The sequence below is a fragment of the Oryctolagus cuniculus genome, chromosome 18 (genome assembly GCF_051225735.1).
Source record: "Oryctolagus cuniculus isolate XC-2025 breed Fujian yellow rabbit chromosome 18, ASM5122573v1, whole genome shotgun sequence".
In the NCBI taxonomy this organism is placed as follows: domain Eukaryota; kingdom Metazoa; phylum Chordata; class Mammalia; order Lagomorpha; family Leporidae; genus Oryctolagus; species Oryctolagus cuniculus.
In genome coordinates this window covers 25,230,438-25,298,729 of record NC_142884.1, presented here as the reverse complement: position 1 = coordinate 25,298,729, position 68,292 = coordinate 25,230,438, and the positions used below count along the sequence as shown (strand labels likewise).

Sequence of the window (68,292 nt, the reverse complement as noted above, 5' to 3'; positions counted from 1 at the left end):
GTAAGACACACATGCACATGGGAGCCAGCATTGCGGAGCCCACAGGAATGCTGCCCTGAAAGCTGTCCCCCTGGTCAGAGCAGGGACAGCCACACAGCCAGGCAGGCAGGCACCTGGTGGCCGGGTCCCTGGAGGATAACTTGTGCAGAGCTCAGGGACTAGGGATGGTTGGGGAAGGACAGCCCCACCTTGCCTCCCCTGCCCTCGGAAAGGACGCTCCTCCCCCAGCCTGGCATCCATGTGTCCTCCAGGGAGCCCAAGTCCCAAGTCTACGGGGCTCCCTGGCCTGCTCCCATCTCCCGCATCTCTGGGGCTCTCAGAGCCGGCCTCCCTGCCCCACCTGATACCAGCTGACCCAACACCTAGTCTTGAACCTGTGTCCAGACTGAGACTCACACCCAGCCCATTCGACACTGGTGACCAGCAGAGCGGGAGGAATGAGATGACTGTGTACACACTCTGCACACAGGGGCAGCACTCAGAGCTCCACCACATCACTCATGGAACCCAGTGTGGGAGACCATGGAAACCCACCTGGGCACTGGGAGGGACCTTCCCCATGCCACAGCTCATGCAGAGAGCAAGTCCCACTCACCTCCGTTGAGTATCCATGTGATTCTCTGAAATGCGCCTGCTGCCTACACTACCAACTGGTCAGTTGGGCAGTAGACGCACTACTGGCCTCTGGTCGCCTCCCAGCCCAGAGTGCGCATCTCAGTGACTGTGACATCACAGAAGCCTGCCAGCCAATCCCTAGTGGCTCTGCTGTGGCAGGGCTCAGGGTCCTCAGGCCTGGCTTCATTAAAGGTCACCAGAAGTGGGGCCTGTGTTCTCCCCAGGGCCCAGGTGAAGAGGGCAGGGCTCTGGCAGAACTGCCCCGGAACCAGGGGTGCCAGGGCCCTCTGCCACCTGCCGTCACGGTCCCAAGTCTCAGGCAACCAGCACCTCCCGCCCCTCCTTTCTGCCTCTGCAATTGTATTACAGCCCAACTGTGAAGGCCTCTTTCTTTGAACACAAGGTCGCATACGGAGCCCCACATAGACCTGTCCCCACACTCCGGGGCTGCCCCTGCCATGACCTGAACTGAGACTCCTGGGGGAGCAGCCTCCTGTCCTACCACAGGCCCCACCCCAGCACTGCCACCCTCTGCTGCCCCTCCTGCTCTGTTCCAGCCCTTCTTCTCTGGACTTGTAGGAGGTGGACACAGGGGTCCTCTGGGATGGAGGGCAGGGGAGCCTCCCGCTGAGCACCACCTGCACAGGACCTCAAGCCAGCGTGGCCCAGCCTGTCCAGAGCGGGAACCAGGGCCCTGTCCTGGACACGGGCCAGGGCTTCAGGCACAGAGCACTGAGAACTCCTGGGCACCAGCACCTGAGCCGCATGCTGGTAACACCGGGCTGCTGCTGACCATAAGGACAGGGACAGCACGCGTCAGGCCGCAGGCAGGAGTAGCCACAGGCCCGCAGCTCCCCGGGGTGCTGATCGCAAGGTTGCTCCCCCTGGGAAAGTGGCTCAACCCTCCCCCAGCACCTCCTTGGTCCTGGGCCCCACACTGCCCCTAGGCTGCCACCTGGGGGCCACAGTTGTTTTTTTCTCCTCAAGGGCCCACTGCTCTGCCTCCCTGCCCACTTCCCCTGCCCTGGCATGGAGACCACAGGGTGCAGGGCCCTGGTCACCCACACACCTGCTGGCCTCCTCTGTGGAGTGTGAATGAGTGCACAGCTGCCCCCCCCCAACTCAGCTTCTCCGCTTTAAATTGCATTGTAAACTCTTTTGGAGATTCACAAAGTGCTGTAAAATAACACAGCGAGTGCTGAATGGGGACCACTCAGCTTCAGCAGTCTAATGTTCCTAATTGGGTGGAAGACACCCATGCGTTTTCCTTTCTCTGCCTGAGTTCAAACTCCAGATGCCTAGGCTTGGTGTTCTCCACATTGCACTTTCCTTCACTGGGGGGGAGGTTTGTTCCCCAGAGTCCGTGTGCAGGGAGCATGGGTGCATGGGCCCCAACCCAGCTCCTGCATGGACTGACGCTGGCCTCCTGGGGTGACTTAGGGTGCACAGGGGTGAGTTCCCATTGTTGTTGCTACAAATGTTTCCTTACTATCAAGGTGTTGTTACAAATGTTTGATTCGTGAATCTGGGTGGGGGGTTGCTTCCATCCACTGTTCCCCTCACCAGAGGCCTATAGTGGCCAGTGGCTGAGGCCTTAAAATAAATAAATCTTTAAACAATAAAAATTAAACTTCAAGATAAAAGCAAGTTCCTCTGCTTCTCTCCCTCTTTCTCTCTACATCTTTGACTCTACCCGCCTCTCCCTGCACCCCCATGGGATGTTGGCCACTATGTTGCATGCAAGACGAAGGCCGTCCAGAGCCGTGAACCAATCAGCTCGTGTGGCTTGGACATTGCCCCAGTCTGTGGGATTCTGTCACAGTAGCAGAGAGCTGACCGAGACACCTGGTGTCGCCTGTGTTCTCACTGAGCATAGATTTGCATCTGTCGGACGGGGTGTGGTGGGACACAGCCCCAGGGTCCCACAGGGGGGGTAACGAGGGGGTCTCTGCTCCCCAAGCCCTCCCGTCCCCTGGGCTCCCTTTCACTCCTGCAGAGGCAGGGGTCCCCCATTGCTCCTCTGTGGAGAGAGCTCAGTGAGCACAAAGAGCAGGTCTCCCCTGGGGTAAGTGCTTTAGACAGAGTTTGTGGCACCAAGAGGGGTGTGGGACCTTTAAGAGGTGGGCAGAGTAGGAGGTTGCTAGGTGAGATGGGGTGGGGCCCTGGGAAGGGGTGAGTGCTGGGCTCCCAGAATCAGGGCTGGGCCAGGCCAAAGGCAGGAAATGCATCTGGGTCTCCCTCCCTTGTGGGTGATGGAACCCCAGTGCTTGGACCACCACCTGCAGGTGCCACCTGAACCCCCGAGTGTGCATTAGCGGGGATCTGGAATGGCAGCCAAGGAGCTGGGAGTAGAACCAGGCCCTCTGACTGGGGATGTGGGTGCCCCAATCCGAGATTTCACCGCTGCCTGGAGCGCCCACCCTGACCCATTCTCTCTGTGAAGGCAGCCCAGGTACAAGTGTGGGAGAAACAGGAAAAGGATCAGCCCACCCTGCCCCCACCCCAGCAAGCCCCCAGGGACAGGAGCAGCCACTCCACCCTGTCTGGGCCTCCCAGCAGCTCCTTGGTCACCAGGATGTCACAGATGCTCCTCCCCAGACAGCCCTGTGCGAGTGCCCTCAGTGAGTTGTGACAGAGCAGGGGGCAGGTGGCAGATCCAGGCCCAGAGGGCACAGACAGGCATGCAGGGGGCCTGAGTCAGGCGGCAGCATCATGACCACAGGGCTGAGCCACCACAGACACCCAGACCCTGGGCCCACTGTGCGGGAGACCCCACACGGGGTGTGTTTGCGGGGTCACAGCTGCGTCCACAGTTGGGGGTTGGCACTGGGACCAGCTGAGGGAGGAGAGAGGATTGCTGGATCATGGCCAGGGACGTTCATGCCCCCTGGCCTTTAGGTCTTCCTGTCCGGTCAGGGACCCGTTCCCACCCCATATGTCCCTTGGGCCTGGAGGTGGGAGGTCTCATATCCATCTACAGGTGGGCGCCACTGCCACCGTGCATGGCCACACACTGAGCAGCCAAGCAGGTCTCCCTGCAGAGGGCGGGGCAGCAGAGTGGCAGCTGCTGTGCAGTGTTGGGCACGCGCCCCGGCTCTGAGCCGCAGTGTGCTCACGGTGACGCTGGGACTCTCCCTGCCGCTCTGAAGCTTGCTGGCCGGCTATGCCTGGTCGGTGACGCATGTGCCTGGTGGATCACAGCCACGGCGATGTTGATTGCACCCTCACCCACCCGCCCCACACTGCACCCCTGCAGGAACAACACGGACAGCCCTGGATCCAGCCACCACTGGCAGTCACGGCAGCCGGCCCCACTGCACCACCCGCCTCCCACACCCACGCCCGGTGTCCGGTCCAGCACTGAGCAGACTCTGTGCAATGCGAGCTTTTATTGTTGCCTCCTCCAATGACAGGCCGGCAGGCAGCAGGTGGGCTGTACCTGGTGACCACGTAGGCGCGGGGTGGCCCTGGGTTTTCTGGCCAGGAGGGCTCCCTTAACAAAGAGGATCTGAGAAGATTTTATTCTGCAAAGAGAAGTCGGGACACCTGGTGAGGCCGGGGCTAAGAGACACCTGCAGGGCGCAGGCACAGGGCACTTCCTGGGGAGGAGCTGTAGCCTGGCACTGGATCTGGGCAGCTAAAGGCAGATCCTCTCCTGCACCCCGGGTGCCTGAGAATCTCTCGTAAAAATCCCTCCTTTGATCAGGAATGAGGAGGAGGTTCTCTGTGGGGGGTGCAGGTGAGGCTGGGACAGGCAGGGGCTACACGGAAGGCCTGGCAAGGTGACAGGGGCACCGGAGGCCTACAGGAATGCACAGACCCCAGTCTGCTGGCCCCTTCTGTCTCTGGCACTCTTGCAGCCTAGCAGGGCCCGTCCCCGCCCACGCTCCACCTGCAGTCAGGGTTCCCGGCTGGACTCACCACGGCACTGATTGCGTGCCCCTTATCCTCCGCTGTCAGTTTCCCATCAACGCACTGCTTCAGCGCCAGGGCGTTTTGCAGCACTAGCGGGTCACTTTGGTAATTTTGCACATAGGAAACATACTCTTCAGGGGATCCGTTCAGGAACACGTAAACATCTTCCTGCACAGCCGGGCAGATGTCACAATCTGGAGAGAAACGGAAGGCATGGGTCACGGCAGGTGCGTCCCTTCACCCGCCCTGGGAGCCAGCACTGTCCTGGAAAGCTGGCCCCTGCCCCCAGAGCACCCCCAGCCCAGGCGCCCGTGGCTGGCACCCACTGGCAACAGAGATCAGGAGCCAGGCAGAGCCAAGCAGCGCCAGGCAAGCAGCAGGCTTCATGGTGCAGGGACAGCCGCTCCCACCGCGGGGCCCTTTATACCTGCTCCGTGCCCCCAGTGGGGCAGGAGGGGCCTGTCTTCCCGGGGGGGGGGTTCCCTCCATGCCCTCCCAGGCCACAGCTTGCATGACCTGCAGTTGCAGAGGGCGCACGTGTGTGTATTGATATTGGCCAAGTCCAGCCCTGGATTAACACAGGGCTTGGCTCCTTCTCCCTCTCTCTTTCCGGGGATCTGACCATGGGCCCATGCCTGGGTGCAGGGAAGGTGCAGAACCAGTGGAAACCCTGGCTAGGCAAGGGGAGAAAGTGCCACACAGGGCCTCTGGAGCCCTGGGCCAGCTCAGCCTCTCGCACCTTAGCTGGGACCCTGACTACCAGCTGCTGTGACTATGGGAACTGCAGGAGACCCAGTGCCAGTGTGGCGGGCAGGCCGGAGTGCAGGTCCTCTGCTTCTCTCTTGCACTCACACCCTGAAGGCTAGGGGACACGGGGTAGACCAGTTGTCTCTAAACACCTACTTGGCATTTGACCACATTCTGCTCTTTGGGGTTCGAGGGCCTTGGCTGGGCTGGGAGAGACGCCCAGGTCCTTGTCTTCCCGTGGGGAGAACAGAACCGGGACACAGAGAGAAGTGCAGCATTGTGGAAAGGCATCGGTGGTGCACAGTGGGAGACGTGAGTGGAACGCCCTCAGGAGACAGCTGCCCTTGCCCAGGCTGGGATCACCCTCATCTTAGGGAAGATGGGAAGGAGCAGGGGCTGGGGGTGGGGCTGCAGGGGGCCTGGTGGTCTCCAGGAAGGTGTCCTGGCTTCTGGACCAGGATGGAAAGTGAGGCTCAGCTGTGGGGTGAGCAGTGTGGGTGCCGAGAGTCCTGTTGTGTTGCATTGGCGTGGAAGGTGCTGGGATTGGGCGGGGCCGTGGGCATCCTGCCTCCCCATCCCTTCCTCACTCCTGGCTCGCCATACCCAGGCCAGATTTACAGAGAGGTAGTGGCAGAGTGAGAGAGAGAGAGCAAGAGAGGTCTTCCATTGCCGGTGCACTTCCCAAATTGCTGCAACGGCCAGAGCTGTGCTGATCTAAAGCCAGGAGCTAGGAGCTTCTTCCAGGTCTCCACACAGGTGCAGGGGCCCATGGCCATTGGCCATCTTCCACTGCTTTCCCAGGCTACAGCAGAGAGCTGGATCAGAAGTGGAGCAGTTGGGACTAGAACCAGCGTCCATATGGGATGCCGGCACTGCAGATGGCGGCTTTACCTGCTATGCCACAGTGCCGGCCCCTCCTTCCGCTTCTAGAGCCTAGCTGCCTGCAGTCTCAGACTTTCTGCAGGAGCTACAGGAAGGCTAAGGCCCCGCCCACACTCCTGCCCCCTTACCTAGGGTTGGCTCCTCACCGCCCCTTATGTACTGCGCTCCCCGCCCCACCCCACCCCCCGCCGCCATCTGCCATTCTCTGTGGTTTTTCTTCCCTCCTGGAGGGGTGGGAGGGGTCAGGGGCCCTGGGAGGTTTGTCAGAGGAGCTGAGGGTGTGGCCCATTTCACATTTGGAGGAGAGGACTGCAAAAAGTTCATGGAAACTGGAATTTAAAGAGATTTGAGGGGCGGGCATTGTGGTACAGCAGGTTACGCTGCCATTTGACTTGCTGGCATCCCATATGGGAGCTCCAGTTCACATCCCGGCTGCTTCTGCTAATGCATCTGGGAGAGCAGCAGGACATGGCCCAAGCGCTTGGACCCTTGCTCTCAAAGGGAGACCTGGATCGAGTTCCAGGCTCCTGGCTGCAGCCTGGCAGAGCCCTAGCTCTTGTGGCCTTTGAGGAATCATCTCTCTCTGGGTCTCTCCTTCTTTCTCTATCATTTTGTCTTCTAAAAGAATACATAAATAATTTTTTTTTAAAAAGGATAAGTTTATTTTAGTGCAAAAGTTTTGAAAATCACATATCAGTTTTGATAATAGCATCTCCCGGGAACCTTTTGAAGGCCCCTTGTGTATAAGGATAATTTAAAAAGTGAATATTTTAGATGTTTTCATGTCAGAATGAAGCATTGTTATTTTAATGAAGTATATCTGAACATCTATGTAATTTAACTTTATTTTTTTTTAAGATTTTATTTAGGCCAGCGCTGCGGCTCAATAGGCTAATCCTCTGCCTGCGGCGCCAGCACCCCAGGTTCTAGTTCTGGTCGGAATGCCAGATTTTATCCCGGTTGCCCCTCTTCCGGGCCAGCCCTCTGCTGTGGCCCGGGAGTGCAGTGGAAGATGGCCCAAGTGCTTGGGCCCTGCACCCCATGGGAGACCAGGAGAAGCACCTGGCTCCTGCCTTCAGATCAGCGCGGTGCGCTGGCCGCGGCAGCCATTGGAGGGTGAACCAACGGCAAAGGAAGACCTTTCTCTCTGTCTCTCTCTCTCACTGTCCACTCTGCCTGTAAAAAAAAAAAAAAAAAAAAAAAAAAAAACAAGATTTTATTTATTTATTTGAGAGACACATGCAGAGAGAGGGAGAGACAGAGAGAAAGTCTATTGGCTCACTCCCCAAATGGCTGCAACACTGGAGCTGTGCCGAACCGAAGCCAGGAGCCATGTGCTTCCCCCTGGTCTCCCATGTGGGCACAGGGACCCAAGGACCTGGGCCATCTTCTACTGCTTTCCCAGGGAGAACCCTGTGCCAAACAGGATTCACATCCGGCAACTGCTTTTGGCAAAGAAGCACCCAGAGCTGAGCGCCAGCTGCCCTTTGTCCACCTGTCTTCGGGGCTGGGAGCTTTCTCAGCCTGTCCTGGGTTTTCTGACCTTGCCACTCTAGGGGAGGCCTGGCCAGGGATGACCCAATGTCCCCTACACAGAGCTTGTCAGGGGACTTCTTGTAGCTTGGACTGGGGTTGGAGAGTTTGGGAAGAAAACCAAAGAAATCAGGTCGCTTCTTGTCACCAGGCATCCAGGTGTGCATGACAGCTGTGGCTGACCACGGGTTATCACCAGAGCACTGTTCACGTCTGCCAGGGAGGGGCAGTAGCTCCCCCTGCTGGAGGGGAGTCAGCCATTGACTACTTGGGGTCTCTCAGGAGTATTTGTCTCTTCTCCATCCGTCTGCTTATGCAGTCATCTGTTTATATCAGGATGCACTCACATGTGGGGTTTTATTCATGGCTATAACCCGATATTGTTACTCGTCTTGCTGCTCACCGGGTTCCAGATAAGAGCACAGGCAGCTGTCTCAGGCTCGCTTCTGCTTGCGTTTCCATGGACACCCTCGTCTTGTTGGTGCCAACACACTGTGCTCCTACATCGGAGGCTGGGGGAGCTCTCTGGAGGGTCTAGGCAGAGCAGCACTGCCCCTGGCTGACCGGGCGCGTGGGCCTGTAGAGTTGCAGCTCTCAGGGGCCGGACAACTCAGTCTGGGGAGATGCCTCTCTCCCGCCACTGCCTGTGGGTGCTGATGGAGGCACGGGGCACTTCAAACCGCCCAGGGGGCCCTGTTCACTGAGGAAGAAGAGGGAGCCAGGAGAAGGGGCCAGGCTGGAGTAATGGGAAGCAAGAAAGGCCCAGGACGTCATGAGCTCCCACAGGGTGAGAAGGAGGCTGGAGGAAGGATCCAGCTAGTGAGAGCAAAGGGGTACCGCCAGACCTAGGAAGCCGCCCGGCCACCAGTCCTGGGCCCCCATGCCTGACCCAGCTACGATGCTCCCACCCTCAGCCCCGGGCTGAAACGCAGGCACGCGTCAGTGTTCTGGACAGCGTGTTCGCTCCCTTTGGCAGTGTAGACATGACCTTGATGCTTCCTGTGATTTTTCTCTTTGCATTTAAGGGGATTAGTGCATTGGGAGGCAGAAGAGGCGGGAGGAGGATGTGGAAAGCTGAGGTGACCCTGGGGCTGGGACAACAGAGCACTTGGCTCAGGATGGAGCCACTCAGAAAGGTCACTTCTCCTCCAAAGCCAACAGCGTCAGGCAAACATCCCCACTAGCTCGCTCCTCGCAGTGGGAAAGGCTTCCCATACTTTTCACCCCGGACCTGGGAAACCACAGGGCTGGGTCCTTGCCCACAGGTGGGTGGGGAGCCAGAAGTTTATAAAGCAGTGGCAAGCTGGCCACAAGCGGAGCATGCAGCAGCCTGCACCATGAAGGGGACTCTGCTTGTGCTGGCCTTGCTGGTGAGCGGAGAGCTGGGCTTGCAGCTGGGAGAGAGTGGTAAGGAGGGAATTGGTGGGCTTACTGGGCTGTCACTCACCAGTCATTCCACCTTGATGTGCTGAGCTCTGGGCAGCCTCTGGGAGAGACAGGGGCAGCTGGGAGGTCACTACCCAGGAACGCCACGGAAAACACCAGGGGCAGTGGGTCTTCAGATGGAGGGAGAGGCTTGGGCATGGAGGGGTCATTAGTTGTACACATAGGGGACATGGGGCTTCCTTTACAAAACTCGAGAGAGAAAGAGAGAGTGTGTTCCCATCTACTGGTTCACTCCCCTAGTGCCTGGGATGCCCAGGGGCCAAGCCAGAGTCTAACCTGGAGTTGGAACTCAATGCAGGTCTCCAGGAGCCCAGCTATTGGAGCCAAAACTGTGGTCCCCCAGCGTCTGTGTCAGGCCTGCGCCCGGGCACTGCCCTGTGGGGCCTGGGGGTTTCTGTTGGCGTCTTGGCTGCTGGGCCTAAGGCTCGCCTGGATGGTGCTTCATCAAGGGCACAGGTGTGCAGGCTCTTCTGCTTGGGCAGTGGTCAGGGCCGGGGGTCTTGTTTGTGGCTCCACCTGCTGCTCACTTCTTCCCATAGGGCTTGTGCTCTCTGTCTGCAGTAGCTGCAGTCCTGGGAGTGTGGGGAGCAATCCGGACTAGACTAAGTTACTCGAATTAAGACTTATTCTATGCATCTGCTCTCCCACAATATGGCGCTGGGAGAGAAGTAAACAGCTTCCGCACAGCTGCCTCCAGTTCAACCAATTAACTGTAGGACTTGCTCCTGATTGGAGAGCAGCGTGCTCGGCGTGTGGGCAGCCGAGTTGGGATTGGCGGAGGAGGACTATAAAGGAGGAGAGAGACGGCATGCACCGGGGAACATCTATGGGGAACATCTAGCTGAAGGAACACCTGTGCAGCCCCCGAGAAGAGCCGGCCGGCGGTGTGCCGCTCCCCTGCGGAAGTGGGGAATGTGGCCAGGGGGAACTGCCCTTCCACGGAGGTGGAAGGGATAGTAGCCAACCCGGGAAGAACCAGCAGCAAACCCGGGGAGGGCCGAGCAGACGAAAGAACAGCGCAGGGTCCTGTGTTGCTCCTCCACGAAGAGGGGGAGCGACATAATGGTGCCGTGACTCGGATATGAAGCCTAGGCAGGGTCCTGTGTCGTTCCTCCACGAAGAGGGGGAGCGACAGGGAGGTGCAGGGGTGGCGAGCGGGTCTCTGTGGAAGGTCAGGCAAGAGATGCCAGACACAGGAGCTACCTTCAAGAGGTGGGAAATGTGACCTCCAGGGCTCCTAGCCTGGTAGCTCCTCTAATGAGGTGTTTTCTGGTTGTGTTTTCAGCTGTAGGTTGCCCAATATTTTATAAGATCTTTGGGACGCTGCCCATTGGAGACAGGAACCTGTTGAACGCAGCTTTGGATTTGGTCCATGCTAATGAATCGGAAAAAGAAGCCCTTGGAAAAGTCCAGGACTGCTACAATGAGGGAGGGCTTGCAGCCAAGGCCTTGGATCTGAGGGTCATGGTAATTTCTTCTCCACGTCCCCCTGCCCCCACAGCAGCACACTTAAACCACCATGCACCAACAGACCAGGCAATCGGGGCTACATGACAGATGTGATACACAAACATGCAGGTCTTATTCCCTCTTTCAGCACATACAACCTTCAGCCACTTGCCATGTGTGTCACAGGCTGTGCAGCCCATTCTTTTGCTACATATGTTTCTAAAACACTAAACCACTCACATGCAATTGGTCATTGAAGAATAATACCAGTGCCACACAGAAAGCGTGAGGAATTCCACTGCAGGAGATTTTTAACCTTTGTCTTTGGGCATCTGATTCTTCAAAAGTAAGGTTGATCCAAATGCAGAATTCACTATTATGTGCATTAGAGAGGACCCAGGGGGACTGTTTACAACACATGATGCACTCCCATGCAGCCAACATGGCTGGCAGATGGGTCTCAGGGCTGAGAGATTTCACACCACCCCAGACTCAGCCACCTTGCCCCTCCCCAAGCCCAGGCCACGCAATGCCCTGCAGAACCTTCTCAGCTCCTTCCCTCTCTGGCTGGGGAGAATGCTCAGACCGGGTCCTAACACGGGATGTGGGAGCCATCCTCTTCTTGGCCCTAACCAATGCAGCCCCATCTCCAGGAGTGGACATGTGGGTTGGAGCCAGGGTGACCCAGGGGTCCTGGGTAGCCCTGCCCGGGTCCAGGACCTGCCTCTAGCCACCTCTGTTCCCACTCTCTGACTCTTCCAGTCATCCATCACTGGCAGCAAAGAATGCAAACTCCACTTACTGCAGACAGCCAAGGAGGAAGTTATAAAGGCCCTTCCCATTCCCGTAGCACCTGCCAATGCTCTGGGAAGGTGAATATTGCCACTGACGCCTGATCTGAGTGCCATCGTCCTGCCCTCTTCTCACCTGAAGCTGGAACCCAGCACCTGCCCCACCTGCTTTAGTCTTCATTCAGCTGATTCTAATAAAACATGTGTAGCTCAGTTCCGGGTGCCTGGGTCTGTGTGCTGTGTGGGGAGCCTGTGGGGACTGGTGGGAAAGCTTGAGACAAGGCACTGGGGGAGGGAGCAGAGACCCAATTGGCTATTCAGACTCTGGGGTCTGCACTCAGACAAGACAGAGGGAGATCCAGGGAGAGAGATCCAGACCCTGCCACAGACCGGCTGTTTTCTCCTGACCAGGTGCCCTGTCTCCCCGAGGCTGTTTCCTCACTTGTAAATAAGGTTGGGTGAGGGTGAAAGGTACCTGGAGCACAGGCTGCACCCACATGGATGGAGAACAATGGTGTCGGCACCACGGACAGCAGTCTGGGCACTGCCTTTGTCACAGTTACTGAGCCTCTAGCCCATTAGGCATCACCCCAGGAGTTGACCAGGCCTGGCTCATCACCAATCCTCTTGTCTCCGGTGGTATTCACATCTTCTGTCTCTGGATTTTTTTTTTAAGGATTTACTTATTCACTTGAAAGACAGAGTTACAGAGAGAGGTAAAGACAGAGAGAGAGGTCTTCCATCCACTGGTTCACTCCCAGAGGCTGCAATGGCCGGAGCTGTGCCGATCCGAAGCCAGGAGCCAGGAGCATTTTCCGGGTCTCCAACATGGGTGCAGGGGCCCAAGGACTTGGCCCGTCCTCTAGCCATAGCAGAGAGCTGGATTGGAAGAGGAGCAGCCAGGACTAGAATCGGCGCCCATAGGGGATGCTGGCGCTTCAGGCCAGGGCTTTAACCTGCTGCACCACAGCACTGACCCCTCTGGATTTTTTTAAAAAGATTTATTTATGAAAGAGTTATAGAAAGAATGGGAGAGACCAAGTTAGGTCTTCTGTCCACTAGTTACTCTCCAGATGGCCACTATGGCATGGGCAGGGTCAAGCTAAATCCAGGAGCCAGGAGCCTCCTCTGGGTCTCCCACATGGGTGTCAGGGGCCTCAGCACTTGGGCTGTATTCTACTGCTTTTCTCAGGCCATTAGCAGGGACCTTAATCAAAAGTGCAACTGCTGGGACATGTACCAGCACCCATATTGGAATCTGGTGCTGCAAGTGGCAGCTTTTCCTGCTACACCACAACACTGACCCCTGACCCTTGAATTTGCCAGTAGAGACCAAGACCCCACACAGCCATGGCCTGGGAGGACAGAGGAGGGGATGGATGGCAGCATTCCCGGAGGAAATTGCCCTGTCGTGGAAAGGGCTCAGGCTCTCAAGTCTTACCTGTAGGATCTCCCACCTGGGTGTGTGATGACCCCTCTGGGTCTACTTCCCACAGCACGAATGGGCTACTGCATTTGCCAGGAGCCCACCTGGGAGTCCACAGGGCAGAGACTAGTTTGACTTCGCTCCAGCAAACCAGATCACTGCTGGTTCAAGTGAGAATGGTTTACAACAAAAGTGACTTTTCCGGTCATCTCTCTCTGCCTGTCTGGGCCAGGGTCCCACAGTAAGGTCGAATATAGAAAGCTGGATGTGGGCATTGGAGCTGAGACAGTCAAGGCTTGAGTCCTGGCTCTTGTCTGATGTGCTGGCTCAATATGCATCCTCTTGTTTGGTTATTCGATGTTCATCTTACAGCTACCAAGCCCGGGCTTCCTGTTGGCTGGATTAAATGAGTAGGTCACACTGAAAGGTCTACATTTCTATTGAGAAATACAGAATGAACCTTGAACAGATGAAGAACCAACTCCTGCTCTTGTGTGGGTGGAATGGACATTGTAGACAGGTTGGCTATTCCACATCCATCTATATGAATCAGTGTTCCAGGGAAGAGTGATCTAATGTTTAGCCAAAAGAATAAATGCTTGAAGTCAACCCAGAGAATGTAGAAGAACAAAAACTATCAGCAGGCTCTTTCTTACCAGATATGTGCTTTCCCACATTATTAGCAGGGAGCTGGATCAGAACTGGGATGCCAGCAGAGCAGGCAGTGGCTTAACCTACTGCATCACAATGCTGGTGCCATATTTGTTATTATTTTTAAGAATTTTGCTTATTTTCATTTTTATTAAAAAGACAGGAGATTATATTTTTTAAAGATTTATTTATCATTTTGAAAATCAGAACTACACACAGAGAGGAGAGGTGGAGAGAGAGAGAGAGAGCGGTAGAGACACAGAGGCACAGGGGCCCAAGGACTTGGGCTTTCTTCTACTGCTTTCCCAGGTCACAGCAGAGAGCCGGACCAGAAGTGGAGCAGCCAGGTCTCGAACCAGCATCCATATGGGATGCTGGCACTGCAGGCGGAAGCTCAGCCCACTACAGCGCCGACCCCAGGAGATTACATATGTGCGTGTGTGTGTGTGTGTTTCCAACCATTGTTTTACTCTCCAAATACCTGCAACTGCTAGGGCTGGGTTAGGCCAACATCAGAATCCCTTAATGCAATCTGGTCCTTTCACAGGGGTGGCAAGGACTCAGGGACTTGAGTCAACATATGCGGGATCAGACGTGGAGCAGCTGGGACTAGAACCGGTGCTCATATGGGATGCCAGCGCCACAGGGGGTGACTTTATCCATTACGCTGCCCTGGTCTTGCAAAATTAATTTTACATTTCTTATATGCTCTAGCAGTCCTCTTAGGTGTTCACCAAGAATCAATGAAAAAAGTTTTTTCTTATCAAAATTATTTTTAAGTTAGAAAAAAATATTTACTTATTTGAAAGGTAAAGTTACAGGGCTAGAGTTGTAGTAGCGGATAAAGCTGCTGCCTGCAGTGCCAGCATCCTATATGGGCACCAGTTCTAGTCCCGGCTGCTCCACTTCCAATCCAGCTCTCTGCTATGATCTGGGAAAGCAGCAGAAGATGACCCATGTCCTTGGGCCCCTGCATCCATGTGGGAGACCCAGAAGAAGCTCCTGGCTCCTGGCTTCGGATCAACTCAGCTCCGGCAGTTGCAGCCAATTGGGGAGTGAACCAGTGGGTGGAAGACTCTCTCTCTCTCTCTCTCTCTCTGGCTCTCCTTCTCTCTGTGTAACTCTGAGTTTCAAATAAATAAATACATAAATAAATCTTAAAAAAAAGAAAGGTAGAGTTACACAGAGAGGAGAGAGGTCTTCCATCTGGTAGTTCATTCCCCATATGGCTGCAATGGCCAGGGCTGTGCCAGGAGTCAGGAGCTTCACCCAGGTCTTCCATGTGGGTGCAACAGCCCAGGAACTTGGGGCATCTTCAGTTGCTTTCCCAGGTGTATTAGGTGGGAACTGGATTGGAAGTGGAGCAGCCAGGATTTATTAAGATTTATTTATTTGAAAGAGTTACTGGCCGGTGCCGCGGCTCAATAGGCTAATCCTCCGCCTGCAGCACCAGCACCCCGGGGTTCTAGTCCCAGTCGGGGCGCTGAATTCTGTCCCAGTTGCCCCTCTTCCAGTCCAGCTCTCTGCTGTGGCCCGGGAAGTGCAGTGAAGGATGTGCAACTGTGCGGCTGGGGCCGTCCCTCACCTTGACCCCACTATGCCGATCACTCATACAGAGCGGGGCGTGCAGGGGCAGCCGCAAGCCTAAATCTAGGCTTTTTGATTCTATTTTTCCTGGAACATCTTGAACCTTTTTTTTTTTTTTTTTTTTTTGGACAGGTAGAGTTAGACAGTGAGAGAGAGAGACAAAGAGAAAGATCTTCCTTCCGTTGGTTCACCCCCCAAATGGCCGCTACGGCCGGCACTGCGCCCATCCAAAGCCAAAAACCAGGTGCTTCCTCCTGGTCTCCCATGCGGGTGCAGGGCACAAGCACTTGGGCCATCCTCCACTGCCTTCCCGGGCCAGAGCAGAGAGCTAGACTGGAAGAGGAGCAACCGGGACAGAATCTGGCACCCCAACTGGGACTAGAACTCAGGGTGCTGGTGCCGCAGGCAGAGGATTAGCCAAGTGAGCCATGGCGCCAGCCTCCTGGAACCTTTTGATCTACCCTGGTACCTGCTGGTGCCATCCTCTTTGGGCAACACAGTGTGCAAAGCTGATCTTTCTGACCCCAGAAGATCTTCCAAGACCCTGGCGTGAAGCCCTGTCGGAGCCCAAGCTCTCATTAAACTGTATGCAAACGGACACGAGAACCCAGTCTGTAAGTGCAGCCTTGGGAGTGGAGAGCTCTTGTGAGGAGCTGGACTTTAAATGGAGCAGCTGGAACTCAAATCGCAGCCCGCCAGGAATGCTGATGTCACAGCTGGTGGCTTTACAGGCTTGCCACAAAGCTGGTCCCCCATCCCTTGCTTTTTTAAAGGTAAAGTTGTACGAATCCACTAGGGAGAGCAGCTGTGCACGCTGCTTTTTGCTGGGAAGAGAAAAATGGTGAATTTTTTTCCCCAGTCCCTATTGTGCACCTATTTGAGTGTCACAACTTTTATTAAAAGTAATTTTGAGGGTCGGCACTGTCAGCAGGTTGAAGCCCTGGCCTGAAGCACTGGTATCCCATATGGGAGCCAGCTTGAGTCCTGGCTGCTCCACTTCCGATCCAGCTCTCTGCTGTGGCCTGGGAAAGCAGTAGAAATGGTTCAAGCCCTTGGGCCCTTGCACCTGCGTGGGAGACATGGAAGAAGCTCCTGGCTCCTGGCTTCGGATTGGCACAGCTCTGGCCATTGTGGCCAACTGGGGAGTGAACCAGCGGATGGAAGACCTCTCTCTCTCTCTCTCTCTCTCTCTCTCTCTCTCTGTGTGTAATTATTTCAAATAAATTTAATAAAAGATTTATTTTATTTATTTGAAAAGCATAGCTATAGAGAGACAGAGGAATAGAGAGAGAGAGAGAGAGAGAGAGATCTTCTGTCCGTTGGTTCATTTCCCAAATGGGCACAACAACCACAGCTATGCCTATCTGAAGCCGGGAGCCAAGAGTTTCTTCAAAGCCAAGCACTGGTCACAGAAGCCAGAACAAGCAAGTTTAACCTTACCAAGGAGGGCACTGAACACATTTCCCCAGCACTCGGTGTAAGCAGTCCTCATAGCTAGCATTCTTACAAGGCTGGCTTTTGAGTGGATGGTAGTTGTGCAACTGGTTAGAAACAGAGAGGACAGAAAGAATGACTGGAAATCATCCAGAGACAAAACAGAGCAACTCAGGTCAGGCCGCAGCTCGTGTCCAGTCCTATGGGGGCACTCATTTGATGCAGTCGTTAGGTAGCCCCAGTAAGATGCCTGCAGCCTGTATCAGAGTGGCAGGTTCTGGGGCCTGTGCTGATGTGGACCAGGTAAAGCCGCCGCCTGCAGTGCCGGCATCCTCTATGGGCACCGGTTCAAGTCCCGGCTGCTCCACTTCCAATCCTATCTCTGCTGTGGCCTGGGAAAGCAGTGGAAGTTGGCCCAAGTCCTTGGGCCCCTGCTCCAACATGGGAGACCCAGAAGAAGCTCTTGGCTTCTAGCTTTTAATCAGCACAGCTCTGGCAATTTTGGTCATTTGGGGAGTGAATCAGCAGATGGAAAACCTCTCTCTCTCTCTCTCTCTCTCTCTCTCTCTCTGCTTCTGCCTCTCTTTAACTCTGCCTTTCAAATAAATAAATAAATAAATATTTTTTAAAAAGTGATGGAAAAGCTCTATCTCCCTGTCTTTGTAACCAATTTTTCAAATGAAATTGCAAGTAAGTGAAATGTTTAAAAATAATAACAAAATATGGCACAATTACTGTGGCACACAGGTTAAGCATCGAGGAGCGAGCTGCAGGGGACATTTGACGCTGTTGGCTCTAGGGGAGAAGTGACCTTTCTGAGTGGCTCCATCCTGAGCCAAGTGCTCTGTTGTCCCAGCCCCAGGGTCACCTCGGCTTTCCAGCCACATCCTCCTCCCGCCTCTCCTGCTTCCCAATGCACTAATCCCCCTAAATGCAGAGAGAAAAATCACAAGAGGCCTCAAGGTCATGTCTACACTGCCAAAGGGAGCCAACATGCTGTCCAGAACACTGACGCGTGCCTGTGTTTCAGCCCGGGGCTGAGGGTGGGAGCATTGTAGCTGCAGAGAACCTGGGTCAGGCTCTCACTAGCTGGATCCTTCCTCCAGCCTCCTTCTCACCCTATGGAAGCTCATGACGTCCTGGGCCTTTCTTGCTTCCCATTACTCCAGCCTGGCCCCTTCTCCTGGCTCCCTCTTCTTCCTCAGTGAACAGGGCCCCCTGGGCGGTTTGAAGTGCCCCGTGCCTCCATAAGCACCCACAGGCGGTGGTGGGAGAGAGGCATCTCCCCAGACTGAGTTGTCCCGAGCCCTTCCGGCCCCCGAGGCTGCAGCCCTACAGGCCCGCGCACTGGGTCAGCCAGGGGCGGTGCTGCTCTGCCTAGACCCTCCAGAGAGCTCCCCCAGCCTCCGATGCAGGAGCACAGTGTGTTGGCTCCAACAAGATGAGGGTGTCCATGGAAACGCTAGCAGAAGCGAGCCCGAGACAGCTGCCTGTGCTCTTATCTGGAACCCGGTGAGCAGCAAGACGAGTAACTTAATATCGGGTTATAACCATGAATAAAACCCCACATGTGAGTGCATCCTGATACAAACAGTTGACTGCATAAGCAGACGGATGGAGAAGACAAATACTCCTGAGACCCCAAGTAGTCAATGGCTGACTCCCCTCCAGCAGGGGGAGCTACTGCCCCTCCCTGGCAGACGTGAACAGTGCTCTGGTGATAACCCGTGGTCAGCCACAGCTGTCATGCACACCTGGATGCCAGGTGACAAGAAGGGACCTGATTTCTTTGGTTTTCTTTCCAAACTCCCCAACCCCAGTCCAAGCTACAAGAAGTCCCCTGACAAGCTCTGTGTAGGGGACATTGGGTCATCCCTGGCCAGGCCTCCCCTAGAGTGGCAAGGTCAGAAAACTCAGGACAGGCTGAGAAAGCTCCTAGCCCCGAGGACAGGTGGACAAAGGGCAGCTGGTGCTCAGCTCTGGGTGCTTCTTTGCCTAAAGCAGTTGCCGGATGTGAATCCTGTTTGGCACAGGGTTCTCCCTGGGCTCGAAATAATTGTGTGTCTTTTCTGCTCTGATGCTCAGCAAACCGTATTCTGTCATTGTTGGTGATAGAGTGCCTCCAGCCAAAAGAAAACAAAAGTGCTTAAGCTTGAATTCATTTGGAAGGCAGAGTCACAGAGAGGCAGAGAGAGAGAGAGAGAGAGAGAGAGAGAGAGAGAGAGAGAGAGAGAGAAAATTTCAGTCCGTTGGTTCACTCCCCAAATGGCTGCAATGGCAGCTGGGCCTCCTCTGGGTCTCCCATTTGGGTGCAGGGGCCCAAGCACTTGGGTCATCTTCCACTGCTTTCCCAGGCCATTAGCAGAGAGCTGGATGGAAAGTGGAGCAGCCGGGACTGGTACTGGCGCCCACATGGGATACCGGCACAGCAGGCAGCAGCTTTACCGGTTAAGCCACAACACGGACCCTGATTTTGACATATTGTGACATCTAAAACCTGCACTTTTAAAAATTAATGTGAGTGGCTGGCTTGTGGCTCAGTGGCTGTAAAGCCCTGGCCTGCAGTGCTGGCATCCCATATAATTGCTGGCCAAGTCTGGCTCTTCCACTTCCAATCCAGCTCCCTGCTATGGCCTGGGAAATCAGTAGAAGATGGCCCAAGTCCTTGGGCCCCTGCACCTGCGTGGGAGACCCAGAAGAAGCTCTTGGTTTCTGGCTTCTAATCTGCACAGCTCCGGCCATTTTGGTCATTTGGGGAGTGAATCAGCAGATAGAAGACCTATCTCTCTCTCTTTTTTTCTCTCTCCCTAACTCTGTCTTTCAAATAAATAAAACAAGTCTTTTTTTTTTAATTAATGTGAGGCAATATCTACACATTCACAAAAGACCTTCAAAAACGTAATGGAAGATTCATTTTATGGAAAAGTCATATGTGACTTTTGAAATTTTTGAAGTGAAATAAGCTTACTGTGTTTTTTTTAAGATTTATTTATTTATTTAAAAGTCAGAATTACAGAGAGGAGAGGCAGAGGGAGAGAGAGAGAGAGGTCTTCGATCTGCTGGTTCACTCCTCAACTGGCCCCAATAGCCAGAGCTGTGCCGGTCCAAAGGCAGGAGCCAGGAGCTTCTTCCTGGTCTCCGACGTGGGTGCAAGGGCCCAAGGACTTGGGCCATCTTCTACTGCCTTCCCAGGCCATAGCAGAGAGCTGGATTGGAAGTGGAGCAGCCAGGTCTCAAGCTGGCTGCACCGGCCCCAGCTTACTATTTTTAAAAAGGAATTATTGGGGCTGGCACAGTGGCCCAGTGGGTTAATGCCCTTCCCTGAGGCACCAGCATCTCATATGGGCACCGGTTCTAGTCCCACCTGCTCCTCTTTTTTTTTTTTTTTTTTTTTTTTTTTTTTTTTTTTTTTGACAGGCAGAGTGGATAGTGAGAGAGAGAGAGAGACAGAGGGAAAGGTCTTCCTCTTGCCATTGGTTCACCCTCCAATGGCCAGCACGGCTGGCGTGCTGTGGCCGGAGCACCGCGCTGATCCGAAGGCAGGAGCCAGGTGCTTCTGGTCTCCCATGGGGTGCAGGGCCCAAGCACTTGGGCCATTCTCCACTGCCTTCCCGGGCCACAGCACAGAGCTGGCCTGGAAGAGGGGCAACCGGAAAAGAATCTGGCGCCCCGACCGGGACTAGAACCCAGTGTGCCGGCGCCGCTAGGTGGAGGATTAGCCTATTGAGCCGCTGCACTGGCCAGCTGCTCCTCTTTTGATCCAGCTCTCTGCTATGGCCTGGGAAAGCAGTAGAAGATATCCCATGTCCTTGGTCCCCTGCACCCATGTACAAGGCACAGAAGAAGCTCCTGGCTCCTGTCTTTGGATCGGCACAGCTCCAGCCGTTGTGGCCATCTGGGGAGTGAACCAGCGGATGGAAGACCTCTCTCTGTCTCTGCCTCTCCTCTCTCTGTGTAACTCTGACTTTCAAATAAATAAATAAATCTTTAAAAAAAGGGAATTATTTATTTATTCAAAAGGTAGAGTGACAGTGAAAGAGAGAGACAAATCCTTCAATTACTGGTTGATTCCCCAAAACTGCTTGAGGTCCAGTTCTATGCCAAGCCAAGGTCAGGAACCAGAATTCCAACTGGGGCTCCGATGCGGGAGCAGTGGCCCACATATTGGGGCCGTCTTCCACTGCTTTCCCAGGCCTGTTAGCAGAGAGCTGGATCTGAAGCTGAGCAGCCAGGACTCAAACCGGCTCTCCACTATGGGATGCCATCATTGCAAGTGGCTGCTTACCCTGCTGTAGCACCACCGTGGCCCCTACACTTTAAATGCTAATTTCCATAAACTTATTGAAGTCCTCTCCTACTGATGTGAACGTGTCCTTGTTTAGAGACTTCAGAGAAGCAGGCCACGCCCTCAGCTCCTCTGACAGCCCTCATGTTCCTGGAGCTCCCATCCCTCCACAAGGGAGGGAAACCACGGAGAACTGAAGACAGGGGAGGGCGAGCCCGAGCGTGCAGGGGCGAGTGTGCGCTGGGCTGAGCCTTGCTGTCACTCCTACAGAATGTCTGCGACCAGGGAATTCACAGGGGGAAGAGTCTGACTTGGGCTCCTGGGCTGCACCCTGGGGAGCCCCAAGCACATCAGCGCTCCCCACCAGGCCCTCTTGCTGCTCCTGGCCACAGTGGACAGCAGAAGGCAAGCGTGTGCAGGTGGACGAGAGCAGAGCAAGCCAAGGAAGTGGAACTCGCCTTAGCACAAGCTTCCCTCTACCAGCCCAGTCCTGCCACAGCAAGAACTCATGTGTGGGGCAGGTGCTGGGGCACAGCGGGTTCCACTGCTGCTTAGGATGTGGGCATCCCAGATCAGAACGCCTAGAGTCCTGTCCCACTGCTGCTTCCTGGCCAGCTTCCAGCCAGCCCCTGTGTGGGGGAGGTGAACTTGCAGCTGCCAAGACTTCCCTCACCATATGGGTGCCGGTTCTAGACCCAGCCATTCCTCTTCCGATCTAGCTCTCTGCTATGGCCTGGGAGAGCAGTAGAAGATGGCCCAGGTCCTTGGGCCCCTGCACCCACATGGGAGACCCTGAAGAAGCTCCTGGCTTCGGATGGACGCAGCTCCGGCTGTTGTGGCCATCTGGGGAGTGAACCAGCGGGTGGAAGACCTCTTGCTCTCTCTCTGACTCTGTCAATGCTTCTCTGTAACTGTGGCTTTCAAATAAATTAAAAAAAAACAAAATGGAAGGAGGCCATGGAGGGAGGGAGACTGGGGCAGGAGCTGGCAGCGGCAGCAGGGTGGGAGAGGGTGTGTGCGGGGAAGCCAGGGACAGAAGGGAGCTGGGCTCCCCTGGGGCATCTGGCGGGGAGCACAGGCGCTGGAAGAGATGGAGAAGCCGGGCACCACCCCTGCCTTTCGACAAGGCTGTACTTCTCTCTGTGTCCCAGTTTGTTCTCCCCACGGGAAGACAAGGACCTGGGCATCTGTCCCAGTCCAGCCAGGGCCCTCTAGCCCCAAAGAACAAAATGCGGTCAAATGCCAAGTAGGTCTTTAGAGACAACTGGTCTACCCCGTGCTCCCTGGACTTCAGGGCCGTGAGTGCAGGAGAGAAGGAGAGGACCTGCGCTCCAGCCTGCCCGCCACACTGGCACTGGGTCTCCTGCAGTTCCCATAGTCACAGCAGCTGGTCGTCAGGGTCCCAGCCAAGGTGCGAGAGGCTGAGCTGGCCCAGGGCTCCAGAGGCCCTGTGTGGTGCTTTCTCCCCTTGCCCAGGCAGGGTTTCCACTGGTTCTGCGCCTTCCCTGCACCCTGGCATGGGTGCGTGTCAGGTCCCCGGAAAGAGAGGGAGAAGGAGTCAACCCCTGTGTTAACCCAGGGCTGGACTCGGCCAACATCAACACACACCCACGTGCACCCTCTGCAACTGCAGGTCATGCAAGCTGTGGCCTGGGAGGGGCGGGGAGGGAACACACCCACCCTGGGGGAGGACAGGCCCCTCCTGCCCTACTGGCGGCCCGGAGCAGGTATAAAGGGCCCCGCGGTGGGAGCGGCTGTCCCTGCACCATGAAGCCTGCTGCTTGCCTGGCACTGCTCGGCTCTGCCTGGCTCCTGATCTCTCTTGCCAGTGGGTGCCAGCCACGGGCGCCTGGGCTGGGGGTGCTCTGGGGGCAGGGGCCAGCTTTCCAGGGCAGTGCTGGCTCCCAGGGCGGATGAAGGGGCGCACCTGCTGTGACCCATGCCTTCTGTTTCTCTTCAGGTTGTGACATCTGCCCAGCTGTGCAGACAGCTGTTTATGAATTTCTGTCAGGACCCTCCGATGAGTATATTTCCTATGTGCAAAATTACCAAAGTGACCCACTAGTGCTGCAAAACGCCCTGGCGCTGAAGCAGTGCGTTGATGGGAAACTGACAGAGGAGGATAAGGGGCATGCGATCAGTGCCGTGGTGAGTCCAGCCGTCGTGGCCCGACACCGGCTCCTTCCGGGGCCCTGGGGAGGGGCACTGTTTGTGCCCACCACAGCCGGGCCTGGGAATCTGTGGGAAAAACCTCCGGATGAGGACGCAGAGTTGTGGGCCGCCCCCCGTGGTGCGAGACAGGACAGGGAGGGCGACTGCTTGGACCCGGAGCCCTGGGCTCCATGGCTGTTCAGCTCCCCCAGGCAGGCCCGAGACCCTCCAGGGCCGCTGTCCCCACGGCAGCCCCGCTTGTGTCAGACCTCAGCTCTGGCCTCCCTGACCACAACCTGTCCAGCGCCCGAGCCCGAATCTTCTTCAAGATGTTGCCTTGGGTGCTGCCTGCCTTCGAATCTCACTTCCTCACCCTGACCCCTCGGGTGCCCTCCTCCACCCCCAGACCTCATGTTTCCTTCTCCCTGGACCCCTAAGGGCCATCTGGGGCTCCCGAGCCTGGAACCAGGCCTCCAACAGCCCTTCCTGTCCTCCCGGGCCTGGCGACACCTGGGGAAGAGCAGAGGGAACCCTGACTACAGGTGCAGCGTGGGCGGGGATGGGCACTAGGTTGAAAGCTTGAGAGAGATAGACAGGGCCAGGGGACTGGGGTCAGTGCATTCCTGAAGGCCCCTAGTGCCCCTGCCACCTTGCCAGGCCTTCCGTGTAGCCCCTGCCTGTCCCAGCCTCACCTGCACCCCCCACAGAGAACCTCCTCCTCATTCCTCATCAAAGGAGGGATTTTTAGGAGAGCTTCTCAGGCACCCAGGTGCAGGAGAGGATCTGCCTTTAGCTGCCCAGATCCAGTGCCAGGCTACAGCTCCTCCCCAGGAAGTGCCCTGTGCCTGTGCCCTGCAGGTGTCTCTAGGCCCCGGCCTCACCAGGTGTCCCGACTTCTCTTTGCAGAATAAAATCTTCTCAGATCCTCTTTGTTAAGGGAGCCCTCCCGGCAAGAAGACCCAGGGCCACCCCGCGCCTACGTGGTCAGCAGGTGCAGCCCAGGCGCTGCCGGCCTCTCATTGAAGGAGGCAACAATAAAAGCTTGCGTTGCACAGAGTCTGCTCAGTGCTGGACCGGACACCGGGCGTGGGTGTGGGAGGCGGGTGGTGCAGTGGGGCCGGCTGCCATGACTGCAAGTGGCGGCTGGATCCAGGGCTGTCCGTGTTGTTCCTGCAGGGGTGCAGTGTGGGGCGGGGCGGGTGGGGGTGCGATCTCTGTCACCGTGGCCACGATCCGCAGGACACACGCATCACAACCAGGCGTAGCCGGCCAGCCACCTTCAGAGCGGCAGTGAGTCCCAGCGTCACCGTGAGCACACTGCGGCTCAGAGCCGGGGCGCGTGCCCAACTGCACAGCAGCTGCCACTCTGCTGCCCCGCCCTCTGCAGGGAGACCAGCTGGGTTGCTCAGTGTGAGGCCGTGCATGGTGGCAGTGGTGCCCACCTGTAGATGCATATGAGACCTCCCACCTCCAGGCCCAAGGGACATAAGGGGTGGGAAGGGTCCCTGACCGGACAAAAAGACCTAAAGCCCAGAGGGCATGAACGCCCCTGGCCATGATCCAGAAATCCTCTTTCCTGCCTCAGCTGGTCCCAGTGCCAACCCCCAACTGTGGATGGAGCTGTGACCCCACAAACACACCCCGCGTGGGGTCTCCCGCACAGTGGGCCCAGGGTCTGGGTGTCTGTGGTGGCTCAGCCCTGTGGTCATGATGCTGCCGCCTATCTCAGGCCCCCCGCACGCCTGTCTGTGCCCTCTGGGCCTGGATCTGCCACCTGCCCCCTGCTCTGTCACAACTCACTGAGGGCACTCGCACAGGGCTGTCTGGGGAGGAGCATCTGTGACATCCTGGTGAGCTGCTGGGAGGCCCAGACAGGGTGGAGCGGCCGCTCCTGTCCCCGGGGTCTTGCTGGGGGGGGGGGTGGCAGGGTGGGTTGATCCTTTTCCTGTTTCTCCCACACTTATACCTGGGCTGCCTTCACAGAGAGAATGGGTCAGGGTGGGCGATCTAGGCAGTGGTGAAGTCCCGGATTGGGGTGCCCACATCCCCAGTCAGAGGGCCTGGTTCTACTCCCAGCTCCTTGGCTGCCATTCCAGCTCCCCGCTAATGCACACTCGGGGGTTCAGGTGGCACCTGCAGGTGGTGGTCCAAGCACTGGGGTTCCATCACCCACGAGGGAGGGAGACCCAGATGCATTTCCTGCCTTTGGCCTGGCCCAGCCCTGATTCTGGGAGCCCAGCACTCACCCCTTCCCAGGGCCCCACCCCATCTCACCTAGCAACCTCCTACTCTGCCTGCCTCTTAAAGGTCCCACACCCCTCTTGGTGCCACAAACTCTGTCTAAAGCACTTACCCCAGGGGAGACCTGCTCTATGTGCTCACTGAGCTCCCTCCACAGAGGAGCAATGGGGGACCCCTGCCTCTGCAGGAGTGAAAGGGAGCCCAGGGGACAGGAGGGCTTGGGGAGCAGAGACGCCCTCATTACCCCACCTGTGGGACCCTGGGGCTGTGTCCCACCACACCCCATCCGACAGATGCAAATCTATGCACAGTGAGGACACAGGAGACACCAGGTGTCTCGGTCCGCTCTCTGCTGCTGTGACAGAATCCCACAGACTGGGGCGATGTCCAAGCCACACGAGCTGATTGGCTCATGGCTCTGGAGGGCATTCATGCTGTCTGGTGAGGGCCTTCGTGCTGCATGCAACATGGTGGCCAACATCCCATGGGGGTGCAGGGAGAGGCGGGTAGAGTCAAAGATGTAGAGAGAAAGAGGGAGAGAAGTAGAGGAACTTGCTTTTATTTTGAACTTTAATTTTTATTGTTTAAAAATTTATTTATATTAAGGCCTTAGCCACTGGCCACTGCAGGCCTATGCTGAGGGGAACAGTGGATGGAAGCAACCACCCCCCAAGATCCACGAATTAAACATTTGTAGCAACACCTTGATAGTAAGGAAACATTTGTAGCAACAACAATGGGAACTCACCCCTGTGCACCCTAAGCCACCCCAGGAGGCCAGCGTCAGTCCATGCAGGAGCTGGGTTGGGGCCCATGCACCCATGCTCCTTGGACTCGGACTCTGGGGAACAAACCTCACCCCCAGTGAAGGAAAATGCAATGTGGAGAACACTAAGCCTAGGCATCTGGAGTTTGAACTCAGGCAGAGAAACGAAAATGTATGGGCGTCCTCCACCCAATTAGAAACATTTGACTGCTGAAGCTGAGTGGTCCCCATTCAGCACTCGCTGTGTTATTTTACAGCACTTTGTGAATCTCCAAAAGAGTTTACAATGCAATTTAAAAGCGGAGACGCTGAGTGGGGAGGGGAATAAAAGAATCAGTTAAAACCCAAGTGTTGCTGGACAGCATCTCTGGACACGACACAGCAGTGCACTCATTCACACTCCGCAGAGGAGGCCAGCAGGTGTGTGGGTGACCAGGGCCCTGGGCCCTGTGGTCTCCATGCCAGGGCAGGGGAAGTGGGCAGAGAGGCAGAGCAGTGTGCCCTTGAAGGGAAAAGAACCGACTGTGGCCATAAGGTGGCAGCCTAGGGGCAGTGTGGGGCCCAGGACCAAGGAGGTGCTGGGGGAGGGCTGAGCCACTTTCCCAGGGGGAGCAACCTGAGCCACTTTTCCAGGGGGAGCCGCGGGCCTGTGGCTACTCCTGCCTGCAGCCTGACGTGTGCTGTCCCTGTCCTTATGGTCAGCAGCAGCCCGGTGTTACCAGCATGTGGCTCAGGTGCTGGTGCCCAGGAGTTCTCAGTGCTCTGTGCCTGAAGCCCTGGCCCGTGTCCAGGACAGGGCCCTGGTTCCCACTCTGGACAGGCTGGGCCATGCTCCCCTGCCCTCCATCCCAGAGGACCCCTGTGTCCACCTCCTACAAGTCCAGGGAAGAAGGGCTGGAACAGAGCAGGAGGGGCAGCAGAGGGTGGCATTGCTGGGGTGGGGCCTGTGGTAGGACAGGAGGCTGCACCCCCGGGAGTCTCAGTTCAGGTCATGGCAGGGGCAGCCCCGAGTGTGGGGACAGGTCTATGTGGGGCTCCCTATGCGACCTTGTGTTCAAAGAAAGAGGCCTTCACAGTTGGGCTGTAATACAATTGCAGAGGCAGAAAGGAGGGGCAGGAGGTGCCGGTTGCCTGAGACTTGGGACCGTTACGGCAGGTGGCAGAGGGCCCTGGCACCCCTGGTTCCAGGGCGGTTCTGCCAGAGCCCTGCCCTCTTCACCTGGGCCCTGGGGAGAACACAGGCCCCACTTCTGGTGACCTTTAATGAAGCCAGGCCTGAGGACCCTGAGCCCTGCCACAGCAGAGCCACTAGGGATTGGCTGGCAGGCTTCTGTGATGTCACAGTCACTGAGATGCGCACTCTGGGCTGGGAGGCGACCAGAGGCCAGTAGTGCGTCTACTGCCCAACTGACCAGTTGGTAGTGTAGGCAGCAGGCGCATTTCAGAGAATCACATGGATTCACGATGGAGGTGAGTGGGACTTGCTCTCTGCATGAGCTGTGGTGTGGGGAAGGTCCCACCAGGGGGGCGGCCCTAGTCTCCCACACCGGATTCCATGGGCGATGTGGTGGAGCTCTGAGTTGTGCCCCTGTGTGCAGAGTGTGTACACAGTCGTCTCATTCCTCCCGCTCTGCTGGTCACCAGTGTTGAATGGGCCTTGGTGTGAGTCTGAGTCTGGACACAGGTTCAAGACTAGGTGTCGGGTCAGCTGGTATCAGGTGGGCAGGGAGGCCGGCTCTGAGAGCCCCAGAGATGCGGGAGCTGGGAGCAGGCCAGGGAGCCCCGTAGACTTGGGACTTGGGCCCCCTGGAGGACACGTGGCTGCCAGCCTGGGGGAGGAGCATCCTTTCCAAGGGCAGGGGAGGCAAGGTGGGGGCTGTCCTTCCCCAACCGTCCGTAGTCAATGAGCTCTGCACAAGTCATAATCCAAGGACCCGGCCACCAGGTGCCCGCCTGCCTGGCTGTGTGGCTGCCCCACCTCTGACCAGGGGGACAGCCCTCAAAGCAGCATTCCTGTGGGCTCCCCAGTGCTGGCTCCCATGTGCGTGTGTGTCTTACAGATTGGATATGAACGCCCTGAGGTCCCGGAGGGCCCAGGAGCGAGCAGAGCTCATCAATAAATATGAGCAGGTACTGGCCAGGGTGCTGGGGGAGGAGGTGGGGCCCTGCCTCAAGGACTGTGCCTGTGAGAGCCAGACCCCGCCTCCCTGGGGACACGGGGGAGGGGGCAGGTGGACAGCTCCCCCAGTGACTTCTCATCCGGGTCCCCTCTCGGCTGCAGGGACGCCGAGGAGCGGCACTGTTGGTGCCCGAAGAAGAGGACGATGAGGGCGGCTGCCTCGTCCCAGACAGGCTTGGGTTCCTGCAGTGAGTCCTCCACACCCCAGCTCACCCCAGGGCGGGACTGGGGTCAGAAACCCCAACATGAGGCGGCACACCTGTCCCCGGCCCCGACCTTGAGCCCAGCTGTGGTCACAGGCAGTCACTGGTCAGCATTTGGGGGCAGGAGTCGGACGTGGAGGCTGTTCCCACAGATGTCGGGGAGAGAGGCCCCGTTGCTGGAGGGTGGGCTCCGGTGACCTGGAGGGATGGAGCCATCTCGGGCCATCTCTGGCATGACTCAGCAGCCCACCTTAGCACGGGGATAAGGGCTTCTGCCTCCATGTTGTGCCAGAACCTGGAGAATAAGCAGGAGCAGAGTGGTGGAGAGATGGCCAGGGTCCGGGCTGACAGAGGAGGGGGTGAGGTGGGGCGCATGACCTCAGGAGGCCAGGGCATGGGGGGAGGGTGGGCAGTGGGGGACCCTGAGGGGTGTGGGGGTCCCAGGTACCTCGAGCCCCAGGTGCACACTCACAGCACTGAGCATCTCTCAGGCAGGCCACCCAGACTCGGTCAGTTCCAGGGTGACGTCCTGGGCAGAGCTGATGTGGGGATATAGCTGCCTCAGCCCTGGGCAGCCTGGCCCTGCTCAGGACAGCCACCCCACAACCGCTGTGGGGGGCTGCCACACACCCACGAAGGTGGACCTCTGACAGGCCTGGAGCCCCCCACTGGCAGCAAGGGCCCCTGCCTGGCCCTAGGCTCCCTGTGCTCATGGTCACCAGCCCCTCCCTTCCCGTCTCAGTCCCCTGGGCTGAGAGGATGAAGCTGGTCCTTCCCTGCCCCACTAGGGAGGTCGCGGTGCCTGTTGTGGTCCTGTCCTCACCTCTCCGCCTCCCTTGCTTTCCAGTGAGCAGAAGCTGCCCCAAGACAGCACCCCGGGGGCAAAGGTAAGGACAAGTCCTTGGCCATGGGCCAGTCATCTGGAAGCAGAGCTGGGCAGAGGGGGCACGTGGGGCTCGGCAGTGGTGAGTGGGAGCGCCATAAGGTCCTGCGATGCGGTACTTATACGGCACCTGCTGACATCTTACCACACTCACCTGTCCCAGAAGTGAGCCGCAGCTCAGGGGTGTCTGCTGTCGGCCGCCCTGACTCATTGGCATGGTTGGGAGTGACCTGGCTGGAGCTCAGGGGCTCTCCTTGACGAAGGGGCAGCTCGGGTCAGAGGCCAGGCCACCGATGCTCCCCCAGACAGATCTGGGGCTCACGGTCTGTGCCTTTTCTGGCTCCTTCCATTTGAGCACCCACAGAGCTCCTGAGCTGCATCCGAGGGCCCCTCTCAGAGCCCCAAGCTGGGCTCACGCCATCCTGTCTCGTTTTCCAGCGTAAACAGGAGGTAAGAAGGATCCAGAAGTGGATAAAGATGATCAAGAACCATAGTAAATACCGCGGCAGTGACAAGGTACCGTGGCGATGAGGGCCCCTCGGGAACACTGAGAGCTGAATTGGGGTTTGAGCAGTGCCCATTCCTGTGCCAGGCACCGCCTGCCTCTCAGATGCCCAGGGGCAACTGTCCAGTCCCTAGAGACACAGGTCATGGGCACACCTCCCCATACACACAGGACACTGTCCTGGTAGAAAATCTGAAGTCACTGCTGAAGACAATCCCGGATGCAGGGCAGGCGTGGTTCCAGGAGCCCTGTAGCGGCCACTCCGTACACGGCAGAGCCGGTGCCCCTGAGCCCTTGGCCCTCCAGTCACTGTGGGTCATAAGGCCCCCATCTGGGCAGATACTCCCTCTGCCAATACACAGGGAGCCCCTGGCTTCTCCCTCTGCTGTCTCACCCTGCGCTGCCTCCACGAGTGGCCACGTTCAGCACTCACCAGAGCCTCCTCTCTCCTGTAGTTTCAGCGCAGAATCTACAAAGGCATCCCTGCCCAGGTGCGCGGGAAGGTGTGGGCCGTGATGCTGGAGGTGGACAAGAGGAAGGCCCAGAACGCGGGCAAATACGCGGTACGGCTCTGCACTCAGCCCAAGGGGGCCCGGCCTGCTCGGGCCTGCTCAGGAGCCTGAGTCTCCGTGGAGGACCGTCCCTCACTGAGCCCTCGGGAGCCTCCTCCCCATCCTGCCTTCCTCTCCCTAGATCCTAGTCAGTGCCTCCTCCACGTCTCCTCAGACCCAGCTGGGACTGGACAGGTGTGTTTTGTGCCAGAGGCTTTAACCTGCTCTCTGCTGAGCTCACCTGGGCAGCTTGGCATACGGCCAGAAGAGAGGACTTGCTGGTCCCTGATGGGCGGGGGTCTCCCAGGATGAGATCACAATGGTGTGAGGTAGGGAGCCCCACAGGCTCTGTGCTAACATGGCCTGCCCGCAGCTGGCCGGCCCTCACCTAGGCCTGCCCACAGCTGGCCCTGCCTTCACATGGACTTGCAGCCCCTGGCATTGCCCTTGCCTGGAGAGGCCGCTCCAATGGTCAGACAGCTCTCAATGCTTCTGGGAAAGGAGGGAGTGAGGACTGGTGTGGGCAGAGGGCTGTCAGCTGCAGCTGGCTCTCATGGCCCCTGGCTGCCATCAGGGAGCAGGGCCCAGCTGTGTGGCCCACCCTGCCTCCCCCAAGTCTGCAGTCTGGGGCTGGCCCTGGGAGCTGGGCCTGGAGACAGTCATTGCCCAGGCTCAGCTCCAAGCCAAGGGCGGCTTGCAATGTCGAGATGGAGATGGGCCCCTCCAGCAGGGGGCAGCATGGAGCAGTGGTCAGGCTGTGGCTGACTCCTGGAGGGCAGGGCCTGAGATGTCAGTGAGAAGGCTCAGAAGCCTGGCTGGGGGCAGACCACGTCGTGCTGAGAGCTGAGGCAGGCAGGGGGAGTGCACAGGGACCTTTCAGAGCCCCTGTCTGCTGCTGACCGTCAGGGTTACGTGGGCACTGAGGCAAGTTAGGGAGCCCATGACCCTCCCTCAAGGTGGGACCCAGAAAGGAATGAGCGCTTGCAGGGAACTCCCTGTCAGCCAGAAGAGCTGACGTGGACTTGAGGTCCTTGTGTGGCAATGGGGCTTGTGCAGTTCTTGAGGCTGCCCCCCCCTTGTCCCTGCCCTGCAGGAGATGAAAGAGCTGGCCAGGCTGGGTGCCACTCACTTCCATCACATCGACTCCGCCATCGCATGGACTTTCAGAAACCACCTCATGTTCCGGGAACGTTACGGAATGAAGTGAGGCCTCTGGGCTGGGGAGGACCCGCGGGTGGGAGGAGCAAGGGTCCTGGGGCACATGGGGTCCCTAGGGAAGATTGGGTGCAAGCCTAAAACAGTTCATTGAGCACAGAAAACAAACTTGCCTTTTCTATAGTACACAAACTTTCCCAAGACACTGTGGAGAGACTGAAATGAAAAGAAACACCAGGGGAGACAATAGTAGCAATCTATCTAATAAAGGTGTTGTTTCCAGAATATTCAAGGAGCCCTTCAACTCAGTCACAAGGAAGCAGTGGGCAGCCCCCCAGTACCCCGGGAACACAGGCTCGGGGGGGACCCTTCATGAACGCACACACAATTCACCTCCTCAGCGCATGAACACACGCTTATTCCCTACACCACAAAGGGGCACCAGCGCACAGCTGTGGGAGGGGGGAACTAAAACCACTGAGGACGCCGGGTGCTGCTCCCTACAAGGCTGAACGTGCATGGGAGGCTGACTCTCCACAGCTTGGACACACGGGACTGCACTCCCACAGTGGGACGCTCACCTGTGCCCTGAACACCCACCTGGGAAATGAAAGTGCACGTGACTGCGCCCTGGGAGGTGTGCGTGTCCCTGCAGGCGGCGCTCACCCACATGGTGGACAACACGCAGGTGCCCTGACGACGTCACTGCACATGAGCAGAGTGTCACGGGCCCTGCGTGTGGCTGTCAGGCTCTGTTAGGCAGAGCTGCACTGAGAGCCTCGGCAGCACAAGACACACGGCCTCTGTCCTCTCTCTTCCAGCCAACAGGCCTTATTCCACATACTGATGGCCTATTCCGTCTACAATCCTGTGAGTATTCTGGGATCATAGCGCAGGTGCTATCCCGGCAGTCCCTGCAGGGCACCCCTGGTCACAAAGATCCCAGCCTGGGTTGAGGGGGCCTCGCTCATCCACAGCTCTGAGGAAGAGCGGTGGAGGCCAGGCTCTGAGCCTCTTGGACCCAACCTCAAGTTCTGGGAGGAGAAAGGCAGCCTTCTCCTGGGCTGGTCTCCAGACCCCAGGAGCTTGGCCGTGTTGGGATGCCCCTCCCAGGACTAGCATTCCACGCAGTGGGGCGGGGGGCGAAGGCAGGGCAGATCAGGTGTACGACTTTGCTCTGGGTCCCACTGATGCCATTACACCCACCAGCCCTGTGGTTGGACCCATGGGCCTGAATCCCACTCTGTACAGCGCCACTGCCACAACCACCCACTCAGACTTTCCCATGAGTGGAGCAGGCGCAGGGCTCCATGGGTGACCCAGCAAGGCCTGGACATCCCCACCCCCCTGACCTGCCACTGGCCAACCCTGCCTGGTGCCCTGGTTCCCAGGGGGGCCTGGCATTCAGGAAGCCCAGGCCTGCACCCATGCCAGAGGCACACCTCCTGTTCCGGTCCTGGTAGCACTTCCTGGCTTACTTCTTCCTCATGTGAGAAAGGGCCACCGGCTCACCTGCAGAGCTCAGGGGTCCAGAAGCTTCCATGGGCGTGGATCTGGATTCCCACAGCAACCTGGCCCATGCTGACATCTTGGGGGTAACAGGTGTCCATACTTGAGCTCTCCCCCTGTGCTGCCTAAGCTCAGGCCCTGCAGGATTCCCTCCAGGAACTTGGAGAACTTCTCTGGGCTCCAATTCTTGGGCAGCTGACACCAAGTGGCAGGATTCAGGCACAGGGGCTCCCTGTGCCTAAATCTTCCTGGACCCTTCAGTGGGTGACCCTGATCTGCCTGAGAGGTGGGCCATCCTAGGATATCATTCTTGCCAGGGGAGGTCTCCTAAAGGTATTCTGGGATCTTGCAGGAGGTGGGCTACAGCCAGGGTCTGAGCCATGTGGTGGCGCTGTTGCTCATGTATATGCCCGAGGAGGACGCTTTCTGGGCCCTGGTGCAGCTCATGGAAAGCAGGAAGCACGCGATGCACGGTAGGTGGATGGCGTGTGGGGCCCAGTGCATGCAAGTCCGTGCACGGCCCTCACTGGCTCCTGAATGTGCAGGACAGTGTCACAGTGTGGGGGGGGGGGCTCCGAGGAAGCCAGGGCTGGCAGAGGCCTCCCAGACTGAGCCAGCCCCCTTCTTTTACCACCACCCAAAGGCCCTGCAGCTTGGCCATGGCCATCCTGGGTGTGAGAACCTTCAGAACAAGGGGTCCTGTCCTTGCCCAGTGAATCAGGTCGATTCTGGCTCTTCTGCCTCACACGTCTGTACACAACTCTCAAGCACAGAGCCACACCCAGGGAACTTGTGGAAGGCAGCATCCTCTGTAGGGTCACCCCTCCTCACTCCTGAGTCTTGGAATGGTCAGGAGGCACCCAGTCTGACTTGCACCCACCCCAGCGGGCTCCAGGGGGCAGCCAGGCCTGGGCTGCACACAGTCACCCACCTGCACCCACCTCCCAAGCAGATCCTCTGCCCTGGCCACGTTCATCCCCACCTGCCCCTGGTCCAGCCTCCCCTGACCCTCAATGCTCAGAAGCACCCCACCCAGGCCTGGGGCTCTCCAGCCTTCCTAGGAGGAGGCTCTCACATGAGGGTGTGGCTGATTCTACTCAGGTTTCTACAAACCAAACACCCCCAAACTGGAGCGATTCCAGCAACACCTGGGGCTCATTGTGCATCGCGTGCTCCCCTCCCTGGAGAAACACCTGGTAAGTTAAGCATCTCCTTTCTCCTCTTGGGGGCTCTGGGCTCATGGGACTGCTTCCTGAGCCAGGGGAGGCCACATCCTCACCAAAACTTTCCTTGGTTACGGGGGTCCGCGGCAGCTTGGGTGTTGGTTTGTTGTCCAGCACTTGGTCCCCCAGAGTTGGCGTAGATTGAAGGGAGACGCTGTCCCCAGAGCAGAGTGGAAGGAGGGACCTGTGTCCCTTCAGGAACCTGCATGGCTGGGAGGGGGGATGCCCCTGCTGCTGGGCTTCCTGCACCCAGGGGCTCTGCCCCAGGGCTCAGATTAGAGGGAGTCAGGCCTGGGCCCTGGGCCCTGGGCCCTGAGCCCCCTCTGCCTCTGCCTTTTCTTAGGAGAAGGAGGGTGTGTGCCTGGAGGACTCCACCACCCACTGGTACATCCAGTGCTTCCTGGATGGGGTAAGTGCCCCGGGGACCCCTTGCCCAGGGAAGCTCCTGCCCCAGTGCCTGGTTCTCTGGTGCTGGTGGCCTGTGACTCTGAGCTCCCCCAGCCCCAGCAGACACAGGAGGGAGCCTGCTGTGCAGACCAGGCAGGCCCTGTCCAGCCCTGCTAAGGGTGGTCCAAGCTGAGGCTGAGCCTCAGAGCCAGCAAGGAGGGGACAGGTCCCACCAGGACCTATCCTGAGAGCCTGGCAAAGGCCAGAGCCCTACAGTGAGAGGCAGGAGATCCATAGACCCCCCGAGGCAGAGGCTGGTGGCAGCACAGCCCAAGGGCTGACCCCTCCCCAGGTCCCTGGGGTGTCTGGCATCTCCAGTGTGGCTTCCAAAGTGTGCAGACCCCCCAGGGTCCAGGACAGGACATGGTCATCCTCTGTGGGTCTGGTTCGCTGAGTGGGCAGGGATGTGGCCATGAGGCATGGCCTCCCCTCCCCTCCCAGGAGGAGCTCTGGCCTTCTTGTGTGATCAGCCTCCTGGAGTCTCCCTCTGTCCTAGGGGAGTGACACTGCACACCCACCCCTGTGGGCCCTGCTGAGGCCCTGATGGGCGGGTCCTCCAATGCCTCTGTCCCCAGGTGCCGTTCCCCCTGGCTCTGAGAATATGGGATATATACATCCTGGAGGGCGAGCACGTGCTCCCGGCCATGGCATACACGGCCCTCAAGATCCATAACAGTGAGTCCTCAGGGCCCACAGAGGCCCGGGTGCTGGGGACGGAGGAGCTGGGGGTCCCCTGCCTGTCCCTCGTGAGCAGGGCTTGAGGGAGGGATGAGGGGGTTGGGGAGGCCTGGGTTCCCTTCAGGAGGGCACTGAGAATCCCCCTGTTGCATCCCCAATCCCAGGCCCCCACAGACCACAAGGAGAAGTGGCCAGGGTCATCCCACTGTCAATTGGCCCCTGAGCAGTCCCTCTAGTGCTTGGTGTGACACCCAAGGGTGTCCAAGGGTGTCTGCAGCCCATGTCTGGTGCTGGGACAGGGCTTGGAGCAGCCATGGTGGCTGCGCCATCCCTAGGGCCCCTCCCAGCCTGACACCCACCCCCATGTCTAGAGCGCCTGCTGAAGATGCCCCGGGACCACCTCCGGGAGTTCCTGCAGGTGACCCTGAAGCAGGCCTGGTCTCTGAGCGAGGACGCGGTCATCAGGCAGCTGCGGGCCTCCATGCGTGAGCTGGGGAAGCTCCAGTGCCTCCTGCCTCCCGAAGGTGAGTCCAGCACACGGCCCCGTCCCATGCTCCCTTGGGGGAGTCAGTAGTGGGAGTGCCAGGCCCTGACATCCCCGCCCAGGGCCTCACCTCTTCCTGGTCCTCCTTGTCCTCCGCGGGCTCAGCAGTTCTGCTTTCTGAAGCTCTGTCAGCATGGCCTGGCAGGGCCTCGGGCAGCTTCCCAGAATCCTCCTGTGGGTGCCGGCTCTCCCCCCACGACTCTGGGGCCGGGCCGTGGAGCTGTCCTCAGGACATTTGTGGCTCTGGCTCCTCGGCTGACCCCCACTCTGGAGTGGATTGGAGGCCCCGCCTTGAGCTACCCTGCCCAGGTCTGGAGCAGGTGCCCTGGCTCAGTGCCCCCAGGAGCCTGGAGCACAGCTGGACCCCCACTCCAGCAAGATGAGAAGTGGCCCTGCCTGCCCAGGGGGCCCCTCCCCAACTGACCCCACACAGGCTCCTGGCCCGATGACCACAGCTGTCTGCACACAGGACCCTCCTAGGACAGGGGTGGGCGGGGCTCCCACCTGCATGTGGGCAGGGCTAGAGGGAGGTGGGGCTGTGGGAGACCCTGTGCAGTGATGTAAAGGCTACCGGCAGAGAATCCCCTTCAGCCATCTGAGAACCCCTGGAAGGCCCAGGTGCCCTGAGCCCAGTTGTGGGGGCCGAGTGCACTCCTGCGAGCAGGGCTGGGCACAGAGGCAGGGCTGGGGGCCCCCGAGGCAGAACTCAAGAGTGTGGGCTCTGCAGCCCTAGCCTCGGGCCAACAGAAGGCAGCAGGACCCGGAGCATCGCTGGCTTCTGGGCTCTAGTGGGGAGGGGTCCCCGTGCTCATCCCCTGCTGCTGCTGCCATCATGGACCTGAGCGCCTGGGTCCCCATGCAGAGCAGAGATGGGCTTGTCCCAGCTCTAGAGGCTCTAAGTGGGGGCCCAGGTGCAGGCTGTCCAGGCACTGGGGAGGCCCCACTGTGCCTCCAGGTGCTGCCTCCTTGGGTGCTCCTGGGACAGTAGCGGTGACAGCCCAGTCTCACCAGGAAAGAGACAGTGGCCCAGGGGCAGAGGACACAGGGCACCCCTGCCACCTCTTTAGAAACTGCATTCCCTGTCCCCAAAGGCCTGAACCAGACTCCATGTCTGCCCCACAGCCCCAGCTCTCTCCCCCATCATCTTAGGCTCAGTTCCTTTCCAGCCATGTAGGAGGGACTCAGATGCGGGAAATCAGCCAATGCACTGTTAGGGCGCAGCAGGTCAGGTGGGGTAGGTGATGGGGTCCTGAGTTGGTGCCTGGGTCCCCAGAGATGAGAGTGAGGCAAGGAGTTCAGGGCCATCCACCCTGTGGGGCTGTGCAGGAGGAGCCGGTGGTGTCCCAGGGCTCCCCTTGCCCGGGCTGCACACACCCTCCCCTCTGGGGCAAGCAGCCTGGAAGAGTCCTCAGCGTCACACGTGGTGATGGGGACCCCAGGATGAGGTCGGGGCAGGCACCCTGCAGGCCAGACGGGGGCTGTGGAGAAGCAAACCGCGTCTCTTCTTCTTCCAGCCAAGGCCATCGAACAGTGCAGCAGGCCCCTGGGGCAGGCACGCGTCCCCCAGATGCACCTTCCTGCCCCCACTGCTCCGAAGGCCAAAATCACCATTCAGGACACAGTGGCAGTGTGGGAGCAGACCAGGGGTCCCGCTACCCGTGCAGTGATGATCCGTCCTCCAGGAAGCTTTGGCCTCCGCATCACCAAGAGGGAAGGCATGGAGGAGGAGGAGAGCTGGGAAGGCAGCCCAGAGCCCCTCGGCCTGGGCTCCCCTGTGGGGACCGCAGAGTCTCCAGGTTCTGCCAGCCCCACGGAGTCTCCAAAGTGCTCGAGGTGGGGAGGCCTGTGCCAGTGCGCCAGTCTCCCTAACCTGAGCGGGCCAGAGCACAGGGAGGACGACTCCTCCGACGCTGGCAGCCGGGAGGGCCTGTGGATGTGGGCTCCTCCACAGGCCTCAGAGCCCCCAGAACCAGGGCCCATGCAGGCTGTCCCCGCCTGGGGGCCACAGCTGAAGACTCCCCCCTACTGGCATGGCAGCCCCATGCACTCTGGGGACAGTCACGGGCTGGAGCCGGCCAGAGCCAGCCCTGGGATGGGAGACCAGGCCCGCGTGCCCTCCCTGGCCAGAGGCCTCCTTACCTCTTATTCTGTGGGGCACCTGGATGATGGGTGCCTCCTAGAAGAGAGGCTGAGTCCAGCATCTGTCCTGCCCAGGCTGGGCAGCAGCCTTCCGTGTGTCTTCACGGCATCCTATGCACTTGGTTGAGCCCCCACCGCCCAGGCTCTTCCTGGGGCCAGGACACCCTGACACTGGAAGACAACAGCCGTGCCAGGAGCCACTGTACTCTCCTCCCCACCCCCTCCCCCACCGCCACCCTCAGGTGGTGCTGAGTCTGTATTAAATTGTTCCATGGAAACGAGTTTGCTCCAGTTTGTGACCCCGGCGCCCAGCGGCAGCAAGCTTCCCCATGTTCCTGGGGAGATGGGTGGTTCCACAGCCCCCAGCCCCAGGCAGAGACCCGCTCAGGACCCTGCAGGCAATGCCTGAGATTCAGCTGTGCCCTGTGGGAACTGGGTCAGGGTGGGAGAGCAGCAGCTGTGAGTGCCCGTGACCTCTGGGACAGATCAGCACAATAGGAACAGCCGTGGTTGGAGGGCCTGTGTCACCTCTGTGCTCTCCCCTAGACCTGGGCGGCCATGGCTGCAGCATCCCTGGCTTGACCCCACATGTCTCTCACAGGTATGGGATACCTGTGTCACACTGTATGTTCCAGGACCTCAGGAAGGAATTAAATTCCTGTGGTGTATACGCTGGCCCGTTATCAGTCTTTATTTTCCAGGGGACACCGAGGACCAGCAGGGCTGACTTAACCGCCTTTATCACATTTCTAGCCTTTTCTCCGGATTGGGCTGCTGCAAATACAGCCTTTGAATAAGTATCTCCCACCACTTGGACAAACTTAAGTTGACCCAAGGAGTTCATGTGGGTGAAGTCCACTTGCCAGAGCTTCTTAGGAGCAAGGCCTCGCGGGTTCACTCCTGCTTGTAGCAGTGGGCCTGACGGGGCGAGGGGGCACAATTCTTGCAAGAGTGCACTAGGTGTTTGCATTGGCTCATTGTTAGCTCCGGGAAAAGTGATTTTGTGTTGCTTTCTGCCATATGAAGTTTTTGGTGTAGAATAGGGGCTTGTTCTAGGTGTCTGATGGCAGCCAAGTTGCAGGAGATAAGATGATCGACCTTTTCATTGCCTTGGGAAACTCACATAACAAGCAGCAAGTATGACCTGCAAACCAGCGTAAGCACAGCAATGGAGTTTTTTTTCTGAACTTGAGCCTTGAACCCCCTGGGCGGTTTAAAGGGCCCTGTGCCTCCATCAGCACCAGCAGGTGGTATCGGGAGAGAGGCATCTCCCCAGACTGAGTTGTCCCGAGCCCTTCCAGCCCCTGAGGCTGCAGCCCTACAGGCCCACACGCCGGGTCACCAAGGGGCGGTGCTGCTCTGCCTAGACCCTCCAGAGAGCTCCCCCAGCCTCCGATGCAGGAGCACAGTGTGTTGGCTCCAACAAGACGAGGGTGTCCATGGAAACGCTAGCAGAAGCGAGCCCGAGACAGCTGCTTGTGCTCTTATCTGGAACCTGGTGAGCAGCAAGACGAGTAACTTAATATCAGGTTATAACCATGAATAAAACCCCACATGTGAGTGCATCCTGATACAAACAGATAACTGCATAAGCAGACGGATGGAGAAGAGACAAATACTCCTGAGAGAGACCCTAAGTAGTCAATGGCTGACTCCGCTCCAGCAGGGGGAGCTACTGCCCCTCCCTGACAGATGTGGACAGTCCTCTGGTGATAACCCGTGGTCAGCCACAGCTGTCATGCACCTGGATGCCAGGTGACAAGAAGGGACCTGATTTCTTTGGTTTTCTTTCCAAACTCCCCAACCCTAGTCCAAACTCCAAAGAGAGCACAGTGTAGGGGACATTGGGTCATCCCTGGCCAGGCCTCCCCTAGAGTGGCAAGGTCAGAAAACCCAGGACAGGCTGAGAAAGCTCCCAGCCCCGAGGACAGGTGGACAACGGGCAGCTGGCACTCAGCTCTGGGTGCTTCTTTGCCAAAAGCAGTTGCCGGATGTGAATCCTGTTTGGCACAGGGTTCTCCCTGGGCTCGAAATAATTGTGTGTCTTTTCTGCTCTGATGCCCAGCAAACCGTATTCTGTCATTGTTGGTGATAGAGTGCCTCCAGCCAAAACAAAACAAAAGTGCTTAATCTTGAATTCACTTGGAAGGCAGAGTCACAGAGAGGCAGAGAGAGAGAGAGCGAGCGAGAGAGAGAGAGAGCAAGAATTTCAGTCCGTTGGTTCACTCCCCAAATGGCTGCAATGGCAGCTGGGCCTCCTCTGGGTCTCCCATTTGGGTGCAGGGGCCCAAGCACTTGGGTCATCTTCCACTGCTTTCCCAGGCCATTAGCAGAGAGCTGGATGGGAAGTGGAGCAGCCGGGACTGGAACTGGAGCCCACATGGGATACCGGCACAGCAGGCAGCAGCTTTACCCATTAAGCCACAACATGGACCCTAATTTTGACATATTGTGACATGTAAAACCTGCACTTTTAAAAATGTGAGGGGCTGGCTTGTGGCTCAGTGGGTTTAAAGCCCAGGCCTGTGGTGTTGGCATCCCATATGGATGCTGGCCAAGTCTGGCTGTTCTGCTTCCAATCCAGCTCCCTGCCATGGCCTGGGAAAGCAGTAGAAGATGGCCCAAGTCCTTGGGCCTCTGCACCTGCGTGGGGGACCCAGAAGAAGCTCTTGGCTTCTGGCTTCTAATCAGCACAGCTCCGGCCATTTTGGTCATTTGGGGAGTGAATCAGCAGATGGAAGACATTTCTCTCTCTCTCTTTCTCTATCTCTCTAACTCTGTCTTTCAAATAAATAAAATAAGTCTTTTTTTTAAAAAAATTAATGTGAGGCAATATCTACACATTCACAAAAGACCTTCAAAAACGTAGTGGAAGCTGCATTTTATGAAAAAGTCATGTGACTTTCGAAATTTTTGCACTGAAATAAGCTTACTGTTTTGTTTTTTTTTAAGATTCGTTTATTTATTTGAAAGTCAGAATTACACACAGAGAGGAGAGGCAGAGAGAGAAAGAGAGACAGAGGTCTTCGATCTGCTGGTTCACTCCTCAACTGGCCCCCATAGCCACAGGTGTGCCGATCCGAAGCCAGGAGCCAGAGCTTCTTCCTGGTCTCCCACGCAGGTGCAGGGGCCCAAGGACTTGGGCTATCTTCTACTGCCTTCCCAGGCCATAGCAGAGAGCTGGATGGGAAGTGGAGCAGCTGGGACTCAAGCTGGCTCCCATATGGGATGCCAGCACTGCAGGAGGAGGCTTTAACTCACTACGCCAGAGCCACAGCACCAGCCCCAGCTTACTGTGTTTAAAAAGGAATTATTGGGGCCAGCGCAGTGGCCCAGTGGGTTAACGCCCTGGCCTTAGGGACCGGTGCCCCATATGGGCACCGGTTCTAGTCCCAGCTGCTCCTCTTATGATCTAGCTCTCTGCTATGGCCTGGGAAAGCAGTAGAAGATGGCCCAAGTCCTTGGGCCCCTGCACCCGTGTGGAAGGCACAGAAGAAGCTCCTGGTTCCTTGCTTCAGATCGGCTCAGCTCTGCCTGTTGCGGCCATCTGGGGAGTGAATCAGTGGATGGAAGACCTCTCTCTCTCTCTCTCTCACTGTCCACTCTGCCTGTCAAAGAAAAAAAAATAGAGTAATTATCCAGACTTACTTCCTATAATTAATTGACTTTGACACTTATTATCAGGACTTCTACCATGCACTGCTCATTCAAAATATTTGATTCTGATTAATTTTTAGAAGCCTATAGTATTTCTTTTTTGTTTGTTTTTTCATCTATAGTATTTTGAGCAGAAGAATCTTCAGAGCCCATGATCCAGAGAATTCTTTCTGTGACTATCACATATTGGTTTTTTTGTTTTCCTTTTTAAATATTTATTTATTTATTTATTTATTTGAAAGGCGTAGTTACAGAGAGGCAGAGATAGAAAGAGAAAGAGAGAGAGAGAGAGAGTCTGCAAAATTACTCTTTTTTTTTTTCTTTGACAGGCAGAGTGGACAGTGAGAGTGAGAGAGAAAGAGAGAGAGAGAGATAAAGGTCTTCCTTTGCCGTTGGTTCACTCTCCAATGGCCACTGCGGCTGGCGCACCACGCTGATCCGATGGCAGGAGCCAGGTGCTTCTCCTGGTCTCCCGTGGGGTGCAGGGCCCAAGCACTTGGGCCATCCTCCACTGCACTCCCGGGCCACAGCAGAGAGCTGGCCTGGAAGAGGGGCAACTGGGACAGAATCCGGTGCCCCGACCGGGACTAGAACCCGGTGTGCCGGCACCGCTAGGTGGAGGATTAGCCTGGTGAGCCGCGGTGCCAGCCTGGATAATTGCTCTAGATAAAGACACTGTAGGGGCTGGCACTGTGGCGTATTGAGTAAACCCGCTGCCTGCAGTGCCGGCCTCCCATACGGGCACTGGTTCCAATCCAGCTCCTCTCTTTTTTTTTTTTTTAAAGATTTATTTATTTATTTGAAAGAGTTATATAGAAAGATAAGGAGAGAGAGAGAGAGAAAGAGAGAGAGGTCTTCCATCTGCTGGTTTACTCCCCAACTGGCCGCAACAGAGTGAGCTATTCCAATCCGAAGCTAGGAGATAGGAGCTTCCTCCGGGTTTCCCACATGGAAACATGCAGAGAGCTGGATTGGAAGTGGAGCAGCCGGGACTGGAACCAGCACCTCTGCTGTGGCCTGGGAAAGCAGAAGATGGCCCAAGCCCTTGAGAAACTGCACCGCATGGGAGACTGTGGGGAGCAACTCGGACTAGACTGTTACTGGAATTAAGACTTATTCTATGCATCTGCTCTCCCACAATATGGCGCTGAGAAGGGAGAAACAGCTTCTACGCAGCTGCCTCCAGTTCAACCAATAAACTGTAGGACCTGCTCCTGATTGGAGGAGAGCAGCGTACTCGGCGTGTGGGTAGCAGAGTTGGGATTGGCGGAAAAGGACTATGAAGGAGGAGAGAGACAACATGCACCAGGAACATCTATCTGAAGGAACACCTGTGCAGCCCCCGAGAGAGCCGGCCGGCGGTGTGCCGCTCCCCCGCGGAAGTGGGGAAGGTGGCAGGGGGAACCGCCCTTCCACTGAGGTGGAAGGGATGGTAGCCAACCCGGGAAGAACCAGCAGCAAACCCGGGGAGGGCCGAGCAGACAAAAGAACAGCGCAGGGTCCTGTGTCGTTCCTCCACAAAGAGGGGCAGCGACAGGAGACTGGTAAGAAGCTCTTGACTCCTGGCTTCAGATTGGCACAGCTCTGGCTGTTGCAGCCAACTGGGGAGCGAACCAGCAGATGGAAGACCTCTCTCTCCCTGCCTCTGCTTCTTCTCTGTGTAACTCCGACTCTCAAATAAATAAATAAATCTTTTTTAAACAAGACATTGCAAATGTTAAAAATTAAAATTTAACCTGTTTTGTTAAAAACAACCTTTTAGCCGGCGCCGTGGCTCAATAGGCTAATCCTCCACCTTGCGGCGCCGGCACACCGGGTTCTAGTCCCGGTCGGGGTGCCGGATTCTGTCCCGGTTGCCCCTCTTCCATGCCAGCTCTCTGCTATGGCCAGGGAGTGCAGTGGAGGATGGCCCAGGTGCTTGGGCCCTGCACCCCATGGGAGACCAGGAAAAGCACCTGGATCCTGGCTCCTGCCATCGGATCAGCGCGGTGCGCCGGCTGCAGCGGCGGCCATTGGAGGGTGAACCAACGGCAAAGGAAGACCTTTCTCTCTGTCACTCTCTCTCACTGTCCACTCTGCCTGTCAAAAAAAAAAAAAAAAAAAAAAAAAAAAAAAAAAAAAAACAACCTTTTAAAGATAAAAATAACGTGGTTTTTGTTCAACTATTCCAGACTATATTATCACATATAGGGGTAGTGCTAGAAAGAATAGGAAAAAACATGAGAGGACAGAGTAAATACCTGAGATAATAGAGAAATATCTGTTCAAGTGCTTTTCAGTGCAAGAGTAGCTGGTAGAATTAAAGACAGCGTGTGATGTTACAAATCAGTCAGAAACAAGAGTGTAACTCCTCATGCAAAAGGGAGAGCACTGAAAGTAGCCATGAAACGTAAGCCAAAACCTTAGAAGAGAGTGACTGAAATTAGAACACACCAACCACAACCACAAAAAATGGGTTAAATTTATTATAAGAATCTCAGAGTAAAATTTTTTTTTTGACAGGCAGAGTGGAGAGAGAGAGAGAGAGAGAGAGAGAGAGATCTTCCTTTGCCGTTGGTTCACCCTCCAGTGACTGCTGCGGCTGGCGTACCACGCTGATCAGATGGCAGGAGCCAGGTAATTGTCCTGGTCTCCCATGGGGTGCAGGGCCCAAGCACCTGGGCCATCCTCCACTGCACTCCCTGGCCACAGCAGAGAGCTGGCCTGGCAGAGGGGCAACCGGGACAGAATCTGGTGCCCCGACAGGGACTAGAACCCAGTGTGCCGGCACCGCAAGGCGGAGGAATAGCCTAGTGAGCCAGGATGCCGGCCTGAACTCAGGTATTCTTATATAGGACCTGGCTCCAGCGGCTTTACCACTGCACCAAGGGCCTGCCCCCAGTGTTTTTCTTAAGCTTTAGGTGTCTTCGCATCAGGAAAGGAGTGGCAAATCCAGACCCAAAATGCAAAGTCATCGTAATCAGTCATTGCTTTCTTTTTCCACTTAACGTGGCCAACTCTTCCCTGGGCTCTTCTGGGGGTTCCTACAGACCACAGAGCCTGAACCCCAGCTGCTCTGCTCCAAAGTGGCCCAGACACCCAATGGGGACGATATGGCAGCACCATACTACGTCTTCCTTTTTTCCACAACCTTGTTCTCTTTCTACCTGTTTATGTTGTAAAGTTTTAGAATTTTTATTTACATTTGTTTATTTGAAAGGCAGAGAGACAGAGATCTCCTGGCCACTGATCCATTCCCCAAATGTCTGCAACAGCCAGGGCTGGGCCAGGCTGAAGCCAGGAGCCCCAAACTCAATTTGGGTCTCCTGTGTGGGTGACAGGGATCCAAATATTTGGGCTGTCACTTACTCCCTCCCAGGGTCTAGGCCAGCAGGAAGCTGGAATTCAAAGTGGAGCCAGGACTCAAATCCAGGCACTCTGATAGGGGCTACCAGCATACCAAGCTGTGTCTTAACTGCTGCACCAAATGTCCAAAACAATGGTGCAAGGTCTTTTAAAAAACAAACAAAAAATCTGCCCATTAGCATCAGAGTTGGGGGAGGGGGGAGCAGGTTACAGGTACAGATTCTGAAACTCTGCAGTCTTAAGAGACTGGGTGGCTGCAGCCTCATTTTGAGTATCCATCCCAGTGCAACAGGAGAGAAACAGGACTCATTTAGAAAAATATCAAGCTCCTCACAACTGGACACGTGTCCATTTCTAGCTCCAAACCAATCAGGAGCGAGGAGTGTCAGATCCTCACCGGCAGTGACCCCTGCTGCCCTCGTAGGGACTCCTGAACGTTCAAGCATGCCCAAAATGGCCTCATGTGAACTTTCCGGGGTGATGGTATCAAGCACCATTGCTGTGGTGTGTCGTGTGCAAAAACAGTGAAAGCCAAATCAGCGGTGCCTGTGCAGATCACCTAGCTGGGTGCCAAATGCTGTCCTGTGCCCAGGGGTTTGAGCCAGATTGAAGTGCCGTGTGTACTGGGGGAACGGGCATGCCTTCCCACCCCCATGAAAGCACCTGTTCGGCTCCCATAGGACAGCAAGCTGATGGAAGCTCACCCTGCTGTGCTGTCCCTGTGTTGGAGCATGAGCGCCCCATAAACCCTTCTGGGCTGCATATTGGCCCCTTGTCAATTTCTATCTGCAAGTGAGCCAAAGACCCTGGGCTTGGTAAGGCCACTGTGATGTACAAATAGTTCCACTTTCTGGAAGCAGGTTTGTGACAATGTTTCAGGATCACCTTTTGCAGCATGAGTTAATCAAAGAAAAAAAGACAAAGGTTGTCCCTTGCATTCTTCATTAAAAAAATTTTATATATTTGAAATGCAAAATGAGAGAGAGAGAGAGAGCAGGAAGGAGGAAGGGAGGGAGGCAGGGAGGGAGAGAGAGAGAGATCTTTCATCCGCTGGTTCATTCCCCAACTGCCCACAGTAGCAGGGCCGAGTCGGGCTGAAAGCAGGAAATACAGCTGCATCTCCCACGTGGGTGGCAGGAACCCAGCACCTGGGCCTTCCCCTGCTGCTTCTCCTGCACATCGCAGGAAACTGAATGCAAATGCAGACGGACACCCCATGCAGGGGCTCCAGCCACCGCGCTGGCACATCGCCTGCCCGTGTTCTCCACCTCCTTTCAGGCCTGGGACCTTCCACGTCTCACCTGTCGACAGGCGTGTTGGCCTGCCAGGTATGTAGCCTGCTTCCTCGCCACCCCCCCCCCACCCAGCACCAGGTGAACACCATGCTCCCCATCAGCAGCTTCCTGCCTGACTCGCAGGCGCACACCTGTCCTTTCCCAAGGTCCTCCTGGGGGACGTCAAGCACACACCTGTGGGGCCTGTAGAATTAAGCTTTTTTTTTTTCCTTGAATTTTTATTTTTTTTAAAGGTTTACTTGAAAGTCAGTTACCGAGAGAGTCGAGCTTATTTTTTAAAACTAGAGGCTTACCTGAACATCTTGCTCCCCCAAGCACAGAACCTAACAATTCCCATGCTCTCTCTAATCTGGTCTTCTACTATTTTGTTGGTTGCCCCAATCAATTAACACATTTCCACATAGAGCTTAAGAAACCTTGTGCCCACCCCCACCCCCCATTGAAATATTAAGGAATTCAGCTGTAAAAGCTTCCTGGCCCAGGATTTGGGGGGGGGGTGTCGAGGTTTCTTTCATTTTTTAAAAAAATATTATTTATTTATTTGAGTGCTAGTTAGAGAGAGAGGGAAAGACAGAGAGAAAGGTCTTCCATCAGCTGGTTCACTCCCCAGATGGCCAGAGCTGGGCCAATCAGAAGCCAGGAGCTTCTTCTGGGTGCGGGGACAGAGCCTTCCAAGTGAGAACTCTGGTGGCTGCTTCAGTCACAGGAGCTGCAGACCCCGGCCCACTCAGAGGACGGGGTCGTGCACACTTCCGCTAAGACAGCAAGCCCCGCACAGAGACCTGGGGAGCGCGGCCCGCTGGACGCTGGGGGTGGACAGCCCAGCAGGCCCCGCGCGCTCCCGGCGGGGAGGCCAGCCCAGGTCCCCAAGCCCCCGGGCGCCCCGCGGCCCAGGAAGCGAGCCGCGCGCCCAGCACCGCGGGGCCCCCACGCCCCTCCCCGCCGCACGGCGGCGCTGCGCAAGGCCGGCCGTTGTCCGGGGCCGTTGGGCGCCCACGTGGTTTCTGGACGCCTGGAGGCCGGCGCGGGGGCGGGCGCCATTACGAGAGGCCGGGGGCGCGGGGTGGAGCCGACGAGGAGCCCAGAGCGCGCCCGCGGCAGCGGCGTCGGGTGGGAAGACGAGGCGCGGCACTGGGGGGCGTGGCGGCCGGCCTGCAGGCGGGGCGCGTCCAGGGCAGGAAGCTGGAGTCCCCGTGGAGCTGGTGGGCGCGGCCCCCGCAGAGGCCTGAGGCGTCCGGCGCGATGGCAGGGGCCGCCCCCGGGGCGGCGGCAGGGGCCGCGCGGCTCGCCACGCCCGCCACGCCCGCCACGCCCGCCGCCGGGCGCGTCGTCCAGGGCGAGCGGGCCAGAGGCGCGGCGAAGATGCTCCAGGTCCTGGTGCTCCAGGTGAGCGAGCGGCCCGCGCACGGACGGTCGGGCCCGGGTCGGTGCAGGCGGGAGGCTGGAGTGCGGGTGGGGGTCGCTTCAGAAGGGGGCGCGTGCGCTGTTCCGGACAACCCCGGAGGGCAGTTGCTGCGAGCTGTCTCGCACTAGGTGTGCGTGCCTGACTCGGGCACGTTGGCAGGTGTGTCGGTGCCCCGCACACCCCAGCCCACGTCCGCCCTAGGTTAGGGCCCTCGCGGGGAACCGTGGACCTGGCTCCCGCCCTTCCCCCGCCGCCCTCGGGGCTCGGCTTCGGGGACCCCCCCCCCACGCCGCCCTCTCCTCACGCGGGTGTCCTGGTCCCTGGGCGGGCATGGGCCGCCACCTGGGAGACTTGAGGTGCAGGGAGGGCTCCCGAGGAAGACAGGGGAGGCGCTGGAGGAGGGAGTTTACAAACCGGAGCCAGGGTGTGGGATGGGGAGGGGCGCCGCGAAGGAGGGGGATGGGTGGTGTTTGTGTTCTGTGGATTCACCCGACCAGAGCGTCACACACCCCCGAAGCCGCTGACTCCTTGCAAGGAGGCCTGGCTCTCAGACTTTTCAATTTGTTTTATTTACTTGACAGAGTTAGAGACAGTGAGAGACACAGACAGACAGAAAGGTCTTCCTTCCTTTGGTTCACCCCACAAATGGCCGCCAGGGCCAGCGCGCTGTGCCGATCTGAAACCAGGAGCCAGGTGCTTCCTCCTGGTCTCCCATGCGGGTGCAGGGCCCAAACACTTGGGCCATCCTCCACTGCCCTCCCGGGCCACAGCAGAGAGCTAGACTAGAAGAAGAGCACCTGGGACTAGAACCCGGCGCCCATATGGTTCGCTGGCGCCCCAGGCAGAGGATGAACCAAGTGAGCCATGGCGTCGGCCCCTGGCTCTCAGACTTTGAAGGGATTTCAGGTCTCCCTGGGAGGCTCCTCTGCACTAGTCAATGTTCTCCATCAGTCCTAAATATGTCAGTCCCAATTCCTTCCTGTGAAAGGGCTCTCACCCATCCTGCCACGTGCACGCCCGTGGGTGCAGGACTTGGGCAAGAAGTGCTGGGCTCGTGCTCTCCTGCTTGGGAACCCGTGTGTGTGTTGGGCCCTGGAACCTGCTTGTGTCTCCCCTCAGCTCTGCCCAGCCTCCACTTATGACTGCGACCTGGCTCACCCTTGGAGCAAATCTTCTGTCCCTTATAGGAGTATGTGCCCCAGTGAGGTCCAGGTTCCGGCTGTCCTGATCCAGATTGATGTGGCATTTCCATGGATACGGTGCCCCCTCCCACCCTGTGCCCATCAACAGGTGATGGGGTACCCTCAGGGTGGTGTGCATGGAGGATGGGAAATTATTTAGCTTTCACATTAGTTAGTTTTGAGGTGTCCTCTTACACATGAGGATGTCATATGAAGTGAGGTGAGCCAAGCAGAAAGGCCCACGTGCTGTATGATTCTGTGGGCGAGATGAATGGCAGCTGCCAGAGGTTGGGTTTGTGCGTACAGGGCAGAGATTCAGTTTTGCAAGGTGAGGAATTCTGGAGATGGCTGGTGCTCGCGGTTGCACAACAGTGCCAGTCTACGTAATGCTACTGAACTGTACACTTAAAATTGCCCAAAAGGATGAATTTTATCTGGAGTTTGCCACGACTTTTTAAAAAGATTTACTTGATTCTGTCCCGGTTGCCCCTCTTCCAGGCCAGCCCTCTGCTGTGGCCAGGGAGTGCAGTGGAGGATGGCCCAAGTGCTTGGGCCCTGCACCCCAAGGGAGACCAGGAGAAGCACCTGGCTCCTGACTCCTGCCATCGGATCAGCGCGGTGCGCCGGCCGCAGCGCGCTGGCCGCGGCAGCCATTGGAGGGTGAACCAACGGCAAAGGAAGACCTTTCTCTCTGTCTCTCTCTCTCACTGTCCACTCTGCCTGTCAAAAAAATAAAATAAATAAATAAATAAATAAATAAATAAAAAATAAATAAATAAAAATAAAAAGATTTACTTATTTGAATAACAGAATGACAGAGACCAACAGAGAGGGAGATCTTCCATCCACTGGTCCATTCCTCAAATGGCCGCAACAGCCAGATCTGGCAGAGTCTGAAGCCAGGAACCAGGAACTCCATCCGGGCCTATCATGTGGGTGGCAGGGGTCCAAGCACTGGGACCCCGAGGCACATTCCCAGGGAGCTGGATCAGAAGTGGAACAGGCGGGACTCGAACTGGTTCTTGGTGGTCATGAGACAGGAACCCGGCAGAGAAGAGAAGCAGCGACCCAGAAGACAGCGGCCTCCCTGAGTGACGCAGACAGAGGCGAGAGCTGTACCTGGAGAGCCGCATCACCAGGAGCCCTGTAGCAGGGCAGCTGTGCTGTTCCTGAAGAGTCCGGCCTGCAGGAGACTCTGCCACATCTGGCGGGGACGAGACCTCTCCTGGCTAAGGAGGGCCGAGAAGAGCTGTTGGCTGCCAGGAACGTGAGGAGGGCTCGCACGCCCCAGCTGGTTAGGTGCCGCGTGTGATGTCTGCATCGCACCTCAGGGTGCCTGTTCAGATCTGACCGCTCAGCTTCTGGTCCAGCTTCCCGTGTGCTCACATGGGAAGGCAGCGTATGATGGCCCAAGTACTTTGACCCCTGCCCCTGTGTAGGAGGTCAGAGTGGAGTTCCTTCCCTCCTCCCAGACTTGGCTGTTGTGGGCATTTGGGGAGTGAACCAGCATATGGAAGAGCTCTCTCCCCATCCCCCACCTTGCTCTTGCTGTCCATCTCTCTCTGTCACTCTGCTTTTCAAATACATAAGTACACACAGCATACATGAGGAAAGCAGCCCGGGCCACACACGTCTGTGTTTGAAATCTGGGAGGCCGTAGCACCCTGATGGCTGGGCATGTGGCCTTGGAGCAGTGGCAGAAAGCAGTAGTCCTCGGCCTTCCCTGGGAAGCTCCTGGAGGACCTGGCAACTAGAACTGTGTGTGTTGCTGTCTGCAAAAACTGGGCCCGGCTTGCATTTTACAGGTTTTAGAAGCAGATTTTTTTTTTAAATGAAACATTCTAGCAGCCTCAACATTTAACATTAAAAAATTTATTTATGTATTTTCATTGGGAAAACAGGTCAGCAGAGTTCTTCCATCTGCTGGTTTACTCCAGAATGCCCACAGCAGCCAGGGCTGGGCCAGGCCAAAGCTGGGAGCCTAGAGCTCAGTCCTGGTCTCCCACGTGGGTGACAGCGGCACAGTGCTCGAGCCATCATCTGCTGCCTGACCAGTAGGCACGTTGGCAGGAAGCTGGATTGGTGGTTGTGTGGCCTTGATGTGAACCAGGTACTCTGAGTGTGCCAAGCCGTGAGCTGACTACTGCCCCAAACGCCCACCCCTAAGAATGCTTTCTAAACGTCTTTCCTAAATTACTCTTTGGAAAATTTCCAAACACAAAACAGCATCATGAATGCCTGTGTGTACTACACCCACACTAACTGGTTGGTAACGCTTTGCTGCGTTTGCACTTCAGAAATATGTGTATGTAAAAATTACTTTTTCTTTTTTGGTTGAGCCATTTGAGAATGAGTCTAGAACTCAAAGCACTTAAGTGATTTTTCTAGGAACAAAGACTTCATCTTATAGAACTATAATGTAATCATCACACTTGAGAAATTTAATGTTGGTGCAACTCTGTTACCTGATACACAGTCTGTACTCCCTTTGTCCTGATAAGGTCTACTGTAGCTTGTTTTTTCTGATAAAGAACCCAGAACTACACACTGCATTTAATTGTCATGGCCTTGTAGAGTTCATTCAGGCAGTACATTGGTCTATCTTTGATGATACTGAAATTTCTGAAGAATAAGGGCAGTCACTTTGCAAAGTATTCCTCAATAATTATAACTATATTAATATATTTAGGTTAGACACTTTTAGTAAAAATGCTACATAAGTTATGCCACGTCAGAGGACAAGATGTTTTAAAAAAAAAATTGATGCTGGGGCCAGCATTGTGGTATAGCAAGGTAAGCTACCACCTGTGATGTCAGGACCCCATATGGGCACCTGTTCAAATCTCGTCTGCTCCACTTAAGATCTAGCTCCCTGCTAATGTGCCTGGGAAAGCAACAGAAGATGACACAAGTGCTTGGGCCTCTGCCACCCATGTGGGAGACCCAGATGAAGCTCTTGGCTTCAGCCTGGGCCAGCCCTGGTCATTGCAACCATTTGGGGAGTGAGTGAATTGGTGGGTGGAAGATCTCTCTCTGCCCCCCTCTCTGCCTCCCTCCCTCTCTAACTCTGCGTTTGAAATAAATAAGTAAATCTTTTTTAAAAATTCAGATTAATTTAAAAATTTTAACTTTTTATTAGAAAATACATTGGAGATGCAGAAAAGTGTGGAAAATAGTATCAATATTGGGACACCCACCAAACTCTTATCTATTTGAAAGGTAGAGACACAAGGAGAGACACAGCTCTCCCATCCCTTTGTTCACACCCCAGATGCCCACAGTAGCCAAGGCGGGGCCAGGCCAAAGCTTGGAGCTGGGAACTCACCCTGAGTCCCCCACACTGAGGACAGGGACCCAGTCACTCAAGCCATGGTCAAGAGGCCTCCTAGAGTGTGCACTGATTAGCAGCAAGCTGGAATCTGCATCAGAACGTGCACGGAAACCTAAGCACTCCCATATGGAACGCAGACCCGGCCTGAGGATTCACTGCTATGACAAAAGCCCACCCCTGTTTTTTAATTGATGTATAATTTATTTACAGAAAAATTCATTCCTTTTTGTGTAGAATTCTGTATTTTGAAAAATGCATAGCATCGTGAAATCACCCCCACAGTGAAAATGCAGAAGCATTTCCTCACTTCCCCATATTCCCATGATGACGCTCCTTTGTAGCTGTATCTTTCTCTACCTGTAATGCTTTATAAAGAAGATTGTTTTCTGCTGCTATTAGTTTTTCCTTTTCTAGAATGTCACAGAAATGGGTGCCTGCAGAATCCCAGAGCAGTAGTGGCCTTTCACTGTGGCTTCTTCAAAGACGACACATTGGATACTGCTTTGTGTTGCTGCGTAGGGTCAGTGGCAGAGTAGTATTCCGTTGTGTGCACACACAGCAGTTTATACTCACCGGCCACTTGAGTTGTTTCAGTTTAGGGAGATGATGAACAACATATAATCTTTGCATACAGGTAGTTGTATGGACTCGAGTTCATTTCATTTTGGAGAATAACTAGGATGGAATTACTTGTGTTTTAACTTTATGAGAAACTGATGGACTGTGTTCCAATATAACTGCCTTTTTGCATTCCTGTCAAAAATGTCTGAGTTCCCTTTTTCTCTCTCTCACTGTCTAACTTTGCCTGTCTAATAAAAAGGTGGGGGGGGGCGGTTGTGTGGCTCACTTGGTTAATCTTCCGCCTGCGGCGCCGGCATCCCATGTGGGCTCTGGGTTCTAGTCCCGGTTGCTCCTCTTGCAGTCCAGCTCTCTGCTGTGGCCCGGGAAGGCAGTGGAGGATGGCCCAAGTGCTTGGGCCCTGCACCCCATGGGAGACCAGGAGGAAGCACCTGGCTCCTGGCTTCGGGTTGGCGCAGTGTGCCGGCCATAGCAGCCATTTGGGGGGTGAACCAATGGAAGGAAGACCTTTCTGTCCGTCTGTCTCTCTCTCTCTCACTAACTCTAATAAAAAAAAAAAGTCTGAGTTCTGTTTGCTCTTCATCCGTATATACAATTAGTATTGTCAGGTTTTTTGTTTGTTTTTTAAAGATTGATGATTTCGACAGGCAGAGTTAGAGATCTTCCATCTGCTGGTTCACTCTTTTTTTTTTTTTTTTTACAGAGTGGACAGTGAGAGAGAGACAGAGAGAAAGGTCTTCCTTTGCCGTTGGTTCACCCTCCAATGGCTGCTGCTCCCGGTGCACTGCAGCCGGTGCATCACGCTGATCTGATGGCAGGAGCCAGGCGCTTCTCCTGGTCTCCCATGGGGTGCAGGGCCCAAGCACTTGGGCCATCCTCCACTGCATTCCCAAGCCACAGCAGAGAGCTGGCCTGGAAGAGGCGCAACCGGGACAGAATCCGGCGCCCCAACTTGGACTAGAACCTGGTGTGCCGGCGCCACAAGATGGAGGATTAGCCTATTGAGCTGCAGCACCAGCCTTGGTTCACTCTTGAATTGGCCGCAAAGGTGGGAGCTGGGCCAGGCCGAAGCCAGGAGCCCCGACTCCATCTGGGTCTCTTTTGTGGGTGCAGGGGCTCAAGCACTTGGGCCATCCTCCACTGCTGTCCCAGGCAATTACATTACAGGGAGCTGGATTGGAAGTAGAGCAGCTGTGACTGGAACCCACGCCCTTATGGGATGCAGGGGTTGCAGCAGCTTTACCGGCTAGGCCTTAGCGCCAGTTTATAAATTGTAGCCATTCTAGTAGATGGGCAATGGTATCTCATTGTGGTACTAATTTGCATTTCCTTGTCACCAGCTTGTTTGCCATCTTTGGTGAGGTATATGTTAAGATTTGTACATTCTTCTAATAATTATGAACTCCTTAACGTTCTTTATATATTACAAAGTTCTTTGTTAGATGTATGATGTGTGAATACTTCCTCCCAGTTTCCTTTCTCTTATGTTTTTCAAGGAGCAGAAGGTTTTAATTTGGATGGACTTTAATTTATCAGTCTTTGCTTCTATGAATTATACTTTTGGTAATGTTATCTTTGTCTAATTTAGCCACAAAGGTTGCCTCCTATTCTTTTAGGAGTTTCACATTTAGCTATGTGATCCATCTGACTTAATTTTTTTGTTTGGGGTCAGGAATGGATGGAGGTTTTGTTTTATTTGCATGTGGGTATCTAATTGCTGCAGGACCATTTGTTGAAAAGAGTATACTGTGTACATTGCATTCCTGTGTGCCTTTATCAAACAGGAGCTGACCGTGTTCACGTGTGTCCCTTTGTGTGTGTGTGTCCTATGGAGCTCAGCACCTGTGCTTTCTCCAGCGCCACCCTCGCCTGATGGCTGTAGTCTCACAGCTGAGACTGGGACTTGAGGTCGGATAGTGAGTCCTCCAGTTGTGTTCTTCTTTCTCATGATTATTTAGGCTGTTCGAATTCCTTTGATTTTATTTAACCAAAGATTTATTTTTATTTATTTGAAAGTGAGAGTTACAGAGAGAGGTAGAGCCAGAGAGAGAGGTCTTCCCTCTGCTGGTTCACTCCCCAAATGACTGCAATGCCTAGAGCTTATCTGATCTGAAGCCAGGAGCTTCTTCCAGGTCTCCCACGCAGGTGCCGGGCCCCAAGGACTTGGGCCATCTTCTGCTGCTTTCCCAGGCCATAGCAGAGAGCTGGATCGGAAGTGGAGCAGCCAGGACTCAAACTGATGCCTATATGGTTTGCCATTGCTGCAGGCTGTGGCTTTAACCCGCTGTGCCACAGCACCAGCCCCTCATTCCTTTGTCTTTCCAAGGAGGATCTCATTATTAGCATGCTGATTTGTAACCACCCCTTCCCTGCAAAAATCAACCAGTAAAACCTGTTGGAATTGCGTTGTGTTTCTAGAGCACTTCAGGGGAAAACAGCCGTTTCTTAATTACGGCCCCCACAGGTGCTAGGGGGGTTCCCACCCCCAGCACTGCGCAGCATCTCATGAACAGCCTCCATTACTGTCAGCCACCCCTCAAGGCGCATAGCCCATGGTGCTGAGGGTCCAGTTGGGCCCTCTGCTGAGGTGGATGGGCAACCCCTGCCCCAAGGGTGACCTTTTTCGTTTGATCAGTAATTGTTTTTATGATCTTGTCCTCATCACCTATTTGTATACAAAAGTTGCTTAAAATTTTAAAACCAATCTAAAGAGACAAAAACTAAAGGATCGCTGCATTTATTTTATTGGGGAGCTGTTTCCTCAAGCTCCGGCCCTGGGTAAATCAGTCCACTTCCGGAGTTTCTCTGCAGCCACCAGCCCTGCTGGTCTCTTTAGGGCTGACCCTCCTGTGTCAGAGGCTCAGCTTGTACGGTATTGCTGGATTTGAGCTGCACTCCAGTGTCAGCCCACCTGCCTGTCTGTGTTGTGGTGGGTCCAGGGAGCTATCTTGTGGACTTTGACTGTAGTAGGGGTGGATGGAACAAGGGTCTGTTTATTTCTAAGAATTTGTTTTATCTGTTTGAAGGCTTTTTTATTTGATTTAAAGATTTTATTTGTTTGAGAGGTAGAGTTAGACAGTGAGAGGGAAAGACAGAGATAAAGGTATTCCTTCCGTTGTTTCACTCCCCAATTTGCCACAATGGCCAAAGCTACGCCGATCTGAAGCCAGGAGCCAGGAGCTTCTTCCTGGTCTCCCATGCAGGTACAGGGGCCCAAGGGCTTGGGCCATCTTCTATTGCTTTCCCAGGCCATAGCAGAGAGCTGGATCGGAAGTGGAGCAGCTGGGACTCGAACCAGCGCCCATCTGGGATGCCAGCACTTCAGGCCAGGGTGTTAACCCGCTGCACCATAGCGCCAGCCCCGAGAAGTCTTTTTTACAATAGAGGACTTTTCCCCACTTTGTGGCTTTCTAAGTCTGGAATTTGCAGGTCTAACAAGCAAATTAGATACAACAGGATCTAAAACAAAAAGATTGAATCGTTATTAGAGTACCTAGGAGATGTGTTCTCTAAACCAGGAGCAGGTTTTCTCACAGAGAGAGGCATGTAGGCCTGGCCAGGTACGTATGAGGCCCGACCTCTCTCTGTCTTTACATGGGATAGTGGAAGAGACATCATAAGAAAGGTGTGAACCTCTTGAGGGAAGACGCCCTGTTGACTCCATTACCTAGGCGGCCTGGGAGAAGAGCTGGCTTGAACAGGAGGTTAGTACAGAAGAGGCGGCACTTCTGAAAGGAAGATTGCAGTCCTGCCTGTACTGACCCGAGGCCTTGCCCTCAATGGCAGTAGTTATCTTGGAAGCTGGCAGAGTAAAGGGCTCTTTGAGCTTGGAGCCAGTAGGATCTGTGGTTCTAACCTGGGATCCCTTCAGCCCCAAGGCAATTCCATTCACCCAGCTCTTGACAGAATTTGGTAGAGGCTGGCTTTTTTTCAGGATGGCTGTTTGCCCCATCTCCTGGCTTTCCAAATTGAAGCCTGATGCCATTTGGGGTAGACTGGCCTCACTGGGTCTTTTTGATGGCAGAACACTGTGTAAAGTAGCTATTAGTTGGCTTGACAGCTATCTTTACATTCCTCCTGCTAAAGCAGACCACAGAGGCATCCTCTAGGATGTCAGTTAAGGGGTTGTTGCGTTCTGTCCTTAATCTTTGGTGGCTGAGCTAGAAGTCTGTAGTCACAGGCATGTTTTGACAGTTTTTTTTTTTTTTTTGAAACAATGCAGTGCCCATGAGGAGAGCTATGTTCTTTAAGTACGATCAAAACATGAAGATCATTTACCTAATTTGTCTATAAATTTTGTTATCATTAATTTGCCAAAGAACAACTTTAAATTGGACTTTAGGGAGCAATGAGCACTGTATTATACCTCTAACTATATTGTTTTTAGATAAATAGTATACCTTTATGGTTGCAAATACCTAACACAAGTGCAACTTGTTTGACCAGCAGACCCAAATGCAAACATGTCAATGACTTAAAAAAATTTTTTTTTAGTTTTTCTGTACCAACAAATTGAGAACAGCCTATTTATCATATTTATTTAAGTCAGGTGCACCAGAAAAGTAATTTGTGTTAATTTAGCAGTATTATATGAGTGTTTTTTTTTTTTTTTTGACATGCAGAGTGGACAGTGAGAGAGAGAGACAGAGAGAAAGGTCTTCCTTTGCCGTTGGTTCACCCTCCAACGGCCGCCGCGGTCGGCGCGCTGCGGCCGGCGCACCGCGCTGATCCGATGGCAGGATCCAGGAGCCAGGTGCTTTTCCTGGTCTCCCATGGGGTGCAGGGCCCAAGCACCTGGGCCATCCTCCACTGCACTCCCTGGCCACAGCAGAGAGCTGGCCTGGAAGAGGGGCAACCGGGACAGAATCCGGCGCCCCGACTGGGACTAGAACCCGGTGTGCCGGCGCCGCTAGGCGGAGGATTAGCCTGGTGAGCCGCGGCGCCGGCATTATATGAGTGTTTTTTATCCATAAGCAATCAAAACCGTTTTTAATAATTTTTATATAGACATACAATCTGCACATAAGTACCTGGCTCCTGCCATCAGATCAGCACGGTGCGCCAGCCACAGCAGCCATTGGAGGTTGAACCAACAGCAAAAAGGAAGACCTTTCTCTCTCTCTCTCTCTCTCTCTCTCTCTCACTGTCCACTCTGCCTGTCGGAAGAAAAAAAAAGAAAAGAGGAAAAAAAAATTAATGGGGCTAGCTGTGGTGCAAAGGGTTAACGCCCTGGCCTGAAGCGCCGACATCTCATATGGGCGCTGGCTCCTGGCTTCAGATTGGCACAGCTCCGGCCATTGCGGCCAATTGGAGAGTGAACCAGCAGATGGAAGACCTCTCTCTCTAACTCTGACTTTCAAATAAAGAAATCTTAAGAGTGTTAATTTTTTTAAATCTATGACGTCAGTGACCCCCCGAGGCTCTTGACATGAGCTGCCTAGACTAAGGAAGCCTTTGAGTCCACAACTCTCAGTATTTGGACAAGGCCAGAAGCAAAGTGGAAGTTCTCTCCTCCCTTTAGAGAAAAGTACATCCTCTTTTGATGGCTGCTTCTTTTCACTGGGGCCTCACGGAGATCCTTCATGTAAAGCATTTTTTGCCACAGTGTCTTGGCTTTCTATGCTTGACATGTAAAACAAGTCCATATTTAAACAGACTTTTAAAACTTTAAAACTTTTAAAACTCAGCTGTTTTTAAACAAGTAGAACTTAATGAGACAAAGATTATCTCAGTAGTATACAAAAAGACTATTTTCCCAAATATCTATTAACACTTAAGTATTTCATCAACCTCATTGCTTTTACAGAGGATCAGATTTTAATCTTACGTCAAAAAAAAAAAAACAGATTGATAACTTTTGTAGCTAACAAGAAAATTTTATAAGCATTTAAGACTTCCACACACCTTTTGCAGCTTACCTAAACCGTTTTATCTTTTCCATTCCAATCTTACAATCCATGTCCTTTCTTTATTATTTCACTAAGAAGCACAGTTTTGACTTGGCCAGAGACTAGTTAAAGCAGTGAAAACAGATTTTATTCAGTACCTCCTGAGGAGAGCTGAGCTCCATCACCAGTGGTGCGGAGGTGCCTGGGTGTTTTAAAGGGAGGGCTGGGGTTGGCACAGCTCAAGGGAAGAGTGAGAAGAGGTCATTCAGGGTAAATGCGGTGATCCCAGCTGTGTGTGCTAGCTGGAAGTTATGGAAGTTAGCACGCTGTCTTCTTGCAGAAACTGGCATGGCGGCCCTGGCCTCATAGGAGTGGCTACTGAGCAGGGACACACTTCCAGATTTGTAAGCTTTTTTGAGTGAAGTCTCTAAGAACGGAAGGTTGGGGCCTGCCTCAGATGATAGCCTGAACAGTCAGTTCTTCTGGCATTGTGGAGCTTTCTCAGGCTGGCAGGCAGGCAGGCTTGCTTATTTATTTATCCATTTTATTTAAGAGTAACAGGGGGCGGGGGAGAGAAATAGCTCTTATCTACTGATATACTTCCCAAACGCCTACCATGGCCAGGACTGGACTGAAGCCAAAGCTGGCAGTAGGGAACCCATTCCAGGTCTCCTGCATGGGTAGCAGGAACCCAGTTGGGCCATCACTGCTGCCTCCCAGGCTCTGCATTAGCAGGAAGCTGGAGTCAGGAGCTGGAACTGAATATTGAATCTTTAGCACTCTGGCAGGGGGATTCAGTGAGTGTCATGACTGTTAGGCCACATGCTCACCACTCAAGTAAGCACTTTAATGAATAATTGCAGTCATCCCAGGGTTGTGGCCTTGTGCTGCTGGAAGCTGGAATCTGGTTGTCTCTGAGTGCGAAGGACTGAATGGAGCCACATGCCCGGAGTGCTGTTTCTAGGGGCAGCAGCTGTAACTGCGTGCTCCTCTGAGCCCTGCACCGCTCACTTACTCAGTACTCCTTGCTGTCTCCCCCATTGTCGTTCAGGACTTGGCAAGGATGGGGGGGTGTTGATGTGCAGACATCAGGGCTCCCTCTATGGCTGTTTCAGAATTTCTCCCCCTAATCCTCACTGGCACCGACAGCTCTGATTCCCCGAGCCACAGTGTGACTTTGTGTTGCGTTGTTGCCACTCTGTACAGCTGGGAGGTGTTCTGGGATAGTGCCCAGTGAAGTTCCTTCTTTCGAGGGTCAGCTCTCCAGTGTCTGTTGCTTTTGCTAGCTCTTCATTTAGTTTGTGTTTTTTCAGGGTTCATAATTGTGCTGTGTGTGTAACTTATACACTATTTTGCCCTTGCCAGAATGACTGCTATTCATTTTCCAGTTATTTATTATCAGAATAGTCAAACATTCAGAAAAATAATACGATTACTAAGGTGAACTCTTCTATTCCTGCCACTGGTAACTTAGACGCCATATCTCTGGGTGTTTCTGCTTCCATACCTTTTCAGTAGACAGAGTTAGGAAAAACCTCTGAAAACTCGTGAGTTCTGGCCGGCGCCGTGGTTCACTATGCTAATCCTCCGCCTGTGGCGCCGGCACCCCAGGTTCTAGTCCCAGTTGGGGCGCTGGATTCTGTCCCGGTTGCTGCTCTTCCAGTCTAGCTCTCTGCTGTGGCCCCAGAAGGCAGTGGAGGATGGCCTATGTCCTTGGGCCCTGCACCTGCATGGGAGACCAGGAGGAAGCACCTGGCTCCTGGCTTCAGATTGGTGCAGCATGCTGGCTGTAGCGGCCATTTGGGGGGTGAGCCAACAGAAGGAAGACCTTTCTCTATCACTAACTCTGCCTGTCAAAAGAAAAAAATCGTGAGTTCTTTTTTAAAATTTAATTTTATTTATTTGAAAGAGTTACAGAGAGAGGTAGAGACAGAAAGAGAGATCTTCCATCTGCTGGTTCATTCCCCAGATGGCTGCAACGGCCGGAGCTGTGCCAATCCGAAGCCAGGAGCTTCCTCCAGGTCTCCCACGTGGGTGCAGGGGCCCAAGGACTTGGGCCATCTTCTACTGCTACCTCTCTCTGTAACTCTTTCAAATAAATAAAATTAAATTAAAAAAAAAAACTCACGATTTTTTTTTTTTGGACAGGCCACAGCAGAGAGCTGGATCGGAAGTGGAGCAGCTGGGACTTGAACCGGCACCCATATGGAATGCTGGTGCTTCAGGCCAGGGCTTTAACCCACTGCACCACAGCATCGGCCCCAAATCATGAGTTCTTAGTGATGTTGTCAATCAAACTTAATTTTGGGGGGCTGGTGCTGTGGAATAATAGGCTAAGCCTTTGCCTGTGGTGCCGGCATCCCTTATGGGCGCCAGTTCATGTCTTAGCTACTCCTCTTCTATCCAGCTCTATTGTATGGCCTGGAAAAGCAGTAAAACATGGCCCAACTATTTGGGCCCCTGCACCTGCATGGGAGTCCCAGAAGGAGCTCCTGGCTCCTGGTCTTGGATCTGCCCAGCTCTGGCCGTTGTGGGCATTTTGGAAGCGAACTAGCGGATGAAAGACCTTTTTCTCTGTCTCTCCCTCTCTCTGTAACTCTACCTCTCAAACAAATAAAATCTTTTAAAAAATTTAATTTTCCATTTTATAATTCTTTCCCCTAACAATAAAAATCTTGGTTTCTAATAACAATAGTAGATAAGACCCATTCAGAGAAGTCTAAGTTTCATCCTTATTCTTTCCACTCCATTCTTTTCTCCTGTAGGAGGTAATCTGTATTTGTTTTGGTTCATCTGCTGTCATTTAAAAAAATATGAGCAGGCTGTATATATATTCATACTTATTTTTCTTACACAAAAAGAATACTAAAAATGTTCTGAACCTTTTGTATATATGGATGTTTTAATAGGTATTTTAATAAGAAGAATATGTTTAATACTTATATTTTTAAGCTACAGGAGACCAAATAGAACTGATTGCTTTTTGAGTTGTACTACATAATTGAGAATTACATATTATTGATTACATGTTTTAAATTTTATCTTTGGCTCTTTGGTATGACCATTTAAGATAAAGGTAGTTGTCAAAAATGATAGATCACTTAAATTAGAAAGTTACATGGTTCTAAGGTTTATTTGGTTTTAAAATAAATCATGCATTATTTTATAATCTTCTAAAAATTCTACAGGTTGAAGATCCAGATTGCTTCTGGGTTATTATAAAAGGATGTAGTCCCTTTTTGGATCATGAAGTCGACTATCAAAAACTAAATAGCGCCATGAATGACTTCTATAACAGCATGTGTAAAGATACAGAAATAAAACCATTAATGTTGGAAGAAGGACAGGTATGTATCTGAATGCACTTTATTTATTGTATCTTTATTATTATTTAATGATTTATTTAGTTGAAAGGCAAAGTTAGAGGGACAGATAGATCTTCCATGCTCTAGGTCAATCCCCAAATGGCCTTAATGACCAGGACTGGGCCAGGCCGAAGCCAGGAGTCAGGAGTTCCATCAGGATCTCCCACGTGGGTGCAGGGACCCAAGGACTCAGACCATCTTCCTTTGCTTTCGCAGGCTCATTAGCAGGGAACCAGACTGGAAGTGGAGCAGCCGGAACTGGAACCAGCACCAGCCTTTAATTATCCTATCTTGAAACACTAATCAGGATGTAGGGGTGGGTGTTTGGCCAGGTAGTTGAAACACCACCATGTTAGAGTGTTTGCATTCGGTTCCTGATTCTAGCTTCCTGCTAATACACAGACCCTGGGAAGCACCAGATGATAGATAGCTCCAGTAATTAGGTCCCTGTTACCCACCTGAGAGACCTGGATTGAGTTCCTAGCTCATAGCCTTCACCCTCTCCCCCCCGGCTGTTGTGGGCCTTGGGGAGTGAATCATTGGGTTGGGAGTGCTCTGTCTACCAGATAATTGTTAAAAATATTTCAGGAGCTTAGAATGATGAATGTGATTAGACTATTTTAACGTTCATGGTTGTTGCCTTGTGTTAGGTTTTTGGGTTGCATGAGACTCAGGCTGATGGTGGCAGGGGGTGGTGCTTGTGTAGGTCCAAGTGGGGCCTTGGGATAGATGCCATCCAGATCCAGGTGTTAGGGCTGTCTTCCTGGCGGTGGGAGCCAGGGCAAGTATACGGACCTTGGCAAAGAGGACCTGGGGTTTTCGGTTCTGGGCCAGTGCCTCCCTCTTTGGTTGCTCATGGCTTTGACCGACTTGGGATTGTTTCTGCTCTGTGCTCTACATCAGGGCTTCTTTGCTTTCGTGCAGCCTCAGCCACCATTGCTGTGGTCTGATTTTCTCTTGGGTCAGCCATGTTCCAAGTGTGAACTTCGGTAATAGCATGGAGGGGAAGGACATGAACACTCGTTAGGAGGGAGACAAGACCTCATCTGATTTCCTTCCCTCGTGCCCACAAATGTCCTTAGTGACCAATTTGTTATTTTTCCATACCAGTGACTTACTGGAGGGATGGAACGGGGTCAGTGGTCCTTTAAGTGTAGTCTTGTTTGGGAAAGCATGATGGCCTCCTCACAGTGAGCATTTACCCAGGAGGTGAGCGCTTTCTCCCTGTCCTTTTGTGGAGAGGTGGTTAAACAGGACACTGTGAATAGATTCAGGGTCACTTGTTTTGAAGAACAGGCGTGCTGTTACCTTCACGTGGGTTTAACATGGGAGAGAGTGCCACTTGCAAGCCATGCTAGGATGACCCCTCCTTCGTGGCACTGCTGTGAGTGTTTCACTTCATGCTCTCTCCATTCAGTGGCTGTCACTGCCTGAATCCACTTTCATTTGTTTTCTTTTTTTTAAAGAGTGATTTATTTATTTGAAAGTCAGAGTTACGCAGAGAGGAGAGGCAGAGAGAGAGAGAGGAGGTCTTCTACTCCCTGGTACACTGCCCAGTTGGCCGCGACAGCCAGAGCTGTGCCGATCCGATGCCAGGAACCAGGAGTTTCCTCCTGGTCTCCCACGCCAGGTGCAGGGGTCCAGGGACTTGGCCGATCTTCTACGGTGTTCCCAGGCCATAGCAGAGAGCTGGATTGGAAGTGAAGCAGCCAGGGCTCGAACCGGCACCAATATAGGATGCCAGCACTGCAGGTAGTGGTTTTACTATGCCAAAGCATGGGCCCCTCATTTGTTTTCTTTTCTTTTTCTTTTTTTTTTTTTATTTTTTGACAGGCAGAGTGGATAGTGTGAGAGAGAGAGACAGAGAGAAAGGTCTTCCTTGCCGTTGGTTCACCCTCCAATGGCCGCTGCTCCCACTGCGCTGCGGCTGGCGCATCGCACTGATCTGAAGCCAGGAGCCAGGTGCTTCTCCTGGTCTCCCATGGGGTGCAGGGCCCAAGCACTTGGGCCATCCTCCACTGCCTTCCCGGGCCATAGCAGAGAGCTGGCCTGGAAGAGGGGCAATCGGGACAGACTCCGGCGCCCCGACCGGGACTAGAACCCGGTGTGCTGGTGCTGCAAGGCGGAGGATTAGCCTAGTGAGCCGCGGCGCCAGCCCATTAGTTGTCAATATGGTGATTTCTCCCACTCCTTCTGTATTGGTGAGCTGGAATTCTTCCCGTTTAGCACTTTCCTTTCAGCTGATCCCTGTTTCCTGGGGGGCCTTTTCCTGGGAGACAGTGCTCAGTTTGGGCAGCCTCCTACACCTGTGTCATCTCCTGTAAGTTGGGTACAGGCTGAGACGATGTTGAGAGGAGCCTTTAGGGCTGTCATCACGTGACTAGAGGTTTGACTGCTGAACGTAATAAAGCCTGCCTTCTGTTTTGCAGGTCTGTGTGGTGTATTGTCCGGAGCTACGGTGCTGGTGCAGGGCCGTCATTAAGTCAGTCATGTCTTCAGCAGACCATTACCTGGCAGAGTGTTTCCTTGTAGACTTCGCCAGGTACATTCCAGTAAAATCTAAAAAGTACGTATGTGTGGTTTTATGTCTGTTTGCCTTACTCTCTTTAAGGAGATAATGATGAATTTTAAAGGAGAATGTCAGTTTTTAAAGTAAGGGGATTACCTTTTGCGAAAAGAAGACATTGAGCATTTTTGTGCCTTAAGAAATGAAAACTTGGGCCAGGCATTTGGCGCGGTGATGAAGTCACGACTTGGATGCCTGTGCATCACATCAGAGTGCCTGCACTTAAATCTCAGCTCCACTCTCCACTCTGGTTTTCTGCCAGTGCACCCCCGGGAGGCAGCACATGAGGGCTCAAGTTGATCCCTGCCACCCACACGGGAGACTGAGTTCTGGACTCCTGGTGTCAGCCTGGCTGTTGCCGCATTTGAGAAATGAATCAACCAGTGGACAGGCATCTGTGTTTGTCTCTCTGTCTCTGACTTTCAGATAAATGATGAAGGAAGACTGCAGGTTTCCATTCTGCGTCCATGACTAGAGGAGCAAATGGTCCTAATGAGGACAGAGAGAGTGACTGTGGCCTTTCTCCACTTGCCTGCCTAGGGTGGGGCAGGGCAGGTTCAGGCTGTTCCCTTCTCGTCTCCTGGGTGCCCTGTGCCAGCTGCTCTCTGGCCTGTCCTCTTAGTTTGCACGTGGGATGGGGTGGGTCCTTCAGTGCGGTTTGCCTCACCACCAGGAGGTAGAGAGAAACTCTCCGTGTCTCCACAGAGGAGGAAATTGATGGCCACCCTCAGGTTGCAGAGAGCAGATTATATACTCAAGTGTGTATTCCTGGTTGTTCTGCGTCTCAGAGTAAAGGTGTGGCTATCACGTAGGGTGTGGAGACGGTTCAGGCTCGTCCTGACTGTAACCTTCATTGACTGTGGGACTGCATGTCACAGCTCACTAGAAAACATTAGCACATCACTGTGTTCCTAAAGTTGTATTGATAAAATGCATGAAGTTTTAATAAATGGTTTCTGGGTGGGGAGGGGGGAGGGAACATGCCAGCACACGAGGCTGGTGCTGTGGTATAGTAGGTTAAGTCTCTGCCTGCCGTGCCAGCATCCTATATGGGCACCCGTTCAGATCCCAGCTGCTCCACTTTGAATCCAGCTCCCTACTCATGGCCTTGGAGAACAGCAGAAGATGACCCAAGTGCTTGGGCCCTTGCACCCACGTGGGAGACCCAAAGAAGCCCCTGGCTTCCGATTGGCCCAGCTCTGGCCATTGTAGCTATTTGGGGAGTGAGCCAGAGAATGGAAGACCAAGCTCTCTGTCTTCCCCTCTCTCTGTCTATAACTTTACCTCTCAAATAATTAAATGTTAAGAAAAAGCTAGCACAAGTCACTGTTGGTGTTTAGTGATAATTGTCCCATGGTTTGTCCCAGAGTCAGAGGATGTCCATTTAATAGGCAAACACAAGGGCTCTTATTCCACTGCAAAAAGAGCAGAGCCAGCTAGCCTTCGGTGCAGTAAGAGGTGTCTCTCACGTAGAGGAGTTTCGTGGCAGAAGGGCTCATCAGACATGGAGGATTTGCAGATACTCAAGGGAAAAGTAGGTGCCTCCCCAGCTTGGGATTCTGCACCTCTGTGACCATAATTGTTATAAAAGTACTTGGGGTCAGCGCTGTGGCATAGCAGTACAGTCACCAACTGCATTGCCGGCATCCCATATAGGTGCCGGTTAAAAAGCCCAGGCTGCTTCACTTCTGACCCAGCTCTCTGCTATGGCCTGGGAAAGCCAAGTCCTTGGGCCCCTGCACCCGTGTGCAGGAGGACCTGGAAGAAGTTCCTGGCTTCTGGCTTCAGATCCACACAGCTCCAGCCAGTGTGACCAATTGGAGAGTGAACCTGTGGATGGAAGACCCCTCCCTCCCTCCCTCCCTCTTTCTCTCTCCCCCTCTCCCCCTCCCCCTCCCCCTCTCCCTCCCCCTCTCCCTCTGTGCAACTCTTTCAAATAAATCATTTTTTTAAAGTACTTACTGTGTTTAGCCATCTGGGGAGCTTTTCCTTTTGTATTTGGTGTTTTGAGTTTATTTTTGGCAAGAAAATCAAATGATTAAGTAGAGCTCTAACCTGTCTAAGACAAAGGGTAGGGCTTCAGGGAAGAGAGCTGCTTGATGGTGAGGAAATATGTTGACATGTCTGTTGCTTGCCTTACTTGTCACCTCGCCGTCCATCAGCTGTTTTGTGCAAAGTTGGCAAATACTAATTATTAAAACATCTGTTCATAGACAGCAATGTTGGAGTAATTCTGGTCACGTAGTAAGTGGAATTTATTTCACAGGCTTATTCATTGTTATTCAGTGTTTCCTTTTATTTTTCACTTTTTATGTATTTGAAAGGCAGAGAGACGAGGGGGGGGCAGAGAGACGAGAAGCGTGCGCGCGCGAGAAAGCACGTGCCTTCTTGTTTCACTTCTAAAATACCTACAACAGCCCTGGGTAGGCCATGCTGGAGCCAGGAACTGGAAACTCAATGTGGTCTCTCCTGTGGGTGGTAGAGACCCAGCCACCTGCTGCCTCCCAGGGCCTGCACCAGCAGGAGGCTGATCGGGTGTGGAACAAGAACTGGAGCCCGGGTGTTCTGACACGAGGTCAGGGCATCCCAAGCAGCATCCCAGCAGGTAGGCCGCATGCCTGCCCCTGTGCAGTATTTCTGTTCCTTCTTTCCCTCCCTTCCTCTCTTCCTCCCTCCTTCCCTCCTTCCTTCTGATTTGTGGTATGAAAGGCAGAGTGACAGAAAAGGAGAGAAAGAAAGAGAAGTGTATCTTTCATCCTTTGGTTTACTCCTGCAAATACCCACCACAGCCAAGCCGAAACCAGGAACCCAGAACTCTATCTGAGTTTCCCATGTGGGCACAGGGACCCAAGTACTTGAATTGTCTTCACTGATGTCCCAGGCGCATTAGCAAGGAGCTGGATCGGCAGTGGATCTGGGCCCAAGCTGGCACTCGCATGGACACTGGCGCCGTGGGTGGCGCCTTCACCTGCACCACAGTGCCAGCTGCACAGTGTGTCTTAACCTGAGGAGCCTCACCAGATACACTCTCCCTGAATTCCTGCCCCTGTGCCATGAAATTTTGATGCCACAGATACACTGAATCACTGTGTAGGATCTCTCTGCTTTTACAGGAAGATTTTTTTCCACCCTCCAAGAAGCAGTTTTGTCCCCTTGGCCAGATGTCTCCAAGCATCTGTTGGAGGCTGTGTTAGAATCAGAAAGGGATGTCTTTACTTTGTTTTACGGCAAGCATGTACCTAGGTGAACTATAAAGGACTCTGTTCTGTGTTGTGTGTTTTATAATGGAACTCTCTCTGCTTCATTTGTAAGCATCCGAGTTGCAGTGGAATCATTTATGCAGCTTCCCTACAGAGCAAAAAAGTTCCGGTTGTACTGCATGAAGCCTGTTACATTGCACATTGACTTCTGTGAAGACAGCGCCGAGATTGTGTAAGTACAGGTTCTGAAGTCACAGGAATCATGAGTAAACGCCTTCAGTTCATGTCTGCATTTATGTGCCATCAGTTACCCGCGAGCAGGTTTTGAAGGTCTGGGTTCTGCAGGAGGCAGCTTCTGAGTTGGTGCTGGTCAAACTGGCTGTGAGTAGAATTCTCAGGCACCCCCTCTCGGGCCTGAGCTCTGTGCCCTTTGACTTGAAAAAACAATTTATAAAAAGTAGTAGAGTAATTCGAAAGAAAAGCTTTCTTGAAATAAAACTGCTGGAGCATTAAAAAAAACTTGACCACATGCCTGCCTCTGTCCC

General features: G+C 54.6%; 3 protein-coding genes across 7 annotated transcripts; 2 read left to right on the top strand and 1 right to left on the bottom strand.

The window, feature by feature from the left end:
- Nucleotides 1–3,985: 3,985 nt before the first annotated feature.
- Nucleotides 3,986–4,971, bottom strand: LOC149120870 (major allergen I polypeptide chain 1-like). Its single transcript, XM_089319063.1, has 3 exons — nt 4,857–4,971; nt 4,537–4,724; nt 3,986–4,139 (listed from the first exon to the last, which is right to left on the bottom strand). The coding sequence occupies exons 1-3, from the start codon at nt 4,915–4,917 to the stop codon at nt 4,110–4,112; spliced, it is 279 nt and encodes a 92-aa protein (XP_089175189.1). The 5' UTR covers nt 4,918–4,971; the 3' UTR covers nt 3,986–4,109.
- Nucleotides 4,972–8,732: 3,761 nt separating this feature from the next.
- LOC138846692 (major allergen I polypeptide chain 1-like) lies at nt 8,733–23,955 on the top strand. 4 transcript variants are annotated; one of them, XM_089318856.1, is made up of 3 exons: nt 8,733–9,099; nt 22,722–22,909; nt 23,819–23,955. In XM_089318856.1, the coding sequence occupies exons 1-3, from the start codon at nt 9,030–9,032 to the stop codon at nt 23,846–23,848; spliced, it is 288 nt and encodes a 95-aa protein (XP_089174982.1). In that variant the 5' UTR covers nt 8,733–9,029; the 3' UTR covers nt 23,849–23,955. The 4 variants fall into 4 exon arrangements, 1 of the variants encoding a protein (XP_089174982.1); XR_016224578.1 differs by lacking the exons at nt 22,722–22,909; nt 23,819–23,955 and adding exons at nt 9,437–10,605; nt 11,350–11,591 and having other exon boundaries at nt 8,821–9,099; XR_016224579.1 differs by lacking the exons at nt 22,722–22,909; nt 23,819–23,955 and adding exons at nt 9,437–10,605; nt 11,350–11,591 and having other exon boundaries at nt 9,048–9,062.
- Nucleotides 23,956–47,323: 23,368 nt separating this feature from the next.
- On the top strand, nt 47,324–68,023 carry LOC138846509 (putative ATP-dependent RNA helicase TDRD12). 2 transcript variants are annotated; one of them, XM_070062527.2, is made up of 4 exons: nt 47,324–47,618; nt 61,805–61,963; nt 64,411–64,547; nt 67,860–68,023. In XM_070062527.2, exons 1-4 carry the CDS (start codon nt 47,475–47,477, stop codon nt 67,981–67,983), a joined length of 564 nt encoding a protein of 187 aa, XP_069918628.2. In that variant the 5' UTR covers nt 47,324–47,474; the 3' UTR covers nt 67,984–68,023. The 2 variants fall into 2 exon arrangements, 1 of the variants encoding a protein (XP_069918628.2); XR_016224733.1 differs by lacking the exons at nt 61,805–61,963; nt 64,411–64,547; nt 67,860–68,023 and adding an exon at nt 54,513–54,971.
- Nucleotides 68,024–68,292: the final 269 nt, after the last annotated feature.

Coding starts and splice junctions, on each gene's coding strand:
- LOC138846509 (XM_070062527.2), top strand. CDS start 47,475: ATGGCAGGGGCCGCCCCCGGGGCGGCGGCAGGGGCCGCGCGGCTCGCC. Junction 47,619..61,804: donor TCCAGGTCCTGGTGCTCCAG/GTGAGCGAGCGG, acceptor AAAATTCTACAG/GTTGAAGATCCAGATTGCTT. Junction 64,548..67,859: donor ATTCCAGTAAAATCTAAAAA/GTACGTATGTGT, acceptor TTCATTTGTAAG/CATCCGAGTTGCAGTGGAAT.
- LOC138846692 (XM_089318856.1), top strand. CDS start 9,030: ATGAAGGGGACTCTGCTTGTGCTGGCCTTGCTGGTGAGCGGAGAGCTG. Junction 9,100..22,721: donor CTTGCAGCTGGGAGAGAGTG/GTAAGGAGGGAA, acceptor GTTTCTCTTCAG/GTTGTGACATCTGCCCAGCT. Junction 22,910..23,818: donor GGCATGCGATCAGTGCCGTG/GTGAGTCCAGCC, acceptor TTCTCTTTGCAG/AATAAAATCTTCTCAGATCC.
- LOC149120870 (XM_089319063.1), bottom strand. CDS start 4,917: ATGAAGCCTGCTGCTTGCCTGGCGCTGCTTGGCTCTGCCTGGCTCCTG. Junction 4,725..4,856: donor GCTCCTGATCTCTGTTGCCA/GTGGGTGCCAGC, acceptor GTTTCTCTCCAG/ATTGTGACATCTGCCCGGCT. Junction 4,140..4,536: donor GGCACGCAATCAGTGCCGTG/GTGAGTCCAGCC, acceptor TTCTCTTTGCAG/AATAAAATCTTCTCAGATCC.